General features: G+C 34.7%; 1 protein-coding gene across 7 annotated transcripts; it reads right to left on the bottom strand.

Moving 5' to 3' along the window:
• Positions 1-18,682: 18,682 nt before the first annotated feature.
• On the bottom strand, positions 18,683-64,852 carry LOC143231994 (FAST kinase domain-containing protein 1, mitochondrial-like). 7 transcript variants are annotated; one of them, XM_076466956.1, is made up of 9 exons: positions 64,762-64,852; positions 62,657-63,055; positions 48,457-50,183; positions 42,129-42,265; positions 37,263-37,397; positions 34,041-34,154; positions 28,067-28,202; positions 26,876-26,990; positions 18,683-23,684 (listed from the first exon to the last, which is right to left on the bottom strand). In XM_076466956.1, exons 2-9 carry the CDS (start codon positions 62,957-62,959, stop codon positions 23,601-23,603), a joined length of 2,751 nt encoding a protein of 916 aa, XP_076323071.1. In that variant the 5' UTR covers positions 62,960-63,055; positions 64,762-64,852; the 3' UTR covers positions 18,683-23,600. The 7 variants fall into 7 exon arrangements, 6 of the variants coding, with proteins under 6 accessions (XP_076323071.1, XP_076323072.1, XP_076323073.1 ...); XM_076466957.1 differs by lacking the exon at positions 64,762-64,852 and adding an exon at positions 64,238-64,755; XM_076466958.1 differs by lacking the exon at positions 64,762-64,852 and adding an exon at positions 64,271-64,755.
• Between the last annotated feature and the right edge of the window lie 3,200 nt (positions 64,853-68,052).

Genomic DNA, 68,052 nt, shown 5'->3' with positions numbered 1-68,052 from the left:
CACCGTTTTCATAATTATTTTCGGTATATATATATGTATATATATATGTATAAGGTTACTGTTTCACCTATTTATGCTCCTAACGTAGTTAATTATTTATATATGGTCACATAATACTTTGTCGTAAATGTAGGTAGCCAATAAATTATATATAACTTTCGACTGGATATATATTTATCTGTAGCTTTTCAATTATGTGTGTACACAATCGAAGGTATTCACGTATTTTGTGTGTATTATTGTTATGAAATAAAAATAAAAGATAAATTTTATTTCTGTGTTGTGTTTTGTTATTTTCGTTTTTCCGGAAGTGGGGTTTACATGCACCTTACATGCTATTAGAAACCTACCAGTACAGTTCTTATCTACATGGTTTAAGCATTTACAAAGCTCTTTTATAAGAACTTCACAATACTCATAACCAGTCCTGGAGAACACAATTTTTTATAGAAATCTTTATTTGGATTGAATATTTCCAACATAGATGCTTCTCTCCGAACAACACAACTCGTGGCTCTGATTAAAACTGGCCCGGCATGGCCAGGTGGGTTAAGACGTTCGAGCCGTAATCCGAGGGTCGCGGGTTCGAATCCTCATCGCACCAGACATGCTCGCCCTTTCAGCCGTGGAGCGTTATAATGTGACGACCAATCCCATTATTCGTTGGCAAAAGAGTAGCCCAAGAGTTAGCGGTGGGCGGTGATGACTAGCTGCCTTACCTCTAGTCTTACACTGCTAAAATAGGGACGGCTAGCACAGATAGCCCTCAATTAGCTTTGCGCGAAATTCAAAAACAAACAAACAAACTGATTAAAACTCAAAGTTGGAAGGATTCTTGATGCAGAGCACCATAATGGAACGTTATTTAATAAGGAATTGATTCTTGAAATATAGAATGAAAGATTTATATTAATTTAACAGTTACCTTCACCAATATTTAATCCAGATCCAGATTTATACTCCCAAATAACTCGTAGTGGTGCTCTAGTTATTTTTGAAGTTTTGTTTGTTTTTTAATTTGTCGGAATATACATAATCCTGAACTGATAGAATAAATGGAAGGCAGCTAATCAACATCATCCACCGCCAACACTTGAACTACATTTGTCTAACCCAATAGTTAGACTTGATCGCACCACTAATAGGTACTCACGGCCCAAAAATGCGAAGAGGATATTTTTGTAAAGGTTTTGATTCTTTTGAATTTCGCGCAAAGTTACACAAGGGCTATCTGCGTTAGCCGTCCCTAATTTAGCAGTGTAAGACTAGAGGGAAGACAGCTAGTCATCACAACCCACCACCAACCATTGAGCTACTCTTTTACCAATGAATAGTGGGATTGGCTGTCATATTTATAACGCCCCCACGGCTGAAAGGGCGAGCATGTTTGGTGTAACGGGGATTCGAATCCGCGACCCTCGGATTTCGAGGCGAGTTTCTTAACCACTTGGCCATGCCGGGCCTTTTGAAGAGGTTAGCGGATGAGAACCATGAATCCACATATACATAGTTTAGCAATCTGATCGCTGAAATCTTTACTTGTTATTCCTGAGTATTGAAACATAAATTCCTAGTTAACAGTAAGGTTTCAGTGTACTAGTCTTAATCATTTTCAAAAATAGTAGAAAATCATATTTTAAAACGATAAATATTTTATGCAAAATATCATTAAAAGTTTAATATACAATTTGATTACTTTATATATCGAGCTTTATAATGTGCATTGTCATAAATTACAAAACATCTGGTCTTCCATTTCATTATATGAAAAATGATTAAATATTTGTGACAAAAATATTGTGAATATTTCACAACAGGGTACAATGAAGTGCAAAATCAAACATTGATTATGCATGTGTGTGTGTGTTTTTTTACAGCAAAACCACATCATCAGAGGCTTCCAAAACAAAAATCTTTCTCAATAAATTGCTTCTTGAAAACTTATTAATGTCCCGCAGCTAAGCAAACTTGGTATTTTCAGCTACTCAAAATGTTTACAAATGTGTATGGATCAAATAATACATTAACATTGTGATGGGTACAAGAATAAGTAAAATTTCAGAGTATTTTATTCAACGACTCTAAGTGGTTTTCAGATTCATTGTATCCACGGGAAGAAATATAGAATTCACAAAGAAACTTAAAAAAGGACAAATGACACAAAATAAAGAAATAAAACACTGTATTCATTCACTAATAATATTTGTGTATTTATTTACTAATCAACTTCTGTATTCTGATTTGGTTTGGTCTTTAACTCTTTTTGTTTGGGATCTGGGAAGGTCACGTGCTTCGCAGCTGTCTTCCTCCCTCTAGCACAGTTGTTGTAATGCGCAAATCATGTGTCCTAAATGCTGAACAAATTATATGTGAGAATTGTGCGTCATTTACAGCATTTAGTTAAAACACTTTAAAAGACATGTCCGTTGATAATCCACGTGTAGCATTTTATATTGAATACACTTTTCTTATCTCGATGTGTATTGTCCCACGAATGACAAACACTTCCATAAATCGCGACACATTTATTTACTAATTTATGACAAGAGCATTAGACATAAATACCCTAATTGATACTTTTATTATAAAGTAATTCAACGATATTATTATTTAAAGTATAACGTTAGATGACCTATTGTTATTCTTAGTTTGTAGTTTGATCGAAGTTAAGCGCAAAGCTAAACAAAGAGCTATCTGTGCTCTGCACACCACAGGTATAGAAACCCGGTTTCTAACGTTGTAATTCCACAAACATACCGCTGTATCACTGAAAGGGGGTTATTATTCTTAAAATACACATTAACCAGAAAGAGTTACTTTGGCATATTTTCATTACATATAATTTTACGAGACACTGACGTCAGCAACTCATTCTTTATTGAGGTTTTTCGTAACATAATATAAAAGTCTGTCCTTTGTAATCTGTGTATTTACGTATTTCGGAAGGAAATGTTAGATTGTAGTTATTGATTCTTTATAAACTGCTTTGAGTGGTTGTAGTTTCCTTTTTATTAAGATATATGAAATGTTTATCCATGATGGACTGGCGCATTCAGTTATTGGTCGTATGTATTGTTTGTATGTTCTAATAATGTTCTATGGTGAAATTCCAGTCCTTACCTGACAGGTTCTTGACATTATTTGTGTTCGGAGAAGATTAATATGTTTTTATTGTTTTTTTTTTTTTCAATTTCACTGAGAACTAATGTAATGCCAAGGAATTTAGCTGACGCAACAGTATGGAGAAAAGTTCTATTCATGCACGTTTTTGATTATATTAGCAATTTTGTTCTTCCCAAAAAAATCTGGTATGGTTCGTATTCCCATCACACCAAATATGCTAGCCCTTTCAGCAGCAGTAGCATTATAATGTGACAATCAATCCCACTTTTCATTCATAAAATAGTCGCCCAAGCATAGGCGGTGGGTAGTGATAACTAGTTGCCTTCCTTCTAGCCTTAACAAAAAAGAAAGATTTTGGTCTTCACGCCCATGCAAGAAAGATGGCATATGAAAAAGCGTTAGTTCTAGCTTAAATCAAACAAAGTACAGTTAACCAACTAGTAGAGAAAAATAAAGTTATAGAAAAAACTGTCGTTCATAACCATCATAGCGATGCTTAGTAGATGCCCAGCATAAGTAAAGTAACCAGGAGTTTGAGTATGATTAATTGATGATGCTAACCTCTTAGTGCAGTGGACGTTATGAAGAAGTTGGTGTTAACTACCATGGTCAGTACTCTTAAAACAGTATCCATTATGGATTGTGACGTAGTCATCCAAGTTAGAAGGCCATTGATTCATTGCTCTAAACAGGCAACAAATTAATTGATAGTTTTGGGTTTTATTTGTAGGAAGTACAATGAGTTGCAAAAATTAACCAATGAAAAAAATATCATTTAAAAATTTCATGTTGAGGGCTAAGGAATTGGCTATCTCAAGAACAAAAGTTCAGTTCACTTATTTGGGACAAAAAACAAATAACAAGTTCAAGATGCTGAAGATATCCAATATTCAAAAAAAGCCAGCTCGTCACTCCAACCTTCTTGTAAGTTATAAATGCTCTTTCTCTTAGTCAATCAATCCAACCAAAAAACTAAATGTGTAATATTGCTATTAACCTGATTATGTCCAAATATACCTCTAGTAATACAGTGATTGAGGAGTTTTTAAGAATAATAAAGGAACTATTGGAATTGTTGAGAAATATTAAGTTCACAACTATTGTAATTGTCTCTTAAAAAAGTGTTATTAAAGATTGATGTTTTGTGTAATTTCTCCTTCCAACTCATTATTTATTCTAACTGCAAACTCCTCCAGTTAGTGACTTGTATGCTCCACTTGTAACTGCTTCCTTATTTAAATATATAAGTGTAACTGGTGGTAAAACTCAAACCTCCAACGACTAGTTTAAATGCCTGCCCATTTCAATATCAAAGGTTTAATGTGATATATGAACCAAGAGTTGGCGGTGGATGATGATGACTAGCTGTCTTCCCTCTAGTCTTATACTGCTTAATTAGGGACACCTAGCACAAATAGCTCTCGTGTAACTTTGCGCGAAGTTCAAAACAAACAAACAAATCATATGCATATTAACAGCATTAACAAAGTTGGTTTCGATAAGGAAGATATATAAGACTTAAAAGACCAGGCCATAGATTAATGCTGGCGTTTATTGTAAATATCAGAAGTCAAATGTTTTGATCAGTAGGTGTGGTAAATCCTTACGCCCTCAGTTGACGCCTGTTTAATTCTCAGATTGAACTTTCTTATGCTCTTGAGTGTTGAATGTTTACTTTCGGATTCAAAGTTCCTTAAGATCTTGTGGGAAGAATCTTTACTTCCGACCCCAGTGTTCCAGAATAACTACTTAAACACGAAGTAAGGAATGATGGAAGTATAAACCCTAGAGAAGTAGATATGGCATAAAGTGTGGCCTGAATAACTGATTTTATTTGTCTAAGAATGTTCTCAAAACTAAGTTTTGACAGGTGTGAAATGCAATATGTTTGTATTATTGTTTAATAGTTGAGACGGGTGGCCAGGGCTGAAAGACTGTGATCTAACTTTATAATCAGATCCTCCAGGTTTCTGTAGTATCAAAATCCAACTGTAAATGGTATTCCAAGATGTTATTAAAGGTATGCCATGCATGTTTTGTAGCAAGAGAAACTACACTGCTAAAAATATCTATCAGTTTACTGTCTCTAAATCACTTTCATTACCTTCTGAACAAGTATGCCTAAAACTTCCAGTATCTACTAACGTTGAAACCTGCATACGCTGTATAAATAAATTTGAACCTAATACGTACATTACAGCTTTTAACATAATACCCAGCTACATACTTTACCACTGGTACTAACACAGTCACAGTCAAAATATACCTGTATGCCTTCAAGTCTGTTGTATTACGTTAAAATAGCCCTCATTCGTTCACAAATGTCACACTACGCGTTCAACTTGCAAGGTTTTCGTTAAATCATATTACATGTATTCTCTGGAGGTGTGTACATGTTTCATTGTCCGTGTTTTTTCAAGTATACAAGCTCATGAGGGGCAGTATAAAACCTAACAGACAATGTCTCTTCTCAACGCATTAAATTCGTCATGATCACTTACATAATCTTAGCAACTGAATGTTCGACTAGAACGTACGGCATATTTAGATAGGATACTATCAGTTTCTCCAAACCGAGTGTTTCACTAGAAACTGTCGAATGATTTAAATATTTTTTTAGATATGGCTATATTCGGATCCTCATATTTTCAACTGAATGTATTATTTTCGATTGACTTAAATATTTGTAGATATGGCACTAATCAAGTCATTTCTACTTATAACTCAATGTTTTGCTAGCACGTTCGACTGCCTTGAAAGTTATTAGATATGGCTCTGTCACCGGCGATATTCCATTGTCGACCAAGCATTACGACTGTTTTATGTGTTAATTTTTAGACGCTTAATAAAGTATAATGTATTCTCTCTTTCGCATTAATTTAACTTATTTTGGTATCTCGGAATAATTTTGATGTTACTAAGTCATGACTGGTAACAGCATAGTCTTATTTTCAGCTCTCTGTCCACGAAAAGAAATTCTTTACATTTTCAGTTATGTACAAAAAGCTTTGTTTACGCTTATCTCCAGCTTACTACATGACCAATTGATCCTATACACGCCGGATTCGACGAAGATGGAATTTTGACAATGTTCATTGAAGCATCGTTGTAATTAATGTATTGTAGCATCAGTATTACACGCCTGAGAAGATCTAAACTAGATGATCAATCAACATTGCATTCTTCATCCTACGTTTAATCCCGAACAAAGTTCTTAACCTGAACTTTCTACTAATAATGGCACGAAACGAAACTTAGTGAAACAAGAATCAACTATATTTTTTTAGTTTTATGAAAAAAATTGATTCAACAGCTCACCATTATATTATAAGATCAATGAAGAGCTAAGTGTTTGCGTTCCCCGATTTGTATATTGAGCTGTGGATTCTTGTTCATGCTTTCTGACAAGGATTACTAAATAAAGAAAAGGAACATAATATATATATATTTGTTCAATAAATTAGTCTTTGTATAATAGTTATTCTCCACCTAAAACTAAATTAAGAAATCAATAATACTCTGATTTTATAAGTGTGATATTAGGAGAAAAAATGCTTTGTTATTATGCTGTTTAAATGGACATCTAGAGCACGCAAATGTCACTAGACACCATTTCTTGTTTGATTTTCTCGCCAGCAATAACCCTAAAGGCATATAATAAAAAAATTCTGAGTTCGATGGAGTTAAACTATTGTGGCCCAGCATGGCCTGGTGGGTTAAGGCGTTCGACTCGTAATCCGATGGTCGCGGGTTCGAATCCCCATCGCACTAAATATGTTCGCCCTTTCAGCCGTGGGGGCGTTATAATGTGATGGTCAGTCAAATTATTCGGTGGTAAAAGAACAGTCCAAGAGTTAGCGGTGGGTGGTGATGACTAGCTGCCTTCCCTTTAGTCTTAGGCCTGGCATGGCCAAGCGCGTAAGGCGTGCGACTCGTAATCTGAGGGTCGCGGGTTCGTGCCAAACATGCTCGCCCTCCCAGCCGTGGGGCGTTATAATGTGACGATCAATCCCACTATTCGTTGGTAAAAGAGTAGCCCAAGAGTTGGCGGTGGGTGGTGATGACTAGCTGCCTTCCCTCTAGTCTTACACTGCTAAATTAGGGACGGCTAGCACAGATAGCCCTCGAGTAGCTTTGTGCGAAATTCCAAAACAAACAAACCCTTTAGTCTTACACTGATAAATTAGGGACAGCTAGCGCAGATAGCCCTCGTGTAGTTTTGCGCGAAATTCAAAAATAAAACAAATTATTGTGTAACTTGACACTTAACAACAACCAAACAACATTTATTCAAACAGACAAGCTGTTCCTTTATGTTTGTACTCAGTAGATTTCAATAATCAGATTACAAGTAATTTCATAATGTTATTCAAATATTATATTCTCATTACAGGAGAAAAACAAAAACAATTTGCCATGAACTGCAGTTGAATCAACGGGAGAAGAAAGGTCTCTTTAGACTTACTAAAATGGCACATCTAAATTTGTTAAATAATTTGCATATATAAGTTATTTTTGGTAATTGTTGCTTTCACGTAATACAATAAGTTTATTTCAGAATTTCGCATAAACCCATCCTCAACATAATCAGTTGATAGACTAGAGAGAAAGCAAGTGATCAACAGCATCCACATGAACCTCTAGAGTACACGTGGTTGAACCTAAGTGTAGTTAGTGGAATATTACGGCACCAGAACATAAACTGAAACGTTACTTATTTGGCAATTTTACTATTGTTGGTTTGTTTCTGAATTTCGAGCAAAACTACACGAGGGCTATCTGCGCTAGCCGTCTCTAATTAAGCAATGTAAGACTAGAGGGAAGACAGCTAGTCATCATCACCCACTGCCAACTCTTTCACCAAGGAATAGTGAGATTGACCGTCACATTATCAGGCCCCTAGGCTGAAAGTGCAAGCATCTTTGATATGACGGGAATTCGAACCCGAGACCTCAGATTACGAATCGAGCGCCCTAACCACCTATTCCAGGTTCAAGAGGATATTTTAGAAGAAGTATATGTATTGTTGTAATAATTTCTGTTGTCGGGCTAGTTGATTAGGATTATTCGATAAAAAAGAATAATGCAAAAGTGAAGTTCTTTTAACGATAACAAAATCGTTTTGTTTCTTGTTCAATAAGTCATTAATAAATAATAGTTACGGGGTCTGTTTATTCACCAAAGGAGTTTTCTCAGTGAGGGTGTTGTTGTTGAAAGAAAAACGTTTTTAGAAATTATATAATATAATTTCACTTCCTTCTGTTTCATTCGGCGAAGGTAAACCAATATGAGTTTAAAGCGCTTCTTGTTTCTTGTTACGACAATGCCCTTTGATTCAGAAACCAACAATTACTTTTTCCTAAATAAAGGTTTTTGTTTGTTTTGTATTTCGTGCGAAGCTACTAGAGGGCTATCTGCACTATAAAGGTTTTTAACGTCTGTAGTTTATAGTCCAAATCTTGTTGTGTTGAAAAGAAAAACATTATATAATTGGTTCGTGAATAACTTAAAATCGTCACACATAACTAAAGAGAAAATTAATATATAATTTAAACATCACAAAAAATAAACTACTGTCTTTTGTACTATGCCGATAAAGTGGAATATTTTGTTTACCATAGGGTGAAATGGGTTTCATAATGCTCTGTTGGATTCGCTTGTTTCTTTGAACAATTTTACCTAATCTGTCTGTCGACGATCTTTTGTTTGTCCTTCTTTACTGACAAGAAACTTTCTTGTTACAAGGGTAAACAGAACCTTCCCTATAACGACATGAAACTAATACGCTAATATTTGTTCAGTCGTTTAAATGAAAACTGGAAATTTATTTTTCTCTTTCGCTTGTTCTAAACAGTATCAAGTGCACATTAAACTGCATCTTTAAATTTCGAATAAAGTATTCATTCATATTTCGTAAACTCCCGACTAAATCGATGCGGCTTACATTCAAACCTTACTTCTTAAGGGTTATTCAAAATTGATTTCAATGCGTCTTTACAAAATTCTTACTTGTATTTTTAATATTACTTGAATTTTCCTATATAGAGATATCAGACATTCAATTTAACAAAATACAGTTTTATAATGAACTGAGATGTGTTAGTTTACCAGCGGAATACGTCACAGAAAAGATCCGTCGTCGCGATAACTTATCAATAAACTTGACGTCCCTTCCAACTAGCTGCACGTTTTTATACCAGATGTACATTGAAGGGTGAAAAAGATAAACGTCTCACACCATTTAACCACCGAGGTCGTTCTAATCATATTGACGTGTGCAGCTCATGCGACACTGTTTTACACAATAATTGAATAAAAACTAAGGATTTAAAACACACGAATAACACCAATCTTGTAATACCTACTATTATATTAGTTGGTTTCGTTTCTTATCGATACTCTCATATAATGCTAATGAACATAATTTTACGATTTCCAACAAATATCGTTAATGCGTTGCTCTCAAACCTGATTTATTATGTTTGTCCTTTTAATATACAGAAATGAGCAAACTGATTCTTACATTCATACATAGAGTGCTAACACTAATCTCTACTTTAATATTTGGTACGGGTACAAAATTTCATAAATCCCTTTATCATCTTTATTACTTCACATCAGCATATGTTGCTTCTGCCCATTTCAAGTTGATAATGACTTTATCCAGCTCTAGCACGTCTTGTGTTGATTCAGGAGGTTTAACTCTTGAGATAACGTCTTTCTAGCATCCTGTTGCTAAGTGTAATGGATATAGCATCAGCGTCTTTCTGACATCGTGTTGCTATATCTTGTATTTTAGATACAGCATCAGCGTCTTTCTGACATCCTCTTGCTATGTCTTGTGTTTTAGATACAGCATCAGCGTCTTTCTGACATCCTCTTGCTATGTCTTGTTTTAGATACAGCATCAGCGTCTTTCTGACATCCTATTGCTGTCTTGTTTTAGATACAGCATCAGCGTCTTTCTGACATCATATTGCTGTCTTGTTTCAGATACAGCATCAGCGTCTTTCTGACATCCTATTGCTATGTCTTGTTTCAGATACAGCATCAGCGTCTTTCTGACATCCTATTGCTATGTCTTGTTTTAGATACAGCATCAGCGTCTTTCTGACATCCTGTTGCTATGTCTTGTTTCAGATACAGCATCTTTCTGACATCCTCTTGATATGTCTTGTGTTTTAGATACAGCATCAGCGTCTTTCTGACATCCTATTGCTGTCTTGTTTTAGATACAGCATCAGCGTCTTTCTGCCATCCTATTGCTATGTCTTGTTTTAGATACAGCAACAGCGTCTTTCTGACATCCTATTGCTATGTCTTGTTTCAAATACAGCATCAGCGTCTTTCTGACATCCTATTGCTATGTCTTGTTTTAGATACAATATAGCATCAGTGTCTTTCTGACATCCTGTTGCTATGTCTTGTTTCAAATACAGCATCAGCGTCTTTCTGACATCCTATTGCTATGTCTTGTTTTAGATACAATACAGCATCAGCGTCTTTCTGACATCCTATTGCTATGTCTTGTTTCAGATACAGCATCAGCGTCTTTCTGACATCCTATTGCTATGTCTTGTTTCAGATACAGCATCAGCGTCTTTCTGACATCCTATTGCTATGTCTTGTTTCAAATACAGCATCAGCGTCTTTCTGACATCCTGTTGCTATGTCTTGTTTTAGATACAATATACATCAGTGTCTTTCTGACATCCTGTTGCTATGTCTTGTTTCAAATACAGCATCAGCGTCTTTCTGACATCCTATTGCTATGTCTTGTTTTAGATACAATACAGCATCAGCGTCTTTCTGACATCCTATTGCTATGTCTTGTTTTAGATACAGCATCAGCGTCTTTCTGACATCCTATTGCTATGTCTTGTTTCAGATACAGCATCAGCGTCTTTCTGACATCCTATTGCTATGTCTTGTTTCAGATACAGCATCAGCGTCTTTCTGACATCCTATTGCTATGTCTTGTTTTAGATACAGCATCAGCGTCTTTCTGACATCCTATTGCTATGTCTTGTTTCAGATACAGCATCAGCGTCTTTCTGACATCCTATTGCTATGTCTTGTTTTAGATACAGCATCAGCGTCTTTCTGACATCCTATTGCTATGTCTTGTTTTAGATACAGCATCAGCGTCTTTCTGACATCCTATTGCTATGTCTTGTTTCAGATACAGCATCAGCGTCTTTCTGACATCCTATTGCTATGTCTTGTTTCAGATACAGCATCAGCGTCTTTCTGACATCCTATTGCTATGTCTTGTTTTAGATACAATACAGCATCAGCGTCTTTCTGACATCCTGTTGCTATGTCTTGTTTCAAATACAGCATCAGCGTCTTTCTGACATCCTATTGCTATGTCTTGTTTCAAATACAGCATCAGCGTCTTTCTGACATCCTATTGCTATGTCTTGTTTCAAATACAGCATCAGCGTCTTTCTGACATCCTATTGCTATGTCTTGTTTCAGATACAGCATCAGCGTCTTTCTGACATCCTACTGCTATGTCTTGTTTCAGATACAGCATCAGCGTCTTTCTGACATCCTATTGCTATGTCTTGTTTTAGATACAGCATCAGCGTCTTTCTGACATCCTATTGCTGTCTTGTTTTAGATACAGCATCAGCGTCTTTCTGACATCCTATTGCTATGTCTTGTTTTAGATACAATACAGCATCAGTGTCTTTCTGACATCCTGTTGCTATGTCTTGTTTCAGATACAGCATCAGCGTCTTTCTGACATCATATTGCTATGTCTTGTTTCAAATACAGCATCAGCGTCTTTCTGACATCCTATTGCTATGTCTTGTTTCAAATACAGCATCAGCGTCTTTCTGACATCCTATTGCTATGTCTTGTTTTTCAGATACAGCATTCAGATACAGCATCAGCGTCTTTCTGACATCCTCTTGCTATGTCTTGTTTCAGATTTAGATTCCTAGCTATGTCTTGTTTTAGATAGATACAGCAGATACAGCATCAGCGTCTTTCTGACATCCTATTGCTATGTCTTGTTTTAGATACAGCATCAGCGTCTTTCTGACATCCTATTGCTATGTCTTGTTTCAGATACAGCATCAGCGTCTTTCTGACATCCTATTGCTATGTCTTGTTTCAGATACAGCATCAGCGTCTTTCTGACATCCTATTGCTATGTCTTGTTTCAGATACAGCATCAGCGTCTTTCTGACATCCTATTGCTATGTCTTGTTTTCCTAGATACAATACAGCATCAGTGTCTTTCTGACATCCTGTTGCTATGTCTTGTTTCAGATACAGCATCAGCGTCTTTCTGACATCCTATTGCTATGTCTTGTTTCAGATACAGCATCAGCGTCTTTCTGACATCCTATTGCTATGTCTTGTTTCAGATACAGCATCAGCGTCTTTCTGACATCCTCATTCTATGTCTTGTGTTTTAGATACAGCATCAGCGTCTTTCTGACATCCTCTTGCTATGTCTTGTGTTTTAGATACAGCATCAGCGTCTTTCTGACATCCTCTTGCTATGTCTTGTTTCAAATACAGCATCAGCGTCTTTCTGACATCCTATTGCTATGTCTTGTTTCAAATACAGCATCAGCGTCTTTCTGACATCCTATTGCTATGTCTTGTTTCAAATACAGCATCAGCGTCTTTCTGACATCCTATTGCTATGTTTTGTTTCAAATACAGCATCAGCGTCTTTCTGACATCCTATTGCTATGTCTTGTTTCAGATACAGCATCAGCGTCTTTCTGACATCCTATTGCTATGTCTTGTTTCAGATACAGCATCAGCGTCTTTCTGACATCCTATTGCTATGTCTTGTTTCAGATACAGCATCAGCGTCTTTCTGACATCCTATTGCTATGTCTTGTTTTAGATACAGCATCAGCGTCTTTCTGACATCCTGTTGCTACGTCTTGTTTCAGATACAGCATCAGCGTCTTTCTGACATCCTCATGCTATGTCTTGTGTTTCTAGATACAGCATCAGCGTCTTTCTGACATCCTGTTGCTATGTCTTGTTTCAGATACAGCATCAGCGTCTTTCTGACATCCTATTGCTATGTCTTGTTTCAAATACAGCATCAGCGTCTTTCTGACATCCTATTGCTATGTCTTGTTTCAAATACAGCATCAGCGTCTTTCTGACATCCTATTGCTATGTCTTGTTTCAGATACAGCATCAGCGTCTTTCTGACATCCTCTTGCTATGTCTTGTGTTTTAGATACAGCATCAGCGTCTTTCTGACATCCTATTGCTATGTCTTGTTTTAGATACAGCATCAGCGTCTTTCTGACATCCTATTGCTGTCTTGTTTTAGATACAGCATCAGCGTCTTTCTGACATCCTATTGCTATGTCTTGTTTCAGATACAGCATCAGCGTCTTTCTGACATCCTATTGCTATGTCTTGTTTCAGATACAGCATCAGCGTCTTTCTGACATCCTATTGCTATGTCTTGTTTTAGATACAATACAGCATCAGTGTCTTTCTGACATCCTGTTGCTATGTCTTGTTTCAGATACAGCATCAGCGTCTTTCTGACATCCTATTGCTATGTCTTGTTTCAAATACAGCATCAGCGTCTTTCTGACATCCTATTGCTATGTCTTGTTTTAGATACAATACAGCATCAGCGTCTTTCTGACATCCTATTGCTATGTCTTGTTTCAAATACAGCATCAGCGTCTTTCTGACATCCTATTGCTATGTCTTGTTTCAAATACAGCATCAGCGTCTTTCTGACATCCTATTGCTATGTCTTGTTTCAAATACAGCATCAGCGTCTTTCTGACATCCTATTGCTATGTCTTGTTTCAGATACAGCATCAGCGTCTTTCTGACATCCTATTGCTATGTCTTGTTTCAGATACAGCATCAGCGTCTTTCTGACATCCTATTGCTATGTCTTGTTTTAGATACAGCATCAGCGTCTTTCTGACATCCTGTTGCTACGTCTTGTTTCAGATACAGCATCAGCGTCTTTCTGACATCCTCATGCTATGTCTTGTGTTTTAGATACAGCATCAGCGTCTTTCTGACATCCTGTTGCTATGTCTTGTTTCAGATACAGCATCAGCGTCTTTCTGACATCCTATTGCTATGTCTTGTTTCAGATACAGCATCAGCGTCTTTCTGACATCCTGTTGCTATGTCTTGTTTTAGATACAGCATCAGCGTCTTTCTGACATCCTCTTGCTATGTCTTGTTTTAGATACAGCATCAGCGTCTTTCTGACATCCTATTGCTGTCTTGTTTTAGATACAGCATCAGCGTCTTTCTGACATCATATTGCTATGTCTTGTTTCAGATACAGCATCAGCGTCTTTCTGACATCCTATTGCTATGTCTTGTTTCAGATACAGCATCAGCGTCTTTCTGACATCCTATTGCTATGTCTTGTTTCAGATACAGCATCAGCGTCTTTCTGACATCCTATTGCTATGTCTTGTTTTAGATACAATACAGCATCAGTGTCTTTCTGACATCCTGTTGCTATGTCTTGTTTCAGATACAGCATCAGCGTCTTTCTGACATCCTATTGCTATGTCTTGTTTCAAATACAGCATCAGCGTCTTTCTGACATCCTATTGCTATGTCTTGTTTTAGATACAATACAGCATCAGCGTCTTTCTGACATCCACTTGCTATGTCTTGTGTTTTAGATACAGCATCAGCGTCTTTCTGACATCCTCTTGCTATGTCTTGTTTCAGATACAGCATCAGCGTCTTTCTGACATCCTATTGCTATGTCTTGTTTCAGATACAGCATCAGCGTCTTTCTGACATCCTATTGCTATGTCTTGTTTCAGATACAGCATCAGCGTCTTTCTGACATCCTATTGCTATGTCTTGTTTTAGATACAATACAGCATCAGCGTCTTTCTGACATCCTATTGCTATGTCTTGTTTCAGATACAGCATCAGCGTCTTTCTGACATCCTCTTGCTATGTCTTGTTTTTAGATACAGCATCAGCGTCTTTCTGACATCCTATTGCTATGTCTTGTTTTAGATACAGCATCAGCGTCTTTCTGACATCCTATTGCTATGTCTTGTTTTAAATACAGCATCAGCGTCTTTCTGACATCCTATTGCTATGTCTTGTTTCAGATACAGCATCAGCGTCTTTCTGACATCCTATTGCTATGTCTTGTTTCAGATACAGCATCAGCGTCTTTCTGACATCCTATTGCTATGTCTTGTTTTAGATACAATACAGCATCAGTGTGTTTCTGACATCCTGTTGCTATGTCTTGTTTCAGATACAGCATCAGCGTCTTTCTGACATCATATTGCTATGTCTTGTTTCAAATACAGCATCAGCGTCTTTCTGACATCCTATTGCTATGTCTTGTTTTAGATACAATACAGCATCAGCGTCTTTCTGACATCCTCTTGCTATGTCTTGTTTCAAATACAGCATCAGCGTCTTTCTGACATCCTCTTGCTATGTCTTGTGTTTTAGATACAGCATCAGCGTCTTTCTGACATCCTCTTGCTATGTCTTGTTTTAGATACAGCATCAGCGTCTTTCTGACATCCTATTGCTATGTCTTGTTTCAAATACAGCATCAGCGTCTTTCTGACATCCTATTGCTATGTCTTGTTTCAGATATAGCATCAGCGTCTTTCTGACATCCTACTGCTATGTCTTGTTTCAGATACAGCATCAGCGTCTTTCTGACATCCTATTGCTATGTCTTGTTTCAGATACAGCATCAGCGTCTTTCTGACATCCTATTGCTATGTCTTGTTTTAGATACAGCATCAGCGTCTTTCTGACATCCTGATGCTACGTCTTGTTTCAGATACAGCATCAGCGTCTTTCTGACATCCTCATGCTATGTCTTGTGTTTTAGATACAGCATCAGCGTCTTTCTGACATCCTGTTGCTATGTCTTGTTTGAGATACAGCATCAGCGTCTTTCTGACATCCTATTGCTATGTCTTGTTTCAAATACAGCATCAGCGTCTTTCTGACATCCTATTGCTATGTCTTGTTTCAGATACAGCATCAGCGTCTTTCTGACATCCTATTGCTATGTCTTGTTTTAGATACAATACAGCATCAGTGTGTTTCTGACATCCTGTTGCTATGTCTTGTTTCAGATACAGCATCAGCGTCTTTCTGACATCCTATTGCTATGTCTTGTTTCAAATACAGCATCAGCGTCTTTCTGACATCCTATTGCTATGTCTTGTTTTAGATACAATACAGCATCAGCGTCTTTCTGACATCCTATTGCTATGTCTTGTTTCAGATACAGCATCAGCGTCTTTCTGACATCCTATTGCATCAGCGTCTTTCTGACATCCTATTGCTCTCTTGTTTTAGATACAATACAGCATCAGTGTCTTTCTGACATCCTGTTGCTATGTCTTGTTTCAGATACAGCATCAGCGTCTTTCTGACATCCTATTGCTATGTCTTGTTTTAGATACAGCATCAGCGTCTTTCTGACATCCTATTGCTATGTCTTGTTTTAGATACAGCATCAGCGTCTTTCTGACATCCTGTTGCTATGTCTTGTATTTTGATGATCCTCTTTCAGCTTGCTCTATAAATAGTTCTGTTAATTTGGTTTGAGAGATTTTAAGATGGCAACTTGATTTTTAACAGGATATGGACAAACAACTGCATTCTTACGGTGAAGCTTTATTTTGTGCTAGTGCAGAAAAGATCAGAAAGTAAGAAACGTCATAGTTATTCTATTTATGTGACGTTTTAAAACTCTATTGGTGCAAATGAAACGAAATCTGGAAATTATATAAAAATGTATAATATTTTAATACAAAAATTATGTGATAATTGTGTCGTTTGTCGTAATAATGAGTACGACACAAACAGATTATAGTTCGTGAAAATAGTTTATATTATTTTGTAGTTAATAAAATACGTTACTATACACATAACTCATAAAACGCAGACAAGTAGCCAATTGAAAGAGTACATATACGGTACCCTAGCGTGAATATAGGTACCACCAGATCTAATGGTATTGTTTGAGTGTGTGTGTGTTTTTTTTTTTTATAGCAAAGCCACATCGGGCCATCTGCTGAGCCCACCAAGGGGAATCGAACTCCTGATTTTAGCATTGTAAATCCTAGACTTACCGCTGTACTAACGGAAGGGGGTATTGTTTGAAACGCCCACAATACTTCCGCGCCTGTGATATACATACGTGCTGATAGGTCTGTTTCTGCCCATATTTGTACTTGTATTGGAGATTGATGTAATCGATATCCGTTACGGAAAGACTGTTCGTTTCATAATACTAAAGCAATATAACACTCAACACCCATAACACGTTCTGAATAATAACAACACATCGTAATACATTCCTTATTAATGATATTCAGCTCGGTATTTCGCCTCCGATATGTAATGTTCAACCTTGTTATTATTACAACCTCTTCGTAAAACAAACGGTAACTTGTAAGCTGTAATTCAAAACATAACACACTTGAAACAGTAGAGTAATCATTATATCGCCAGATGAATGAATTTATTTCTAGCAGTCATCTACTTTTGATGTCCATTAAATCAAGGCACCAAAACCCACTACTTAACTTCAAAAGCTCAAATAGTTGGTTGTGGATGATGTTTACTAAATACATTCTGTTTATTATATTAATCTATCACTTCATAACAAGGACAGTTAATGCCTATAGCTCTTGGGTAGCATTTTTTTCAAACTTTCCAAAGAAACGATTTTGTAAAGATACGCCGTTTGTAAAATGCAGTGTATTTTCAAAATTTTTACATTTAGATTTAGGTTTACTCGCACAAAGTAATACTTCAAAACATTACTATTTATGTATAATGCTATTTTTGATGATAAACTGCTTTCTGTGATGAAGGGATTGAAATTAATTAACAGTTTTATGGGTGTAGCTCCTGTATTTGTGTTTCAAATCTATAAAAGTGTCAAGTCACGTTTTATAGTACTCCCAGTAGAGAGTGCTGTAGTCAGTTCATATTCGAAAAGGTAGAAACTGACAAAACAGTGTTATATCGTTCATTCTTTCACTATGTCTTTAAACCGAATTATTCCAACAGCACGTGTAATAAGAGACAAATGATAAATAATGTGAACTTGAGAATACTGTTACAACGGACTAACACACCTATAGTAAACAATTTGCATATGCTAGATGAATGTCTCAGATGTGAGCGACAGCGTCCACAGGCGACGTATGGGTTTAATATTAACTTCGCCACCTTTCGCAGAAGCTTATTGTAACAAATGCATATTGTGATGTAGACAATAGTGCGTAAAAACGAACAACGGACCGAATACACTCGACGATAAACAAAGTAGTTCCAGACGAAACCCAAGACCAGAAACACTGTTCATATACAGTACGATTAATCTCAGTAGCGGCATGTGGCTATTTCCTATAAGTGAAACTGAGGATTCCAAATATATATAGAGTAAGCCCTTCATAATAATAAATTGCCATTTTTGCATATAGTTTGCTAAGCTATGAGCTTTCTAATTCATATATAGTCGATATAGAAACCTCGCCTCAAGTTAATATATCCGTTTCCTTGGGTTGTTTTTTTTTTCTCAGTAAATTATAGACAATATTTTTCTGTGTAAAATATATTAATATGTTTGTTACTACCTGTCATACCCAAATCACTAAATATGGGTAAAACAGTAAAACGCATTTCTGACGGTTACCTCTCACTAGCGAGCGAGAAAATTGAATCACGTTTTAGAGTTCGCAAACAGAGGCACCAAGGAGCTTCTTTCAGTTTAGTTTCCTTACTTCGCTTTTTTGTGCGAAACAGTTTCATTTTATAGTGATAACACTAGGAAAATATTAAACTAAATGTTAATATTACACATAATAAAGCGTTCAAAACATATTGCATTTTCTTGTCGAGGCCGTAAAGAAAACATACTTTTAAACCCAAACGTTATTACTGAAACGAATAATGAGATTGACTGTCAGTCGTGCGTAATTTGTCAACAGCTGATAGTGGAGGGAACACGGCTCCTACCTCAGACCTTAGGATCCAAAGCCCATTATAATTACAACTAAAACTATTTCTAACAATTATAATTTTAATATGATTATAATATAATCATACTCCACATCATTATTGTTTAATTATGAAGATTAAAAAAGGTATCAGATATTGACGATAACAACATACATGTTAATCATTAGAACAGCATTTGTAAAATATATGTTGGGTTCACTGATGTATTTTATTACCACACGGTGAGGAGCTCACTCAACATTTTAATGGGACTGTAATTTTAAGTATCGAAAATATAGTTATTGTTCAATTAATGAAACATTTGCGCACGACAGATAGGTGTAACTGTATTAAATGTAATCACACAGTTCTATTGGAAAATATGAAAAACACCCAGAAGTTCAATGAGCTGTTGAGAACGACGTTGCATGAAGACATTGATAATACATGAAAACTGGAAAAGACAAGCATTAACCATCCTCTCCAGAACTCTTTAATCAGACAGCTTATCAAACCATTGGGTCTATAATTAGACAGAATCTTGATATCTCCCTTAGGTGAGAAGAAGAGATGATAAAGAACTGACATAATCAATCCAGAATTTCCTCTACCTGCCAAATGTAGCAAAAACAAAAACCAAATATGTATATAACAACGGCTGGTATGGGTATTAACACTTTTATTAATAAGCAGTGAACAACGTTTCGACCTTCCTAGGTCATCTACAGGTTAACAAAGAGACTTTGCAACTGACCGTTGCCGGACACTTCTTAGGAACGAGAGCATAAACGGGTACGGAATTGTAGGGGGCGTTGAAGTTGGATGTTAGATGATTAATTAGTATATGTACAATGGTATTCCTTTACATTGGTTTAATTTTGATTTTAGCGGCTGTATAAGTAGGGCTTCTTTGATTTTGCATTTGTTTATATTTGTTTCCCTACTTAGTATCTGACTATTTTCTATGGTTATGTTGTGTTTATTTGATTTGCAGTGTTCAAAAATGTATGACTGTGTTCTTTAAATCTAGTTTACATTTTTCTGCTTGTTTCTCCAATATAAAAGTTGTGGCAGTTGTTGCATTGTATTTTGTAAATGATGTTAGTGTTGCGTTTATCAGTGTAGCTTTTACATAGTATGGACTTTAGTTTTGTACCTGGTTTTTGAAACAATGTTGTGTTTTAAGTTTTTTCCAAATGTTGGTTATTTTTTTGCTGATGTGAGGAACATATGGTATGCAGCAGTACAAGGTTTTGCAGTTTGTTGTGTCTTGGGATTTATGTTGTTTGTTAGTTGTTGGTCTAGGTGTGTACATATAATTTTTTTCCATTTTGAGGAAATTTGTTGATGTTGATGAAGTGTTGTTTTATTTTGTTGATTTCATCGTTAATTTTATCAGGTGAGTATAGTTTCTTGGCTGTGTTTATTTGGTTTCTTAATATGCTGAGTTTTTGTTTTGTTTCATGTGCTGAGTCCCAGGGAATGTAAATCCAGTATGGGTAATTTCTCTGTGGATTTCCATTTTGAATTGTCTATCAGTTCAAGTGATCTTGAGGTTAAGAAATGCTATTTAGTTAGTTTTTTTCCTGTTCACAGGTGAACTTAATGTTGGGGTGTATCAAGTTAACGTGATTGAAAAAAACTAAGTGTGTGTTCTGTAGCAATTGGAATTCTTCCCAGGCTTAGGAAAAGGAGGTACATTAGCATGGCACCAAGCATCAAGAAAAACATTCTCCTGCCAGATCTGGGTAAACACAACCAGAAGAATAGCAAGAAAGACAGATGTCAGATGGTGCAGCATCTAGTAACAAGTATCATCAGATCTGACTGAGGCACTGCCAGACTGATGAAGAGCAAGTTTGAGTTCCACCTGTGTAAAGGAGCGATTATTGTCATAGAGACCATCAGCCCAAAGGAAAAGAGGCAAACGCTCTGCCCGTGTCTTGATGGCTAAGAAGGTGGGGGGATGAAGCAGAAGTGCTAGGTGCACAAGAAAAGCTTTCACCAAGAGTATTGATAATGCTTTAGGTATCAGCAAGTTCTTGGCCATCAGAGAACAAGATTAAAAGGGGGGAGGGGAACAGAAGTATACTGTTCACTGACCTTTCAAATCTTGTCCCATATGACTTTTGAACTGGCAATAGAAGAGATAACAGAGGTGTATTTAATCCAAGGTTCCTTCTGGCTTTAATGTCTGACTTGCCGAGCATGTGCACAGGCCCCCTGGAATGTAATGCAGTTTAAAAGTGTGGGATATCTATGAAATGTATCTCAAGTCCATTTTTGAGTTTTCTTGCCATGTGGCAGGCAGAATTCCAACAAAGATGAGGATACTGTATAAAACGTGTTGAAGGTTTAGGAATACACTGAGCAGCTGCCTGAACAATACAGTCAGTCACTGCTGCCATTCAATCATCTATCGATAGTTTACAAATGATGGCAAAATCAAGTTCTGAGATAGCAGTGATAGAGGGCCAATTGGCCTCATCCAACTTCCATCAAGGCACATGGATTGAGTGGCACTGACCACAGCCAGTCTCTCTTAAAATGGTAGGAAAATGATCACTACCCCGTGGGTTACTGTCAAACCTCCAAGAAAAGTAAGAGAAAAGTGAAGAGGAGTAGATACAAAGATTGAATATCTGCATGAAAATAAGTATAAGAAGCAGTAGTGAATGTAGACAGGTTGTGATCCAAGAGCATATGCTCTATGAAATGACCCTTCCCATCAATATCAGCACCACCCCCTGAGGGGATTAAGTCTTTTAAAATCCCCAAAGATTAAAAAGAGAGACAGTAACTGCTCAATGAGGGCATCAAAGTCTGACTGATCATAGATCTCTTCAGGAGCCAGGAAGAGAGAACAAATAGTGATGGTACAACCCAAGGAAGCAGAGATAGCTACAGATTCCAAGGGTGTATCAAGTGGCAAAGACAGGGGGTGGACACATGCTGATAAACCAGCAGGTTTGTATGTTGTGGTGATGTTTCCACCAAAATGTCTCCAGAGCACAACTACTTTACTGACTAAGGGAAGCCAACAAGCCACTCTAATCCTTTTTGAATAAAGAATGAAGATGATGACTATTGAATAAGATCTTCATGATTAATAAGTTCTAATGACAGCACAGATAACAAAACATGGTGGTACATCCAACAGAATCAAGGATGGCAACAGCCTCAATTATACTAATAAATAGCACAGTTAAGGAGGGAGTATACTGGTCAGTCAGTAATGACATTTTCATAAATCCATCAGTCACACAATTTGTCCTTTCTAAGCAAAGAAATCTCAAATGGTGACAGTATTAGCAGGTTTCTGAATGTTTCCTGTAAAGAGGTATATACAGAATTAACCTAGATGGACTATATCCATGATAAAATTCACTGAATCATCACTTACTTGCCATCAATCTAAATAATGAAGGTAGATCATATGACAGAGTCTTGCACTTTGAAGCTAGATGAACTGTATCCAACCACTCTGAAATGCTGCACTCAGGCAAAGAACAAATACAGGTGGACTTCTTCAACAAACAATCAGTAAAGTAAGTTTGAACTCGGACATGCAGGTAAAAATACTTGAAGTACAGTTCTACATGTGTGAGCCACTACAAAATTAGTAAAAAAAATATATGTAAAACAAACAAACTGTACTTGTAAACTTGGTGTGATCAGGTGACATGCTTTATCACAATTAATGTTACTTTACATATTAATATGTTAGATGTTCACTTCTTTCTCATCCTTCCACTTAGAGTAATATCAGGAGAAGTATGAACCCTTACAGTTAACACAGTAAGGATCATATATATAGATAATACTGCTATGGTTCTTCCCACCACAATGATAACATGTTATTGAACCACAACAAGAAGTTTTAAAATGACCAACTCACTTACAGTTGAAATATCAAAACATATTTGAGATTCCTTACCATGCAGAAAAATTTATATATCCTACTTTAACACTGACAAAAACAAATGTAAGAATAAAAAAAAGTCTTCTATGCTACAAATTCCCCTTGTTATGAATTAAATTTGCCAGATAGCTGTAAAATCCTCGTCTTTCATCTCAGAAAGAAGCCCCCCCCCCTTACATGTTGATAAAATTACTATGTTGAACAAATTTGTATTGAAGTTAATTTTTTATGCTCACTTTTAAAATTCAATGAAGTAAAATAAAACTTATGTATATAAATGTGTTAATATATATACGTATGTACACACACAGGATTTCATCCAGACTTCCCTGCCCAGGTATCTCCATGGATTTGGAACTATTACTACTTGTGTAAAATATGGCTATTATAAAATGATCTTAGTAACTTGAAAAAAGGTTAATTAAGATGCAATTAAAGAAAAAATATTGTAAGTTTATCAAAACATAAATAAATAAATTTCTTAACTAACATTATACACATCTTTCAGATTTCTAAAGGTTTCTGTTATACTATTCTGATCCATATAGATAAATCAGAGTCAACTGAAAACTTGTTTATACAAGTATTCTGCCTTTGACTGCTTGTCAGACAGCTGAAGGGAATTCCATTCGAAGTAGGGTATCTGAAAAGAATCATCACATTTTTTAAGAGGTCAGAAACAAATCACACTGATACAAGAATCAGGTAGCATTTGACTTTTTATGTAACTCTTAATTAATACTTCCTAATGTAATCTTAAAGGTGCAATGTTTTCAATTATTTAATATTATGTAAATTACTTCCTTCAGTCTTTAAAACAACTGTAAAAACAACACAAAGTTGAAATCATATTTTTAATTAAACAAAACTATTTTACTAATCTTGTTAGCACTGTTCATTTAAAGTACCTAGATATAAAGTTATTTTATAGAAAACAATATATGAGATATGGATGGAAAATTCAGTATCTTTTAGGAAGTAACTGTAAAACGAAAACAGAAATATCAAGTTCATACTTAAATCATGTGTTACTTCAAGTTCATACTTAAATCATGTGTTACTTCTTAAATTCATCTACAACCTAAAAACAAAAAGCAATCTATCTATTACACCAATATCTTGGCCATTGTGATACTGATCCACACATAACTTGAACAAAATAATGACACTTTCTGCCACAACAAACAAGATGTCTTTGTTAATTGTTAATCTAGTAGTATAAATGTAAAACAAAATTAAATGATAGTCTGACCACTTATTAACCCAATAACTTCAGGTAGGGTCAAAGGGCATATGTTATGCATTTCACAAATACATTTAAAATGTAAAGAATTTATTATTAATGTGTCTTGATAAACATGGGATCAAAACATAGTTCATACTTCAATTACTAATATTAATTTAAAAACAAAATGTCCTCAGTCTCCACTGATTTGTATCACATAATACTTATTTGCCCCAAATTGCCAATTTTAGTTCTTATACCCACCACTTTATGATTTTCTGAGTTTCTACAGGTCACATACCTAAATTATAGATATTTCTTAGTCACAATACAACTTTATAGCCTCCAGTTTTCTTGACTTGGAGATATATGCAACAAAATCTAACCACACACCATATTGGTTATTACAACCTTCAAAAACACATCAATAATTCTTTTTGACATTTCCTATCAGATTATTTATAAGCAATATGAAAATGTTTTAGTTTACTAAACTATCTATAAGACAAACTTGTTTTTACATCAGTTTCTAAATTAAATGGCCTATAGTTACATTGTTGCTATTGTAAAAATTGCTTTCACAAGCTGATGGAATTATTTTAATCTACTTGTAACTTAATTTTTTTTAAAGTCTGTTAAAATTATAGTAGTTTTAGGGCATTATATTTTCTGTATGTAATAATATTTTGTATTATTATTTGCATACTTGAAAGAAATAAAATATTTTTTATATACTACAATTGTTACAAAAAGTAAGATTAAGTTTTGTTGGGAGACTGAGAAAATTAACAAAAAATAAGAGAGTCCAGATATAAGTGCCAAATTTCTTGTTACTCATGTGAGGCTGAAGAATTGAATCACCTAACATGATACTACCCCCCACAGGCATAATAGAAAATAGTTCAAGATTTAAAATAGAATACATTTGAGGGGGAAAAAAATGAGACCAGTATAAGAAAAAAGGTTCTTTGCAATTAGGTCTAGCTGACAACTCCTGCTCTTCACACAATGAAGGAGCACAGGCAGCTTAAGAACAATTTTTTAATTTGTTATTTTCATTATGAAAAGAAAACAAGGATGTTCCACCTCTGGGTAACTGCACAAGTGAGTAAAACTTGCCTGGTACTGCAGCAGGCAATATGTAAGTAATGGCCTAAATATAATAGTCAATAATGGATGACAGTAAAGCCAAGAGCGAGAAGCAGACTAATTAAGTAAAGCCTTCAAAGAAATATTAAAATATATCTTGGTAGAAACATTTGCAGCAGTAAAAAACATAATGACAGACATTTTAGTGAGTAAAGTTAACAACAGAATTATAACAAAAAAAATCTGAATTATGGCAGAAAAGTAAATCTAGTGTAAGATTTCCTGAGACCTGCATATATGTAAATCAAATGCAAAGTAGGATAACGGAGAATTATGGGTAAGTGATGCAAGCTACACATTGCATAAAGGGCATTCAGAAGTTTCAGTCACATTTACTGAAAGCGTAAGAGCAAACTTAAAAAGAAAAGGCCTAAAGTATGTTTGCAACATGACTACCTGATTTGAGCCTGGCATTATACATGTAATAACTTACACTTTTCTTTCTTTCTCATATAATCTTCTTTTTATCAGTATTATTTTTGTATGGTACTCACAATATGAAAGGAAACAGAAATTTATTTACAAAAGAGGAAATATCTAAAGCAAACCAATATTGCCTTTTTGCAGTTACATTCATACCACACCAATCTTTATAAGTAAATAATAAATTATTTCATGTAAACTTCTGTGTAACATAAACCCAGCTGTGCAGTTTTTTTTGTGTGTGTACGTGTGACATATATAAATAAAACATTAATTCTTAATTAATGGAAATAAGTTACATGTATTTTCACAGAAACCCCACAAGTATTCTGTTTGAGGAATTAATAAAATCAAAATTAAGAGTAACAAATATTTTTATGTCTTGCTTTTAAAGTTTACATGTTATACTGTGTTGTAGTCTACAGGGTGCATAATTCTTCTCATGATTCATAGCATGCACACATTTTACTGACATTGTGTCAATACAATTTGCAGTATCAAGCATCCCTTATGTGACATCAATTTAGTGTTTACTGACTGACTGACAGACAGACAATGCATTAATGTTTTGCAATGTGAGTGGTTAAAAACTGGTGACCTCTCCAGGTGGTCTTTGACCCCTTTTTGGAGAAATAATAATCTAGTACCTCCATTCTGACAAAGCTATTTGAAAGTTGAAAACAATATTCAAACTTCCTTTTTACCACATACATATAATTCTTTCTATCAATGAGAAAATAACTGTGTAGTTGATCTAACTTTTAAAGGATAACATTAGTAAAGAACTCTAATTTCTCAACATTTTTTCCTTTTTTCAAGATTCAATATCAAAGCAGTCATTCTAAAACTGCTTTTTTTTTATTTACATGTTTAAAATATATTTTTTAACTGTATTGAAGGCAATTTTTACTTTTCACTGATCAATACTGCCTGTTTTCTATTTTGATTTATACTTTTATTATTTCATATAATGTTGAGCAATAAATGATTTGTTTTCAGTCTTTTATCATATAAAATGTGGAAGAAAGTAAGTTCACCTGAACAACTTTGTATCCCAAAATCTCCAAGTGTCTTTTTTTTAAAACTTGGGCTCCATGAAGCTTTGGAAAGTTAACACAAAACATAAACTCTGGCAGCACATTGATAGCAACTCTGAAAATGAACACATGAATAAGTATACAAGTCATATTTATCACTTTAGGATTTGTGGTAGTTACAATATGGAAATTGTGCAAAGTGTGCATATGCATACATTTAGTCTTAAAACTGAATCTTTATTCAATTATAGCTTTAAAGTGGATATGAATCTCATTCCCTTTTAATCTAAAACTTTTAGCTTGTTTGCATCATTCTTATAGTCACCAAACCACTGCAGGTATCCACTTTCCAGTGGTACATTTCAAATTTTCAATATAATTACTTAACACACAATACTATGTAGCTATTATTATATTTTTAATGCTTCATATGTCATTAGCATCTGGGCATACCACAGATGCACATTCATGTAATCTTGGTTTGCTTACAACAAATCTTTGGGGCAAAGTCATCTTGAAAAAGTCAAATAAAATGCACTTAAGCATAGTTTACAAATCAAAAACCATACTTATGAAATGTATGTTAGTTGTGTGAACAAGGCACACCTTTTAACAAAGGTTCTATGTCATAGACAGAGTAAATATTTACAAACACACATACATACGGATTCAAAGTTATTGTTTTGAAAATAAAAGTGATTTTTAAAATGTTCATGCAAGAAAATATCTTTATACATCCTCTATTATTCTGTTTTCTATAAATAATACTATGTATTTAGCTTAGAAATGCTGTACGTGCACACTGGAAATGACTTTCAACCAGCTGAGTGTAGATTTTTTTCACACAAAGACCCTTCTCATTTTTACTATGAAAAAAGATATAAGACTTTCTAGCTATAGAGTTAAGCCTAGTAGTGTGGGTTTCTTAACATTTTAGTTGTATATGATGTAATATAAGATACAACAGATCACATTAGATAAAAAGAACTTTATATATTTGAACCAACTGAAAAATGTAATTTTAGAACAACATCAGTTTTCAACAGTTCAACTTAGTCACTGATATAAAATATCATCCAATGAAGCCCTTATGTGACTTTATGTTTGGAGGTTGGTTTGGCCTAGTGAAAATAAATGTTTTTAGGTTTGGAAGTTTGTTTGGTGTAGCTTTATTTACACACACTTATATACCTTACACATCCATCGGGGACTCGAGATGAAACTTTGGCATGACGTACATCTGTATTTTGAGTACTACCCCACATTGTGCAGGCAAAATCACTGCATACAAGAGGCTGTCCTTTTGAATCAATGACACATTCAAAACCTAAATACAAATTTATAACACTTGATAACAGTTTTTAAATACAATAAAATACATCAGTAATCATTTGTATTGGTACAATTTTTTACAAAATTAAAATTAAATCAACTTCATTTTCAGGCAATTTCCTATTTTTATAAAGGATAGAATGTTTATTTAATGATAACACAACAACAAATCATTAGCCAAAAAAAAATATCCTGTGTAATATGATGCATCAATGTTTATGTGCTTAAAAATGACACAACGTATTATATGAATGATGCTTAAAAACATCTTTTATTTTACTACATATGCCAACAATTTGAAGAAAAGTTAGTAATACATATTAATATATATTAGTTTTTATCTATTGTGATTTTAGTTTTATGTATATTAAAAGTTCATCAATTACACACACACACACACAGTAAATCAAATGTCCTAGTGTTATAATTTTTCTATATTGAAAATGTATTTCTGAAAGGTACTTACTTTCTCTCATAAGATTAGCTGTTTGTATTCAGTGTTGCCCTCTATATGCACTTTTTCTTTAGGCATGCCAGAAGCTTTCTGCTCCCCCTATTGGAACTGGAAGATTCCAACATGTCTCTCATAAAAATCATTATGCATCAATTCATAACCAATAGGAGCATAACATGCCATATGATGCATGTGGTTTTGTTTACACTCCTCTGCTGAATCATCACTTTGATGTTTGGTAAAAGATTTCAGCATCAGAGAAATGTATTGAGGAAGGGTGGGAAGACTGAGGTGAGTACCTATCAAGAATACATTTTCAGTATATGAAATTATAACTTACAATACAGTACTTACCTCCTCTTACAATATTAGCTTGAATACCACACTGATAAGAAGGAGAAACCAGTTCAAGGGAACAACAGAAGTGCCTCTCTGAAAGCATACAAAGGATACTTCTGGAAATGCAAAATCCAGTTCTAAAGATTAGAAGAGAGGAAAACACCTCTCCTGAGATAAGTATACTTTTTGCCCAACTGTGGAATAGGTGAAATATGAGGGTGGAAATGAAGAGGAGCTCAACTGAGTGGGAGAGAATGTGGTAGGAAAGTTATCCTGGCCATTGAAATATACTGTAATTCAATCCCACAATGAAAAAGTGAGTAAACAAATGATGCACCCCAAGGTGTAGAGTGGCGAGGGCATATCCGACCATACTCAGTTAGTCAACCCAATCCAAAACCTCCTTGTGGGGTACCAACATCTATGTGAGGGTAGGACAAGGATCATATCATCTTCCCCTCAAACTCAAGAATCAGGGATTACAATCCACACCAAATTCCTGGGTAGGGCACAAGGATCATCTCTGTTCTATCAGTCCAGGAAATGACATCTGGTATCAAATGATGTCTATCACATGGAATCAATTTCCTCAACCATGGCTCAGGTCAGGACCACCCATTGATAATAACATCTCCATAAGATGAGAACAAGGAACAGTCAAGGATAGAACTGTAATGAACTCACATACCATGACTGTGGCACACAACACACATGAAGCAATTGAGAGAGAAAGACAACTTAAACTCATGTGAAGACTTATGATGATTGGTTTGTTTTAATACAAAACCTCCTATGAGGTACCAACATCCACACAAAGGTAGAATGAGGGATCCCAATCCTTTAAAGGGGTGAAGTGCAAGTTTGACAGCTCAGTTCCCATGGTTGTGTAAATGGTATTAGGAGGCTACATCATCCAGCAAGGAGATGGCTCAATACTTCCAGAGTCCATATTTCATCTACACTAACAGAATATCACCACCCTACACTTGACTAAATATTTATAACCATCTTTTCATGGAACCCATTCAGGAAAGTGTCTCCATGGTCAACCATCTAAGTGGATTGAAAGTGTAAACTGGTAAGGACTCCCATACTCTACTCAAATAAAAGAAGAGGATAATGTGGTGAAGACTCCAGAGGAACATCACCATTGGAGACAGTACAATGGGTGACAATCATGAAACCTTATTTTGAAAAGCAGACCATCCAGAGCTTCTGAGGTCTTTGGAAAAAAGGCACAATCTGAATAAAGGAGAAGATAGATAGGATGATAAAAGGCACGTGAAACAAATCTGACCATAAATGTCCACAAAGTTAGAGAAAAAGAAAATATATTTTTAAGGGCAGGTAAAGCAAGGAACACAAGCATGTTGGTTCAAACAGAGGTAGAGTAAAGAGATGTTGGACCACACTAATCCCCCAAATCAGAAGGGTAGAATGACACATCCAGATCAAATGCATGAACACAATAAGAACAGAAGAAAAATTCTACAATAACAGGAAAAACCAAAGGTGTGGGATAAGGCCATCTGATACCCAGAAAGTGAGAAGATGGAAGACTCACAGTCGAAGAACAAAGTGAGAAATCTTGCTACACGAGCTACAGTAGTCTTGTTAGAAGGAAACTCCCCATTAGTAAACCAATAGCAAAAGACTTTCCAATTGCCTTGGTATACTTCCATGGAAGACAGCTGTACAGAACTAGCTAATAAGGAACCAGCTCAATGCGTGAAACTGAATTATCTCGTCAAAGATAGGACAAAAGCCAGAGGTAAAGATGTAGGATGAATAATATGAAACTGAGGTAAACAAAGAGGATGTAGGAGATGGACAGGTTGTGATAGGAGAGTCAATGTAACCTTGGAAGCCAAGGTTGAGCTGGCCAATAGGGAGCAATCAGGAGGACCCAACAAGAGGTGGAAAGGACAAAAAAATCACCCAATGAAGCAAATGGATAGAAGGGTACTTTTGTGATCAATCCTGGCCAAAGGCATAGAACACCAAAACTTGAGGATGCAATATTGGTGACCAAACGAGGGATAAATTGGTATAGAGGCCCATGACAGAGGCATTCACTTCAGAAGAACCCCACTGATGGCAAATATTCTTCAAAAGAAGTAGACCTAATGCCTACTCCATTGGATAGATCCAGTCAGAGTGTGAAAGATGATCAGTAACTAGATTGTAACTACCCACACATGACATGCTATGAAAAAAATGTGATGTACATAGGGCCAGTATAATAGATCCAATATCTGAAAGCATATATTTCTGGACCAGGTGGCCCCATAGTGGTTGAACTGTTTGAATGAACCATCACCAGACAATGACAGGCCAGAAGAAGGAAAAAGTAATGCATATCAGATGGCTAGAAGTTTGAGATGTTAATATATAATATGGCTTCACCTATAGAACAGCAGCCTGAAGCCTTCTGGTGATTGGTCCATCCACTCCATCCCTGAAGGGATGAATCTGTCAATATATGTAGAGCCAAATGCGGGGCAGAAAGCACCATGACTGCCAACATATGGGCTTTGTCCAGCCACCATTGCAGATTGTTTCACAAGAAAGCAGGAAAGAAAATGGGGTGGAAAGAGGATCCCAAGCAAGGCTTCATCATTCACGAATTGTCCAACGAAGGAATTTCATATGGATAAAGTTGAGAAGGACCAATGCAGTTAATGGAGAATCATATCCTCAGAAGCAATAAAACCTTGTGATCAGTAAGTGACTGAACTGAGACAGCATGATGAACAAAAAGACCCTTAAATAGACCATATATTGTGTGGGTCAAAAGAAGAACTTCTACCATTTTATCAACCAAACCAATCAAACCACCACAGTATAACATTGAAATTAATCTTGTTAGATAAAAATGCTTTAATAAAAACAGGCCATAGTTTGTCTAACTTTGGTGATAAAGTAACTGCTTTCATTATAATAGGGATTTCTAAATGCATATGACAGGTACTCTACAGTAAATTCCATCAAACATACTCTTCCATGAGATTTGAAAACATCTTTAAAACTAGACTACAAGATTCTAGGAGTAATTACACATGTATGGAAATTTACAAAGTTTAATAGACTCTAAATAACAATAATATAAATGTTGAACAACAAATTTTAATAAGTAAATAAGTGAAATCCCCATATTAAATGCAAGTAAAAGTCACACTACTATATTTTAAATTCAGACTTGAAATTAATGCTAGCAAACTAGAAATTGTGGTTGTATCAGTTTTGCTATTATGCATTTTACAAGGAAGATTCACTCGTTCTTTCTATTGAGTATCCATACACCTGCAGTACATGCATTTCAGTGATTTATATTACAAGATCCTGAGTCTACAAAGTTCCTATAATTGAGGTTAGCAAAACAGTTTTATTTGGATGTGCCATGCCTGTTTTGTGATCTGCATTACAGCTACATAATATGTACAGAATAAGTATCAGGAAGTAGAGATAGTGAATACACAGTTTCAACTTATTTGATTGGTTGCCTGTGTAGTTAGCATGTGGTCCAACTGAATAGATATACATCATATGATTTCTGCCATGCAGTTTTACAGACAGTGTGATTAGAAATACTCTAAGCAAATGGTTAGTCATTGAAAGTAATCCTAAAATATAAGTCAGACAAACTGTGGATGTTATCTTTACACATTCCTGTTGATTTGTCAATAATTAACACAAATGTATAATGTGATCAACCATGTGTATTTGTTAAAACTTGTTTAAAACCTCAGAAGTAAATTACATAATAATTTAATTTGTGAGACTTTTATTGTCCGTTTCAGAAATTAATGTTGCAATGAGTAACAACAAAATCCAGTGTTTGAGAGTTTTAGAAGCAACCCAATCTTACAAACAAATTTTTATCAAGTTTTCCATGAAGCAAAGATATTAGTGTTATGAGATTACTATTTATATCACTCTATATCTGACTAGTAATTTCTGGTTCTGCACAGTCAAAAGTTAAACTAAATAGCTAAATCCTACATATGTTCTTTCTGACATATTAACCTAAACCACATAAGCATATAAAATATTTTATGAAAGCTCAAAGTTTATGACAGGATTTAAATATAAATCAAAACACATTTAAAATTTACTAATTAAACTAATGCTGTGTGATGCTTAAATACCTTCTGCTATAGTTTGCTGTCAGTCAATGTTATTTTATAACAGGTTATAAATCATAACCTGGGTGACACAGGGCAACACACAGATTTAATAATAGCCTGTGACTAATACATAATTACTGGCTTCTGTTTACCTAAGGTTTTCTGTTGCTGTATTTCAGTGGTACTAGTATATAAGCGTGTGTTTGTGTATTTTCTTACAGCAAAGCCACATCATGCCATCTACCATGTCCACTGAGGGGAAGTGAACCCCTGATTTTAGCATAGTTAATCCAAAGACACAGCTGTTCTGGCAGGTGACTAGTACTTAAGAATCATACACAAGTTTCTGTAACAAATGTTCAATACATCAAGATGTTTGGTTAGATTTCAATATTAACATTAACCATAAAGATTAAGTTTTTATCTTAAGTCATTTCATTGTTATTTCTGTTACTTGTTAATTAGTTTCCTTTTTCCATTTTAGCCCTTAATTACTCAAACTTTACATGCACTTACATTTCACAAAATGTACAAACCATTGAAATATAAAATGAAAAATTATTCCAAATACTTCAATGAAATGCTTATTCAGAAATGAAAACCAAAAATAAAAATTTGGCTGGTCCTTAATCTTACTCTAGGTTCACATAGATCTGTGAAAACCAGAGGGTCTAAATATGTTCTCCAATGTACTGTTGGCCACCTAATGGTACTAAATATTCAAGTTATGTACTGCTACAATGATCAGTAAACAATGGACTTTTGGAAACTTTAACTTGTGTTTCAATAATCAAAAGTACACACCATGAAAGTACAAACTGGCATGGTATTCAGGTCCACTAATAAACAACAGATAAATTCAAAAGTGTATACAAAGTGCTGATTCCATTAATGTTATTTATCAAGAACTTACAGAGGTGGTAATGATAAGGTGTGTACACGTGAGCACGCACATGTTGTGGTCCTGAGATGACTTCACACAGTATGTTGTAAACATCATGCTGAAAGGCAGACATCTTGTGAAATGCTAAAATAAAGTAAATATTTGGATATTAGGCCATCACAGTTATTGTGTATTGTAACTATTCTATGAACATAAAATTACCTTTCATGACCACTGAATAGAATTCACAAATAAAAACTACAGAAATTATATTCAGATTAATGCCACAATAGTATTGAAATATATTAAAAAATAATAATAACATTATCATATATCATCATTGGAGGATTATGTATACACAAATGTATCATTTCATTACTTTTTTGTAAGGCTTACAAAAGAATTTTGTTGTCCATGAAGAATAAAATATAACTCAAAAAATTATATAACTTTAACTGCAACTTAATATTTTTTCCTTACAAATAAGTTACACAGTTAATTTTAAAACCAGAAATATATAAAAAACTTCAAAACAGGCATTTACTGGTATATTTCCTAGAACTATCATAATTACGAGATTAAGGATGACTTGTGTTTCTTTTCAGTGAAATGAATGATCAAGCTGACAATGAAACAGCCCTAAAAAACAACAACAGGCACAGATATGAATGAACTGCTTTTAAAACTTCCAGTCTTTCAGCATAACAACTGAGTAGTCTGTACCTATTTGTACTTGTATCTAAGAGTATGAACAACTGACAGGAAATGGTTTCATTTTCTGCAAAACAATTTTCTAAACAAAATTATATTATAATTTGTTTAAGGCAAATGGTTTATAACTAAATTTGGTTTCCTGAGAGTCAGTGTTTTTAATACAGAAGAATAAGTAACATGACAATCTTTGTAGTTCTGGAGTTGTTGTGATGTTCAACATTTTAAGGATCCTTCTAAATGATTACAACATCCTTTATATAACTCTAACCATCTCTTGTGTTTTACAGTATTCTAACAAGCTGGATAGAGAATTTAGTTTAACAGCATGCTAACTCTATGTTTAATTGTTGAGAAACATGTTTGATATTTAATTACATTCTACACTACAGGTAATTATGACAGACATATTTTTCCAGATATAAGGGGAAGTTAAAAGCCCTGGGTGAAACAGTAATTCAAATTATTTCATTGAAATATCAGCCACAATATGCAAAAACATGTAAACTTATATCGAGCCCCAAACCTACAAACATAATATATATTGTAAACAAAGTATGATCTACACTTTTGAGAAATGACAACTGTTGACTACAGAAAACCATTTCTTTTCAAGTGCTTGTGTCTTCTTTCTTTTAGTAAGTTTACATGAAATTTAACAAAAAAGACAACAAACTGGTTTTTAGGAAAAAACTCCCAACCTACACCCTTTGTTTTTCATGAATTAATTCTTAAATGTATTGGTTCTGTAGTTTGTCCTATATACATATTTTCTAAACCACATATACCACAAGTGAATAAACAAATTATTTTATTTTTGTTAGAAAATGGTATAATTGGCACAAATATTGAAAATTCATAGGGTCAGTGATGGAAATACAATATTATATCAAAATATCAGGGTAACTGCCTTTCCACAACTGTCTGCAAACAGATAAAGCAAGTAGGCATTGAAATATTGTGAGTAAAACAACCAAACTTCCAATCCTTAATTTGATCTTTTATAATGGCTACCTAGTTTAGGATTTGAATTTGGATCACGTCTGATTGATGGAATATCCCAACTCTTTTGGGGGATAAAATTATAGACAGTTTTTATACTGAGTGAATAAATAATGAGGTGTACTGACAATAAACAAATTTTTATCTTTTTATGTTAGAATCTCAGTTTTTAATTATATAGTAATTCCATCATTTTTTATAGTGTTCATTTGGTCACCAATATACAACTCATGTATTATAACGTGCATGCATGTGTGTGTCTGTGTAAACTGAGGTTCATAATCCTTTTCTCTTTCACAAACCAAATACAATCTCACACGTTCTCATACTTAGATCCTACAGCATATAAGTCAATAGAATTTTTAAATAAAATGTAATTGTAGACTGTTTAGAATACTGATGGAGGACCTGTTTAAAAGCTACAGATAATTAATGAATTCTGTGAGCAGCAAATTTAACTTATTAAAGAACAATAATTGCTATAACTTTGAATCACACAAGTAATTCTGTCATAATCACAAATTTTATAACCTTTCAGATATTAGTACTGTTAAATGTTATGTCTTATTTTTAATTCAGGTGTTTATACTGTTGTTGACCAGGGGGAGTGTCATTCACATTATTTACTAGAACATTCTTTACTGCTCCAGATAAGCTTTTGACACTTTCCTTCTTAAGATAAACTACAATGCCAAAGAACTTTTATATTTTCAGGTTTCAGTGATTTTCTGACATCCAGCACTGACATTTTGGTGTTGTTTTGCTATGTTCACCAGGTATTTGTTCTTTTATCCCATTATTTATCAAGGACTACCTGAAGCAATTAGAGCATAAATTCTAAATAAATGTACTTTAGTAAAGTGCATGAATACAATTAGACTGATATAACTTTCACTTCAACAGGAGTCCCAAACAACAGGCAATTGTTAACTGATAAATGATGTATAACTCAACTGTGAATTTTTCTTTTCATCACTAAGACTTATAATTTCAGTAAAAAAAAAGAAAACAAGCTCTACAAATGGTGTAGAGGCCTAATCTATTGGTATGCATAATATTTTGTTTTTTATGTGTTTTTAATAAAAAAAACATGCATTTATTTGCTTTTATATCTTATATTGAGTACTTCTTAAAGTTTATAAAATGACTAAAACAGTATAACGTGCAAGTTGCACTGGGGTATAGGAACTATGAGTTGATGTTTATGACAAAGTAATAGAGGTGAAAGAGAGTGTCTTCTCTACAAGAGAATTAGTAGATGAAATATTGTATTAGTATCTCTGGTACTTTGTCATATGAGTATCAGAGAAAAGTAGTTAAGCTAGTTTACACAACTTTTAGTCAAAAGAATAAACTAATTTTATAATCATTAAGTAGACTGAACATTTTATTATATTTTTAAAGAATAATAATAAAAGAACCCCCAAAATTATTTGAACATACTTATTAGTTTTAGGATTGAAAAACAGTAAGTGTTCAAAAATGTTTTTATTACAAAAATTTTCTTTTTATAGTGCACAACTGCATTTATGCACATACTTTTTGATAAGTTGTCTTGACAGTATTTTTCATGAAACCATGGAACATTTTGCTGTGGAAAATCCAAACATGTAATACGATTTAAAACCATGAGAAGATTACGCACCCTGGAAGAATATGTAGCTGTTGCTTGAGCTGAAAAACATCATGAAAAAAACTTTGGGTAATATCTATTATCAATATCAAATACAATTTGAGAATATGAAAAATCAAAATTATATTTGAAGGTTAACATTTTCTTTATCTGAAAATGTTTCCAATAGATACACTTCACACAACAGCTGTACCTTGTGCATCTGCCTTTGAGATTTTGTGCATGTCACTAGCCTAACTACCTACTGCATAAAATATGCATTTTAAAATGAACTTTGCTAGTGTGTGATGTAATCATCATGTGACAATGGCCTTCCACTAAAAGAAGGTAACACTTCTTCCATGCACAGGAGATTCTCATAAGCACATGCACTCAAAGTTAATTTCAATTTTAGGATAAGATAGAGCAATGGGCACCAGTAAGGGGGGGGAGATGTAAAGAGGGGTTTGCATTCATCAAAAAATGTTTACTTCCAAAGATGCCTTATCACTCTACACACACTAGCCAGAAATGTACATTGATGTGATTGACACCAAGGGCAGTACAATTGCAAATACCTAAATGAGCTCATTTCAGAGTTGGGGACTCAGTGCAAAAATCTATGGATTATGCTACTATATACTGGAGCTTACTGGAGAGGCAACACTTGTGGGAGACCACATCTATCTCATGCTGGGTATACTCTTTGCCAGATGAAAGTATGAAAGGAGAAAGACAAAGAAAATGTGTTGTAGGTATGGACAGAAAAGTTCATGATCAAATGAACATATGTACACAACCATCGGTTGTACATGAGGTATTGTGTGGCTAGAGCAATGATCAGACCATAGAATCTGATGCATGTTTCATTGCATTGTTATCACACTGTAAATTACAGGCACAGGAATGAAGATTCCTTACTGATGAACAGTTTGCTCCATCCAGATGACCAAACTACTGAGAAATTGCTGCATTATATAAGCGAGTGAACCTGCACAACAATGACATAGATGCCTCTGACCAATTTTTCACCTTACTGTGCAGCCCCTTAAATTTTCTCTTGAGGAATTGCACAACCAGTGAGAAACTCTCACATCTCTCAACTAAGAATTTGAAAACCAGGGAAGGAGGAAAATGGTAAAGCACCTAGACTTGATCACATCTGACTGTTGCATAGGTCTCTTAATGAAGAAAGTGCAATGGATTTCCATGAAACCTAATTTGAATGGCCAGCAAGTTTGAACCAGGGAAATGAGTAAACTCTCCTCTTGTTCTGGCTTTTGCCATTACAGTCCATGGAAGGTACAGCCTGGAATGCTCAATGAAACATAAATATATGTATATATAATTATACATTTAGTGGTCATGTGAAAAAAAGGAAAACCACATCTCAACATTGGGTAGTTTAGGAGCTAGGACAGATGAGCTTACTGCTTTCCCTTACTTCTGGCATGATGCAAATACGTACACCATCAGAGGTAACACCTACCACTGGGTGGGTTCCAATAAATAAATTGTATAAGACAGAAATGGATAAAGAATTATGAGAGGCACTTACAAATCAGAAAGTGAATAAACTGGAGAATGGCAACTGGATGTAGGCAATATTTTGAAGAAGACTAAACTGCCAGATGGCAGAGGTTGTGAGAGATTAAGGTTTTGGACATTGTCCACATTCCAGTTTGGAGGATCTCAACCAAGCATTTTCAAATGCACAAGGTCAGGGAATAACTCAAGTGATAAGACATGATACAGCCTGCAGGCATATCCAACAATGGAGAAATATATCATCTGAATGAGTCGAGAAACCCATTTAGTGAGAGTAAAAGCTAGAGATCCCTTAAAGAAGAGAGGTTTCAGTGCAATAATAAACATTATTGAAATTTTAAAATGCCAAGTAAGACCTAACCACTGAGAACACAAATGATTCCCTCATTCCAGCAGCCATGGTTGTAGGAAAAAAAAACAAGTGGTCAAGGACAATTCAAGAGATCAAGTACAGAAAGCTTACAGTGCATAAAAATCAGACCTAAAAATCTTACTACAAGTAAGAATAAGGAAGGAAGAGAGAAACAGTATAATGAGCAAGAGGCCCATGTTTCAAATGGGGCCTGCTTAAAAATATGTAGAACCATATTCAGTTTACAGTTGGGTAAAAGAAACAGACAAGGGGAGTGATAAATAATGAAGGACTGGAAAAAGACAGAAAGAACAGGGAAGAAAAAACAATTATAGCAAAAAATGTCAAAAGGCAGTTTACAGGATACCTGATAGCCTGCTATAGTAAAAACATAGAATCCTAAGTCAAACAATGAGGGAAAGAAAGCCAAAAGATGAGCTATGGGCTACAGGAGGTACAGCCTGACAGCAGATGCACCAGTGGAAAAAAACATGCCACTGTCACTTACAGACATAGATCAAAAGGGCCATACATACGAGATAAAAAATGAGTATGAGATTGGAAAAAACTGACTGATGAGTAATGGAGTGAATAAATTCCACACGAGAAATTAAAGGAATGACAATTTCTTGTACAAAAAAGATGTATGATACTGTAGTTAAATATACATATACAAAAAGAAATGAAACAGTCAGAGGTGAGGATAACCACCTGGGAGACACATACAGTGAAAGACCCAAGGATGAAGTGCCCATTCCATAGTAAGAATCCAGGGAAATAATCTGCCACCAATTTAAAAGCCACAAAGACATTATAGGCAATTAGTCAAACTTGATGTGATTAGGTCCAAAACAGAAAAATCCATCATGTGGAAACAAAGGTATTCTGATGATTATAATGTGAAACAATCATACTATTGTCAGGGTGGATCATAACCAAGTGATACATAAATCAATGGCTCTCTTGCCCAAAAGATCCAATAACATGGTCTTGAGATGCAGAAAATGAGATGAGAAAAAGGAGATAATGGAGGAAAAGAGAAAAAGTGATGAGAAAAGTCTAGTTTAAGAACTGTAACAAACCTCTGACAGGTTCCAGAAGTTTGCAAATAAATATAAATGTGACCCCATAGGGCCTGAAATTACTAAATAGAAAGGGAGATGGTCATTGATGGGACACGTAACGGGAAGGAGGTGTGATAAGAAATAGAGGGTGAGCATTGTTTGGAGAAAAATGAAAACCAAATAATAAGGAAATGTAAGAATCAAAAGACGTAGGTGAAAGAAAAAAAATTAATAATCAAATAATCAAAGAAGTTTAGAGGAGGATCATTAGCCTTTATAAGTAAAGCACTTAATGCAAACCTGAGATGTGAAAAGAACCACTCAAAATTATTGTTCACTTCATCAGGTTCAAAAATAGGGTAAACATTCCAACCACAGGAGGGGTGCAAAGAGAGTTATTAACAAACCTATGAAATGCTGAACAGTAGCATTATCATTCTCCATAATTAATGAGCTACCAATGGCCACAGACAATGTAAAATCAGTGCTAGCTGCATTGCTGGCACCTTGAGAGGAGGTAGTAATCACCATCACTTGAGAATTCACTGTAATTAAATAATTCTTCAGATTTTTTTTCTTTAGTAAGCAGTAATTGAAAGGCAGTGTATTGAAATTGAATTCAAGATAAAATAATAGAAAGTTAACACTGGTATAAAGGCAACTCAAGTCTTACTACATCAAACAATGTTTAATCTTCAAAAACATGTCTGTTCATAACAGTGATGAGAGAAAAAAATTAATTTTCTTTCAAATGCAAGATTTTATGGGTATCTGCTGTGCATGCAGGACTTTTTGCCCTTCTATTAGTGGGGACTATTTTTGCATGATGATTACATCACACACTAGCACTGTTCATCTTAAATATGTATCTTAGGAGGTGCATAGCTCAAAGCTAGTGGCATGCACAAATTCTCAAAAGCAGATGTGTGAGAAACAGTTACTGTATGCAGAGAAGTAAGGACATCATTATGAAAATACACTTTTATGTGAACATGTATGTATGTGATTACATATGAAAGCTCTTGGATATTTCTGAAATGAAAATGCAATCATATATGAGCTAGCACTGGATTGCACTGTAGCTTTACACTATACATAGTAAAATGGATAAAACTAGTAATTTAATATCAAGCTCTACTATTCTTTCAGAGGTCAACTGCCTGCCCTGCACTAAAAATTAATATCCCTGTTATCATAAACAAAACATGAATCACAGTTGATATTCTAAATCAATACTTCTACAACAGTTTTTTTATTTTAATACCAATTACTTCATTTTATAATCCTTATAAGACAAATTAAATAATTGTAACACCTATCGTTTTAACTATTTCCATACCAGATGAGCCAGTGCAATTTATCCCAGCTTCATATTATTTATGTTGTACTTAAAATGTCTTTATTTCATGTAATCATGACAGATAAAATTACACTGCAAGTAACATACTTTTAAATGCAATTAAAGATGGTCTTTTTAACCTAGTAAATTCGGTTTTTTCAATTATATGGTAGTTCGTGTTAAAGGTTATAACTAACATGTCTAAATACATGTTCACGTAGGAATGGTACTTCAAAGGAGGTCTACAAAATTAAATTAAACATAATAAAGTTGTTTGTGATAATCACAACAGGAAAAAGATTAAGGTACTATATAAAAATGTGCACACAAAAAATGCAAAGACATTTTTGATTGAAAAATAAAAATTACTAAGCCTTGTGCTATTCATGAGTGAATGCTTAACAGTTCTTTTTAAAGTAATGCACATACTAAAAACTAAATAAAACTAAAAGGAATACCATTTTAAGATATTTTATCATTAGTTTATTACCTGTTATCTCTCTGTCTATTTTGTCAAGGAAAGAAACACTGAAAATTGTGTGTATTAATGAAGAATTAAGATGTTCAAAAAGACCAAGGGCAACACCAGCTTGAAGCACTTGTAGCCCAGTAATACTATTTTGATACCTATATTAAAAATCAATATCTAACAATTTACTAACCTTCAAAACCTATAAATAATAATTATATTTCAAAAACAAATGAAAACAGCTTTCTTAAGAAAAGAAATTACTGCAATGCACCAAATTACAACATAAACAACCTCCTTTAACACCAAGCCTTGACTTTTATGTTTTAATTGAATAAAGTGATAAAAAAGAAACAGTTGCACCCATATTTTGAATTTTTTCTGAATGTTACTATCACAAGGTGTTTTTCACATATATATATCATACCATACAGTATATAAAATGTTTAGTATTTTCCAATGTAACAGCACTTTATCTGACATGAGCTAAATCAGCAGGTCAAACACCTCCAAATGACACATTTAATGTCTTACTTTTAAATTGGTGACCAAGTAAGGCCAATCAATGTCTATGGTTGGTTGGTTTGGTGTTTTATGGCATAAAACAACTAGGCTATCTGTAGGTAAAAAGTTAAAATTAAAGTGAAATTAGTAAAATTCATAAAAGGAAATTAAGGTAAAACAAAACAAAGTTTAAAAAACAACAAATAGCATTGAAACCAATTGTTACATCCAGTCTACAGCAGTAAGAGAAAAACTACAGTAACACAAGTTGTAAAGAACTTTCTGAAGCATTATTGTAATTATCATAACTTGTCAGGAAGACTAACGGGTAAGTTCAAAAACCACCATTAGTGTCCAGTCCTGGTTTTGACTTATTTGATGTTACAGCCATTTTCAGAAAGTATATGGCCCACCAAGGAAGGAGAACACAATCCAAGGTAGGATGCTGTGGTAAGAATCAAAGTTTCAAAGAATACAGTAAAGACAGTTGCAAAAGGTAGAATGTGTAGAGGAGGTTCATGAAACCCTATGTATAAGCTCTGGACTGGGGAAGTGTGAAAATCCCAGATTCAGAGCTGGAGACAAGTGATCCACAGTCAAGTTTCGATCATATCTTTAGCATAGAACATCAATCTGGTCCACAAGTGGTGGAAGAGAGGACATGGAAGATGTTCAGTGCTCTTTCACATTTGACCCATAGTTGCTTGATGTGTGGTATACAGACCAGCTTACAGTCAGAGATAAACCCCAAGAACTTTGTCTTAGGGAACACAAGCAGCACAACTTCACCAATACAGAGTTCAGGATCAGGATGAATACCCTGTTGGCAGCAAAAATACATGCAAACAGTTTTAGAGAGAGAGAGAGAAGTTAAAACCAAACAAGACTATTATCAACCATCCACTGTAAGGTCTTATAGAGACAACTCATCAAAGCAATTGGATGGTAGTTTGAAGGAATCTTGGGATCCTTCCCAGGCTTAGAGAAAGGAAGGGCAATAGCCTGGTACAAGGCATCAGGAAAACATTCTCCTGCCAGATCTGGTTGAAACAATCAGAAGAATAGCAAGGGAAGCAGCAGATAGATGGCACATCATTTCATAGTGTACATTATCATGTCCAACCGATGTAATGCTGGACCAATTAAGGGCCAGTTTCAGTTCCAACAGTGTAAAGGTACGATTATAGTCATAGAGACAATCAGCTCAAAAGGAAAGAGGTGATCACTTTGCCTGAATCTTGATGGCTAAAAAGGTGGAGGAAGAAGCAGAAGTGCTAGATGTCCAGCAAAAGCTTTCACTTAGAGTATCAGCAATACACCAGGTATCAGCTACTTCCTGACCATCAGAGAGCAAGATCGAGATATGGATAGAATTATATTGCCCACCAACCTTTCAATTCTTGTTTTATATGTCTTTGGAACTGGTGATAGAAGATATGCTGGATGTGAACTTAATCCAAAATTCCTCCTGGCTTCGGAGTCTTACCCACCAAGCAGGTGCATGGGCCTGCTGAAAAACAATGCAGTGTGAAAGTGTGGGATACCTACAAAAGTATCTCAGGTCCATTTTTGAGCCTTCTGTGCCATGTGGCAGGCACGATTCCACCACAGATAAGGATACTGTAAAAAACGTGCCGAAGTTTTAGGAATACACTGAACATCTGCCTATATAATACAATCAATTACTGTTGTCACACAGTTGTCTACTGATGGCTTACTGACAATGGCAGGATGAAGTACAAACAAGACTAGTATCAACCATCCACTGTAAGGTCTTATAGAGACAGCTCATCAAAGCAATTGGATGGTACTTTGAAGGAATCTTGGGATCCTGCAAAATAGGGCCAGTTTGCTTGATCCAGCTTCCACCAGGGCATGCAGATCAAGTGGCATCGGCCACAGCCAGACTCTCTCATTGCCTCATGGATTATTGTCAATCCTCCATGAAAAGTGGGAGAATAGTGTAGGGGAGCAAACTGAGAAATCAATAGCAGTAAAGGACAGACTAGGTACATGAAAATAAGTATAAGAACTGCTATTGAAAAGAGAAAGGCTGTGATCAGAGAACATATGCTCTATGAAGCAACCCCTCCCATCAATATCAGTGCTTCACCAATGGGGTGATGTCCATTAAAGACCTCCAGGATTAAAAGGGAGACAGCAAACTCATCAATGAGAGCATCAAGATCTGATTGATCATAGGTCTCTCCAGATGACAGGTAGAAAAAACAAACAGTGATGGTATGACCCAAGAAAACACAGATGGCTATGGCCACCAAGGGTGTGTTGAGTGGCAAAGGATGGTTGGACACATGCTGATCAACCAACAGTGCCACCACTCCATGCACTCATCCATCACTCAGCCTGCCATTTCTGTATAAAGAAAACTACCAAAAGGTGACTGTATTTGCAGGTTTCAGAAGTGTTTCCTGTAAGGAAAGACATAGAGGATGGTAGGAAGCAATCAGCGCTTTGATGTCATCCAGATTAGAACGTAAACCTCGACAGTTCCATTGTATCAAGATGGCCATTTTTATTCATGTGTAGGCAAATTGGGGGGAGAACCCTTCTGTTTTCGACCACATCTTTTTTCTTTATTTTCTTTATTCGAGGGAGGTCTATTGACCTCCATGAATCCTGCTTTGGGTCAACTGAGCAGGTCTTTGTTGTTGAAAGAGAATTCCAGTTACTGAGGATGTGAACAAATGATCATTTTGCATCTTGTGGTGGAAGAAGAAGATTACTCAAGGAAATGCCTGTACAATTTTATAAATCTGCAACAGAGATATACAATTAATAATTGTCATACCAGTTAAGCTAGATAACTGAAATTACTGAATGCAGAGCATTTGCCTTAGCAAAATGCTTCACTAGAAAAATTATAATCCTCTGAAGATCCAAAAATTTTGTTCCAAGAAGAGGTTATCACTGTGGAAGAAAGTACAATGAGAAGTGCAGCTGTTTCACCGTAGACTCAAAGAAATGCATCACCTTTGCATTTTTCACTGTACGATCTTGACAAACTTTGAAATTGAAGGCCACATCTCAGAAGATCAGCTGAGCAAGATTAGGCTTGTTACATCCACAGAACATGTATGTATATATCAAATATTCAGTCTTTCTACTACACACTACTTTGCAATTTTGGCAGTAGTAACCTTCATTTTAAAGAGAGCTTTACAATTAAATAGATAAGCAAACTGGAAGCAATTATCAACATAGTTGCTTCAAGACATTTAAAACATTGCAATAATTTTTTTAATTTCTAGTTAAACTAAACACAGTTTGTGCATTATGAATATGCTTCAAAAAGTTGTCCGATTCCCTTCAAACCATAAAGGATGAAACAATCAAGTTAACTTTTGGACATTTAAAGAAACTTGTACATACAAAAGTAACTGAACAAAACGTAAAAACATTCCCAGCACCTAGGTCTTAGTGACACTTCTGTATAGGTTTTACACTCAGGTTTTACATTCTTTATAGATTGTTTTGTAATTTTTTCTCATATATATATGTTATTTCACATCTTTTCACTTATAGTTTTTTTTTTTTGCCTTTCCAACTTTTTGTTTTTTATTCACGATGCACATATGCCAACCTGTTCCTGCCAATGTGACCCTGTGGTTGTAATAGCTATTACATAAAAGTTTCAAATATGCATTTATGAACACAAATCATAATTAATCAAAATATAAACATAAAACCTAAATGCAATCTAACTGTTTAACAAATTTATACATATAAGAAACACTTGCCAAACACTAGGTACACTTCAAGAGAACAATGGATTAAACTTCTTTTCTATTATCATGTTAGAAATCCATACACTGGTAGACCTTTCTTCAGGCTACAACTGAATAATGCAAAATCTCTCTTTTTTTTTTTTTTTTTTGTTGATTGTAAGTATGTCATTTAACTTCAAACTGCCATCTAGCAATACAGCTTTTACTTTTCAAGTGGGCATGGTTAATCTTAAGCATAGAAATATTAGAATGTAAAACCACTATCAAGAAATTCTTAGAAATTTTCCAGATGCTACTGAAAGACAGTTGGAAATTCAAGTTGACCTTATATGCCAACAGTCATTATTCTAAGCTCACAGCATCACATACAATAGTTCGTAAAGTTCAGACTTGTTACCATGAGTGGATGTGATAGCAAACCCTGCAGCTTTAATTGCTGTTTGAAATGTTTCCTTTCAAATTAAGGAATAAGGAATAAAACTCAATTATTATAAAACATTAGGTTACAATGTATTTGATAATTGTGATTTCATATTAAAGTGGTTTAATTAAATATGGAATTTAACTCAGTAAACATGTACAGAAGGGGTTTAAAAATGGTGACACTGACATAGGGTTAAATAAAATTGGATAAAAATGGAAAGCAAAGTTTGAGTAAAGCACAACCATAATAACAGTTAACATTTAAATGGAGCATTTGTTACTTAGAACGTGCAAGTTTCTTTTACGACAACTTTATTAATACCTGTTTAACAATCATTAATTGTATTAATCAGATATCAAAAATATGATGTACAGGACATAGAACAATATTTAGGACATGGTACTAAGAAACCTCACTACAACTTTTATGAGCCAAGATTAACCCCTGTACAGTGAGTAAATTTAACCACTAATATTTTATCTATATGTAAAACATTGGATTCAGCTTGACCAGAGTTACTGGTTGAGCGTAGAGCTCATAAGTCTAGCTTTTAAATACATTTTTCTTAATAATTCACATACTAAACTGTTTGTGGGTATATGACTGTTCATTACAGGGTCTTAAATAAGACCCTGTTATTGTTATTAAAAAAACAATGAATATCACACTTGATTTTACTAATTACTATTAGGTTTTCAATCAATTTACACACAAAAATGAGTAATAATATCCACTCTTTTTTCAGTTCTTTACACTGAATGTTTTAACAAATGAAAGTACAAAAAATATTAAATAAGATGTAATGTGCAGAAATCAATGGTAGCAATCATTTCATAAACAAGTTGATAGTTCAAGGGTGTCTCTACTTGCATGTGTAAGTTCAATACAGAAATAGTTTTGGGTTGGTTATGTCAAAAAATAAAAACTACAAACACGTATATTTAGCTTAAAAATCTTGTAAGTGCAGAATGAAATCAAAAAGAGTACTGAGCAATGACTTAAGTCACTATATGGGTCATTTTTAACAGTTTTAACTTGCTTTATGTATTTAACTTGTTCTTGTAACAAGTATATAAATGTGACAGTGAAAGGAGGCTTGCTTAGGTTGAAGCTATACCAAAATGTTTATTAGTCAATCCTGTAACCTCATGACTAATGAACAATGGTAATTGTTTGAACTGGTTCTTTAAAAAACAAAACAAAACTAAAATGTGCCAAAATGATGTAGTATGCAGCTCACTAATTTTATTTGTCTATTGAGCTCTATTCCATTTTAGCCTCTCAATTGGAAAGAGACTGGTACCACCCTTATCTATGTATATAAATTAACATTTAAGTGAGAGTAGTACTAAATCATAAAATCACATGTACAAAAAGACTGATATGAACAAAATATAAAAACTTTCATTGTACACATAAATAATATTATTATTGCCATCATACATACAAATATAACTGATATATATATAAATTGAAATGTTACATTGTATTATTTAAAGATTACTTCATTAGCAATTCATTTAGCAAACATGTACACTTAAAGAATTTCTACAAAAATGTAAAACAGGCTGTTCTCTACTTTAAAAAAAAAAACATTGTTTACTATACATATTAAAAGAAATACTAGAATGGATAATTCACATGCATATTTTGCATCAATAATATTTATACATACCTGATAATAATATCACTACATTTATCCAGAAAAGAATCTGCTTCTGGAAAACAAGACAATGTGTAACAGAGGAAAAGCAGCTTACTGATCACAGATGCAGGAAATATGTCTGGTTTTTCTACAACTTCCCTTGCCATTGACTCTACAACTTCTGGTAACCAAAATCTAACCAATATCAGGTATTTAGTGGTGTCTTCAATAACTTTAGGAGTGAATGTTTTAAAATAAGAATGATATTTATTCATTAAATCATCAATGAAGAGAGAATTTCCTAAGTGGTATCGAGGAGTTAGTAAGAGTTGAGTGTGTAACAAGCGATTTAGCATCCTAATGGAGAAAGCATCTTTAAGCTGGTCTTTCGCTACAGCATTTAGTCCATGTTTCATTAAATCTAGTTTCTTCTGCACATTTTCTTTCACACGCACACTTTGCTTTCGTAGCAGATTTAATGCTAATGCCAAAAAATCTGTGTAACCTGAACTTAACTGAGGCATGATATTAAGAATTTTATTATACATCCAAGCTGGTAATTCTTCTGGAGAACAAGATATCAAAAAAGCTCCAAGTAGTGCAATATCTTTACAGAACAAAAAACCATGTTTTTCTAACTCTGAATAACACCATTTTTTCATAACAGACTCAAAAGCTTTATGAGAATATGGTTTTGATAAAGATAATTGTTTTAAAAGATAAACTCGACAAGCTAGACGGTGCACTTTTATAGAATCTATGGATTCTGCAAATAGTTTCCAAAAAGTGTCCAGTGTTTGAATGTCCTCTGTTGGTAAGTGAAAGAGAATTCGTAACAATGCACCTGCATGAAAAGTGAATGGAACATTCTGAAGACAGAAGGTGAAAAGCTCTTGCTGTTGCTTTCTGTCATGAATTTGGTGGTTAAAAACAAGACACTGAACTAAATACAACAAAGAGGTTGGACTTGGTTGATTATTTAACATCATCTGCACTTGACTAAGGATAACAGCAATGAGTGGATCTGTGTTACACTCAGCTTTAGCTGCTAAATTACATACAAATGCTAGCTCTAGACTATTAAGTTTCTGCACACTTGGAATAAGCAGATTGCACAATTCTTGAATCATGGTCACATAATGATGTTGATATGGCGTGTTCGTAAAGACTGTAAGACACTTTTGTAGTATACGATGATCTGTAATTTTCCCAGATTTGAGAAACTGCTGTACAGATTTTGCAAATAAGTCAATTAAATTTGAAGATACAAGGTGTAATTGGTGGATGAGACAAATAGCCACACGTTTCAGGTCATCCTCTTCTTGGCACTGATGTCTAAGCAACTGAACCACCCTTGATAACACTAAAGAGAGAAAGGGTAGAGCCTGGTTACCACTGTGTTCTAAAGCAACAGTAAACTTAGATAAAGCAGGAAGATCAAAGTGTTCACAGCGCTTTCCACACTCCAACATCATATCTTGCATGAAGAAATTATCAAGTGGGATACCAAGTCTTCTAAGAGCAAGAAAAATGTTAGAAACTACTTCATCTGAAAATAAGTGATAGCTTCTAGGTATCACTTGAAGTACCTCATGAAAGTATGGGTTTGAATGAAGTTGATGGTTGAATTCTATAAATGCTTCAGAGTTGGTTCTAAACAAAAGCTTTCGTAGATCCCACAAAGTTACAATAATTTGACTGGCTTGATTAGCTGTCAACTCTCTCACTTCTTTCGTTTTCATCAGCATAAATAATTCCTAAAAAAAGATACAAAGAGGTGTTAAAATTTCCTGTAATGAAAACGTATCTCTGATAGATACTTACCTGCTCTCACAAATTACCATTTCTTGATTAATACTGCCCTTTATAAAAGAAAAATTTCAATGCTTGTCACTAGCCTTCCACCCCTTCCCCATCACTTCTGCAAATTCTCATCTAATTGATTATTCGGCAGTTTTCCACCAATAGAAGTACAACACAATCCTAATCATAACCAGCATCTTCTCCACATTTACACTCATTAATAAATTCAAGATTGGTCACAGCACTTACACCACATGTCAGGGGAAGTAAGAAGTTTGTGTGGAAAATGTGAGAGAAGGTAAGTATCTATTAGAAATGCATCTACAGTTTAGGAAAATGATAACTTCCAATATGATATCTCACCTCTTCTTACAAAATAGCTAAAATCCCACAATGAACTGGAGGATGGCCAGTGTAAAAATGATCCTCCTTTAGGAAGCACACAAAAAGATACCATGAGGTATGAAAACTAAAGAAAAAATATTACACTTCAGTAAGAGATTATGTAGCATCTGATCTAGGTATACTCTTCACTTTTTTATGACTGTATTATGAACATAAAAAGGAGAAACCACAAAATAATTCAATGATATGCATTAACTATTAATGAGAAACCTGGATGTCTGGAGATCAAGGTGCAACAAAACACTGTGGTAGTTTGACCTCATTCAACACCTGGTATCATCTGTAATTGTACATCACTTATACATCAAGCAGGGGATCACCTACATTTTCACCTTGAAAAGAAAATTGTTAGAGAAGATGAGATTCTGTACCAAAATCCATCTTCAGTGGTTCATTTACAACCCAACCAATAACTGATCCACTACAAACAGACATCCAGCTGATAGTAGAAAAGTAGAAAGCTATGGTAGGATGACATCTCCAGTCAAAAATAATGGTATTGGGTATGTTTCTTTCAGTCCATTGTAGGAGAAAGATGCTATACCATACACAAATGAAAATACATGTGCTGCTTCCAACTGCAATGCCAGATCTGCTGAAAAATGACATACAGCAAATAATAAAAAGAGAGACAACAAACCTGGGTGCATCTCTAATCCAGGACCTAGCAGTATTAGACATTTTCATACAGTCAGGATCCTCATCTGGAGGGTATAAGGTAGAAGGAACATTCCATCCTGAGGGACAAACTGCAATATATACATATAGTCATGGCATGTTGGAGTAATTCAGCCAAAAACTGGTGTCATATAGAATTGTACATCAGGTTCATGTTACAAAAAGCATCTCACCATCAACACACATTTCAAATCATGACAGACCTGTCTCCAACCAACACCAGAGCTACTGGGAAAGTAGATCCTGATGATGATAGGAAGGATGAATGCTTTATGCTGGGAAAAAGCAATTTGCCATGTACATATATTTGTTAGTATGGTGGAGCCCTACAACAAAACCAGGCATCATGTGGAATTGTACATCAATTCTACAGTAGGAAGCAAGATATACCCTCAACACCTGCAGAATGCCACCACCCTATTATCAACTGAGTAGTATGATACATCACTCAGAAAGACATGCTTCCATGGTTCACCATCCCTGCAACTAGGAACTGTTCAGTGGCAAGGGCTTTCATATTCTTCTAGAAAAAAGGAGAGAAACTGTGTTGGAAAGTATAGATGGATGCATCACTAAAACAGTGCAAAACATGGCCATAATACCCTATTTTGAAATGCAGAGCTACCATGCAGATTCGATCAACCAACACCTGAGAGTATATGGAATTGTACACAGGCCCATGGTATGAAGAATTTCCACACCACTGGGTAGAGTATCAGTTATGGACAGCAATCCAAATTTGCTTTACTCATAATTTTCCATGAGCATATGGTCTAGAATGAACATATTTATGATGCAAAAGACCACTAGACAGAACCACAAGTGGTCCTACATACCACCCTATCTCCATAAAGTGCATAATCTAATACTGCAATGGTATTGGTTACAGTTTTTTTAACTCATCGTTTTCTTTTATGTGGGTCTGATGCACCAGTGACACTTAAGTCACAATAAGCCACATTTTACTGTCTTGCTGTCATTACAGTTCTCAAAGACATTGTCCACTTTACAAATGTTTTTAGTTTTCAAAGGCAATTAATCTTTTTAATGCTATTTAAGTTTTTAATTTATAAATTAGACCTTTTTTTTAATGTGTTTCCCTTTTAAGAATTAAGGTACAACTAGTTCAATTTGAAATTAAGAAATGGCTGTAACATCAAATAACTCAACACCAGGACTGGAAAGGCCAACTTCAGGTGTCTAATGCTGATGTTTGAACTACCTGTTAGTCATTCTGATGAGTTATAATAATTAAAAATTTGCTACAGAGAGTGTTTTAAAACTTGTATTACTTTACTTCCTGAATACAACCAAGATGTCAAATAACTTGAAACCAGGACTGGAAAGGCCAACTTCAGGTGACTAAAGCTGATGTTTGAACTTACCCATAAGTCATTGTGGCAAGTTATGATAATTAAAATATGTTCCAGAAAGTCCTTTAAAACTTGTATTACTGTAATTTCTCTCTTACTGCTATAAACAAGATACAAAAATTAGATTTAACACTATGTTTTTAATTAAAAAATTAAACTTTATTTCATTTTACCTTCATTCTTTTTTACAAATTTTAATAATTTTACTTTAATTTTAACTTTTTACTACATTTGGCACAGACAACCAAGTTGCTTTGCACTACAAATGGCTAAATCAACTAATCAATCCTTCTTGAATATGATTCCCAATAATAAGTGATACTAGAGAATTTACTCAGACCTCCTTCACCTTTTGTGGAATTATTTAACCAGGTTTGTGATGTCTCATCTTTATCTTCTGCTTTCTGTTTCTCAATCTGCCCTCCTTGGTGACAAATATTTTGGCCGATATTAAGTGTTTCCTCTATCACCTAGTGTTGAGGTTGATGCCAGGCATTTTGAAAATCAACTTACATGGGTCTTACATGTTTCTTTCAGAGAATTTGGTCCTTCACTTCCATTCCCATACTCTATTGTATTTTCATACTGTTACCTTCTCCCTATGATTTGATCTTCTTTCTCACCATGTACAGGATGTGGTTTTAGCCTTACTTCAGAAAAAAGCCATTGAATTTGTGGAATCTTCTCAGCCAAGGTTTTACTCCCATCTGTTTATTACATTCAAAAAGACTTGAGATTGGCCACTGGACATAAATTAAATGTACCTGAACCATTTTCTGGTTGTACCCAAATTCTCATTTAACCCTGTAGCGAGTTTTTGCTCTTGAGTTGTGAGTGACAAAGGTTGATGTGTTGGATGCCTATCTACACATTCCTAGGATTCTCAGTATTTCTCTTTTATTTATCAAAGAGGTGGCACAGATAGCACTTTAGTAGCTTTGCACAAAATCCAAAACAAATCAAGGAGGTGTTTATCAGTTTAGAACTTTATCAATTGGCTTGGCTTCCCCTTCTTATGACTTCTGCCCAGTGGTCAGATCATTTGCTTAAGGTCTTCATATCTGCCACTACATGGTTGACAGGTTACAATTGGCTTCCAGTGAGGTTAAATTTGCTGTTCATAATTAGTTTCTTCCTTGAGAGGCTACCAGAGTGGATTGGCTCATCAAGGTGGAGTTACTTCTTGTACTTATGCAATATCTGATTTACTTGGGTATATTTTTTCAATTCCTCCATCAGTCAGATCCAGTCTTCTTATCTTTGTTTATGGAATGTATTGTTTGCAGTGTGTGTATTGGCCTCTCCTTCTTCTACTTCATGAGAGGCCCCATCTCTTTTGGGGTATAAACTTCTCTCAAAACCCTCATTCCTTCTAGTTGCAACCATGTGTCTCACCTTCAGTGGTTTCTACTTGACCGGTTGAGCCTTGTTCAAGATCCTTTAGATGCTACTGTTACTCTGGCTACCCACTTACAGGCCAATCTCACTTGGTGGTCAGATTGGACCAGTACTATCATAGAAGCTCCTCTTCCATCTCCTTGGCTAAATTGTCATCTTTTTTACAGATGTTTCCCTTTTGGGTTGGGGTATATATCTCAATGCTTAAGAGATTTCAAGTTGTTGGACACTAGCCAAATCATCCCTACATATCAATGGCTTGGAGTTGCTGGTGGTTCACTGTGCCTTACTTCACATTTTGTTGGATGTTCAAAGGCATTTAATGGTAATTCACTTTGATAATTTCATGGTAGTATCTTATATCACCAGGTAAGGAAGCAGCTGGTTGCAAGATCTTTGTGTCTGAATGTTGCATCTCCTCTACTGGGCCCACAATCATCATATCAAATTGTTAGCATATCATATTCTGGGTTCCTTGAATCTAGTTGGGGACCATTTATCTTGGCCCAGTAAGAAAATTCTCCTGACAGAAACACTATACATCTCTCTGCACCACTAAGAGCTAGAATCCTACACTAAAGATAATAGTGTGGTCAGTACAAGAGAAATAAATTACAAAAACAAGGTTCTTTCTGAATAAAGCATCAGAAAGTAAAACCCCAAGGAGTGCAACATCCATGAGGCTCAGAGTTGCTGAGTGCAAAAGCACTCAGTGAGAGACTGCTTCTATCTCAAACAGAAAATAACCTTCATCCAAAATGATTATGGTATTTTAAGTTAAGAAGGGAGGTAGAGCAAAAGAAAGTGTAACAAGAATCTTATGCATGGTTATAAAGTGTCACTAATATGAATAAAAAGTAAGGTCACTCAACTGGCCATTGTTTTACTAGTTGAGAGCTGAGCATGAGTGTGTATTACAGCTAGGGCTATAAGTCAGGCCATTCCATAAATCTTCATAAATATGTTCATAATATTGGTTTGGTTTGTATAAATTTCAGGCAAAGCTACTCGAGAGCTATCTGTGCTAGCCATCTCTAATTTAGCAGTATAAGACTAGAGGGAAGGCAGCTAGTCATCACCACCCACCACCAACTCTTGTGTTACTCTTTTACCAATGAATAGTAGGATTGACCATCACATTATAATGCCCCCATGGCTGAAAGGGCGAGCATGTTTGGTCTGACGAAGATTCGAATCTGCAACAGTCAGATTACAAGATGAGTGCCTTAACCACCCAGCCATGCTGGGTAGTTCATGAGATACCCACCACAACAATCTGGTGAAAAATAAAGTATTCCACACCAGAGTCCCAGTGAACTGAAATCCATTCACCTGAACCAAACTGTAAAGAATAACTTGTTTCACATTCCAGTCTACAAGATCTCTCACAGGGGACAACAGTGACTAGAGGCAAGAGAAACTGCAAGATAACAAATACAATGAGAGGTGACATGAAAAATAAGAAAAGAATCATTACCCATATAAAAGGAAACTAATCTAATGGAGTGCATAACACAACTTGGCAAAGTGGAAGAGGTCAAGTTACATGAACAGAAATCCTAAAGGCAAGAAAAGATGCTGGTAAGCATCCTAAAATGGGTCAATATGAATAAGAATACAATAAGTAAACAAAAATAGAAAAAAGCAAATTAACTGAGTTGGAATGACCATGCAGGAAAGAAAGGCAAGGGTAGATAAAGAAAACATCCAATTACCTTCCCAAGCTACTAAATTTTGGGTAGTCAGGGAAGAAAACAAACTTGTCCCTTTGGTAAATATTGTAGGTGAAGGTAAAGACAAAAGTGAGTGATGACTCTCACAAATAAGAAGGGAAGAAAGTATGTTTGAAACATATTAAAGTAGATTGAACCACACCAGACTCACAGCATCCTCAATCAGAGATGCAGAATCTGGAAATGGAAATTATAAAGGTTAAGATTAGTACAAGTGTTGACACTTACCATCTGTTAGGTGTGATAAGTGCAAAAGGTGGGGTTTATATGGCAACTTAGGGCCGACATGTGCATTTAAAAGCTAGCAGTGAAGTTTTACAATTTTTACATAGAGTTTATAGGTTGAAGGAATTAATGGATGTTGCTCTAAACAGGGTAATAGCTGTAAATCTAGAGAAGAGTAAACTGCAAGAAATGGCAGTTGGATTAAAGTTAAAGGATAGAATAGATAACAATGACTTCTAGGTAGTTGAAAAATACTAATAATGCTGGTAGTAGCAAATTTAATTACAACAAGCAACAGATTTCAGCCTTTAGCATGTGCAGGTGATGAACGTAAGGAGGAAGGATAACAAAAGTGACAGAGTGTGACTGGAATAAAAAGCATAAGGAGGTTATTGTAATAGATTCTTTAGTATGGCACATGAATAGGATAGTCTGAGAAATAAATAGGAAAACGAATTAGGAATGGAAGATATAACTGACAGAATAAGTGATATAATAAAGGGTGATAGCAGTGATGCTTTGTTGTTGTTTTTTATTTCATGCACAGTTATAGAAGGGCTATTTGCACTAACTGTCCATAATTTAGCAGTATTTCTACTGCAACTAAAGGGAAGGCAGCTAGTCATCATCACCCACCACCAACTCTTGGGTTACTTGTTCACTACCAAATACTGAGATTGATCATAACATGATAATGCCCCAAAGCTGAAAGGGTAAGCAATTTTTGTGTGACAGGGGATTCAAACCTGTGACCCTCAAATTATGAATTGAGCAGCCTAACTACCTGGCCATGCTGAGCCCAGCAGTGATGCAGTCTTTGAGTATACATAGCAGCAGTGACATACCTTTGATTTTAGTTCAGAAAAGAAACAACCTATAAAGATAAATAGCCTCCTATTACAAGGAAAAGTAAACTTATTTCTGAACAATGTTTTAGCAAATAGACATATTCTGGCAGAAATGACTAATTTAAACTGACTTTTACAAATGTGACCCCATATACTGCCAAGTTTATCATACATGCTTCCTCTCAGAGGACCAATCTGCAGAAACAAGCAAGTTCTGGTTAAAATATTGTTCACTATACTGTTTACAGTTTTGTACTGATGTTCAGTTATAATTACACCGCACAACAAAGTTTTTGCTTTTTGAACACTCTTCGGTGTTCCTTATAGATTTTTGGCTGCTGATCACGAAAACCACATTCAAATTTGCCCATCACATACCGTTTTATCGAAATCTTCAGTTTTGCTACAATGGAAAAATGATATCAGGGCAACTGGAATCTGTCAATGCTTGCTGAGTACTGTTGGAAACAGCAACGTGATGCACCGGACATTGAATACAAATGAAAATCAAGAGCAAAACACTTTTAATTATGTTGAACTTATTAGCGTATTAGAAATATAAACGCCATTAAACACGTTATTTCTGGCAAACAGTTAACTCTTTATTTTTCATAGTTCCTGCATGATGAAGCAAAACCAAAACTATGTTTGTGCATATCTACCAGGTACCTGTCACAATCAGAAAAACTTTTCAGGAAGCAAAACTTAAAAAAAAAAAACTGTTGTGCAGTGTTATCTAGACATTTAAAACAAATGAGTAAAAACGTGTACTGAAAATATCTTCTTCTATCTAAACTTATAAAGCAACCAATAATTATCAAATAAAGTGTCAATTACAACAAAATGAAATTAACATATCAGGTATATAGATTCAACAAATAAGGTTTGGTCATGCCTTTATGTAGCAATCCATCTCTTAATAATAATAAATACTATTATTCATATGGTAAGCATGTGAATAGCTTGTGCATTACATCATTTAACATGGTAAAGTGAACTATACATTTGCTAAGTGACCTACAATTTCAGATTTGTAATACAAATGATGGGGTTATTAATTAGACAAGGTCCAAGTGACAATAAAACAATAAAACTAAACAGAAACTAATGTAAACTGTTAGGAGCTTCAAACTATTCATGATGAACAATATGTAGTCATTCCAGAAAGCAAAACAAGGGTTATTTTGATTTATTTCATAATTTTTAAGGTAGTAACAAGATCAGTCAAATTGCCTGAGACTATGTTAAGTGTAAAGAAAAGAAGAGATAAAAAAGTTAAGTACAAGGCATCAATAAAGATATTCCAAGGGAAGAGCTGTGATAACTTAATTCTGTCTGTGATACTGCCAAGACTTAACTGTGGGGATTAAATTATAAGTAGATCACTAGGACTGAATGCTAGGCTTACATTAATATGCAAGGAATTGCAGATTGGTTGGTTGGATTTGCGAGATTGCTTGGTGTGAAAATGGAGCTTCTTTCAATGGATGGTTTACTATTAATGCATCTGTAGGGATAACTTTTATTCAATATTAGCCAGTGGAAAAAGCCAGAATAATGAAGAAAAAATAAGATATAGAAAGGAGTGTTTTGTGGGGAACAAGGTACAAAGGTGGTTTTAATAGTTGGCTAAACTGATATTACTATAATACTAGAAGTATAATAAATGAAACAGATAACCTTAAAGTGCTGGTCAGAACAGAGGATTTTTGACAATGTGAATAAATGAAATCTCGTTAAATGTAAAGAATTTTAATGATTGTAATTTGTCTGCAGTATTATGCTATAAGTTGTTTAATAGGGAGAGAGAACTGAAAAAATGGGGAAGAAATGGATTTATGTACAAATTGTAAGTTACAGTTTGTTCAAGATGACAAAGCTAAAAACAATGAGGCTGAATGCACTTGAGTTTTTATTAGTGGTTAAAAAAGAAGACATTTAGTTGGAATTTATTACAGACAACCTCATGAAGCTGAATAAACTAATGACAAATGCTGGAGAAGATAAAGAATTAAACTATTAATGAAATTATAATTGTGGGAAAGTTTTATTTTAGGCATAGTTTGAGAAATGTTAGAGCCAAATCATGAGGAAGTTTTTTGAAACTATTCATGATGGTTTTCTTCAACACTCAACAACTGGTTGGTGAACCTACTTGTAACAAAGATATTTTAGATGCATTTCAAACTTCTATAAAAGAAAAAGTTGATAAGGCAGAGAAAGAGGTACATCTGGCTGCAAGCAGTCACTGCTCAAGTAAATTTGATGTTTCATTGTATATAGAGATAAATAATAGTGAGATTTTGGTTTCAGATTTCAAAAACAGCAAATTTGAAAAAAAATGAGACAAAAATTATTTACTGTGAATTTGGTGACTCAATGAGTTAGATACTGAGCAAATGTGGAAAAAAGTTTAAAAATAAATTATTAGATATTCAAGACACACATGTTCCTTGTATACAAAAAAGGATCGCAACAAGTAAGGAACCTGTTCAGCTCAGAAATGGTATATAGAATATTGTAAAAGAAAAAAGTTACACGCGTACAAAATTTAAACTAATTGCAATGACTGGAGACTTGGAAAAATAAAGACCAAGACAGTTGGTCAAACAGAAAATTGGAACAAGAAAAATATATTAAAAACCTGGCTCAAAAAGTAAAAATTAATAGTGAGAATTTCTTTAAATATGTTAAAAATAAGCAAAACATTACAATGAGAGTAAAGCCTCCAGGGAATGATACAAGAAGACTATTATCTGATGATTACAGGGTGTATGGGTTATCAAAATTCTACTTTTTCTTCAGTTCTAACAAATAAAAGTTCAAGTAATATTCATAATTATGACCACTTGCTAGATGGAAACAAGACTGAAAATGATGATAACATTAACTGTGAGCTTACTAGAAAAAAATGATACTTTTAAAGAATGATAAAACTCCTGGGGTAGATGACACTATGTAACAAAATTTTTACTTTTTCTTGTTCCTGGGCAGAAAGTGTTATTTCCCAATTGTTTATGCCAAAAGTAAATGGAAAAGATCTATTTTTCTCTTCAAACTTTGCTTTTGTGACCTGGGTAATGAAATTTTCAAATTTACCAATTTTCCAGAACATTCCAGGTAGATTCAGTATTGAGTAGCTGACAGAGAATTTTTTCAAACTTACAAGTATTTTCAAGAATTTTCTAGAATGTTGTAGAACTTACGAGAGTTTTCAGGAACCTTTAAGAATTTTCTAGAACCTTTTAGAATATTCCATAATAATATATATACAGAGGCTTGACAATCACCACTTCAGTTTAGTTTTAGCTGTCTAAGTGAACACAGATCTATCTGATTTTATCAAAGATGGCATCAAAACACTGCAAGCATTCTCCAGATACATTCTGCTATGTATGTGGCCAATTTATCAAGACAAGAGTGAAAAATTTCCCTGTGACAGCATCTGCTAAAATGTGTGAAGCCTACAAGGCATATTTCAGCATGCTTGTCAGGGATCAAGACAAACCCTGGACACCTCATTTTACCTGTGAGCACTGCAAAAAAACTCTAGAAGGTAAGATGGACAATTTTTCCTTCTTTGAATAGAAAGATTTTATATTATAAAAATTGTAGACCTTTTAAAATTTAAATATCATTTGGTGCACCTCAAAGAGAAATACAACAGTGTCAAGACCTTGCTGGAAGCCTTGAAATATGATGAGTATGGCTGGGAGGTTATAGGAGTCTTCAAAATGGTGGCATTCCTGATGGGATTCCAACAAGACTTTACCAAGTTTCCTTGTTATCTTTGACTTTGGGACAGCAGGGACACTGCAGTGCACTACAACAGGAAGCACTGGCCACAACGGACTGAGTTCTGTGTGGGGAGGCACAATGTCAAGTGTGAGCCATTATTGGACCTCCAGAAGGTGTTGTTTTCACCATGGCAAATAAAATAGAGTCTTGTGAAACAATTTGATAAGGAGTCTGCAGCCTTCATGTACCTTTGAGACTTCTTCCCTAAGCTGTCTGAAACAAAGGTCAAAGATGGTGTCTTCGTTGGACCACAAATAAAGAAGATACTGGAGTGCACAGAATTCCCAAGAAGCTCAGTAGGAAGGAAAAAAGCTTGGGGCAGTTTTGTCGCACTGGTTTGGGGCTTATTGAGCAATTACAAGGCTGAAAATTATGTAGAACTGGTTGAGGCTCTGGTGAAGAACTACGGCAAAATGGACTGCAGGATGTCCCTGAAAGTCCATATCCTTGATGCTCATCTTGAAAAATTCAAGGAGAACATGGGAGCATACTCAGAGGAGCAAGGCAAGCACTTCCACCAAGATATACTGGACTTTGAATGCTGCTACCAAGAAGCATATGACGAAAAAACATGATGGGAGACTATATTTGGTGGCTGATATATGAAAGTGATTTACATTATAGTCGCAATTCTCAAAAAACCATTCACTTTTAAACATTTTTGTTCATTTTTGTATAACTTTAGTATAAATACATGTAACTCTTGATTCATATGTTGTTTTATTCAGACTTTATGTAAATGAAAATGTGCAAATGCACTTGTTTTTACATAAAAAAAAAGGTTAATTTCTATATTTCATTGTCCATGTCAGAAAAGCAAACAACATAAGCAATTTAATTTAAAAGAAATTACACATACTATCCAGGAACAAAATTTGTGTTACACAGTGTAATAATATCACATACAATGCATTTTCATATGGAAGTACTGGGTTATGCAATTAAAATATACTTTAAAATAAATATGAGGCAGTATTTTTTCTGCAGCAAGAAAAGAAAGCCTAATGTACATAAAGCCATTACACGTGCAAGGATGATTGTTGTTTAAAATGGTAGTAACTAGGGTGTGTAAAATGCTCACACAGAGGCATTACTAGGTGCTGGAATACACAGCCTGTACCTCAAACCCCTAGTTGTTGTCTTGAAAAACCAGAATAGAAAGCCATGACCAATATCATCTTGGAATACCAAAAATTCCTCTCTCTATGGGCCCAACCCCTAAATATTTAAAGCACCAAGCAATACCTCTGTTCAGGCATGACCCAATATTGTCTCCTGAGACAACCCTTCCTTAATTATTCTATTCTTTGCAAATAATGAAGTTTCTTTTAAATACATAATACTGTTATTTTTGTAACAGTGTAGTAATAATCTTGCTTTGTGATAAGAAGTCAAATCTGACTTCCGTGTAATATAGCAGACACAATGGTGAAAGTGTCTAATAATCATTCTGACTGAAATAAATCTATTGGTTAAGGCTTTGTAGGCTTAGAAACCCCCCTAAAGCTCTGGGTTGTACATTTTCTAAGATACATTCCTAGCCTTTTTATGCAACTTTCACAACTGAAATTTAACTTAACATTCTAATTAAAAAAATTCAGAAATCACATACAGTGTGTCATGTTACCCAATGGACCAACATGGTCATCATACAAGACTAGTTAATTTTTCTTAACTTTAATACTTAAACCCTTTACACATATGCCCCATTAACTTTTTAAAGCCTCAGTTGCATATAAAAGAAAACACGGCCCTTTCCTCACACAAAAAATGGAAATTTAGATCCATAAAAATCAAAACAGTGTTGGCAGTAAAATGTAAAGTGTATTTGTTTCAATTAATTCATGCTTAGAAAATGCCACTATGATGGATTACTGCATACATATGGAAAACTTTCACTCAGTAAGTGTTTAACACAACAATAATGTAGGTTTTCATATATTTACATAAAATAATATATATAACTCACCTCCACACTCTGACAAGACATAATACTATCAATAAAAGGATCTTCACTATCAGGAAACAGTTTCGTCTTGTGTAGGTCCCGATCCTCAAGGTCTTCCAAAAATTCATCATCTGTTTCAGAGAAGTCTTTTGATTTGCTATATAGTGGACGAGTATTAAGCATTTGCTTTACCACACTACTGTAGAACCACTGGTTACACACTTTCACAGATGGCCTTGTCTTTATTAAACACACAGATCTTACGGAAACTGATAACCACGTACACAATCTTACATTTCGGATAAAAGTCAAGAGAGGCATCATTTCTAAGTCAGTATCCTCTCACGTACCAATCACTATTTAGGGTAGCTGAATCAATTACACAGAATTGTATCTTGTACACAGCATCTTTTAGTCTAGCTGAAATATATAAATATATATATATATATCTCAGTGGCTTATTTCAATAAAGAATCAGCAATACCAATATATTTTATTGAACTTTACCTTAAATGTAGAAACAATTAATCTAAATAAAACTACAACCAGTTATGTGTTTGCTACTGTTATTTCCAACTAATTCTGTATTAATAACAACTGTTACAGTGAATACCTTTTCTGGATATGATAGACACAGTGGTTGAAATACTCTAATATACTCTTTTTCAGAAAATTCTTCCTGGACTGAGTCAAGAATGTAGCTTTACAAATATAATAGGTCTCATGCTGATGTCTTATAATAAGTACAATGAATTTTGTATTATTTTTTCTTATGTTAGAAGGAATAGTCCAAATACACTTTCACATAATATGAAAACTAATTATCTTGTACAACCTAAACATTGACATTAGAATCAGTGATGTCTAGAAAACCCACTTGTAGAGAAAATATATATGTAGAAATGGCTTATTTGGGTTGAGAATTTTTTTTTTTTATGTAAAGGAACAAACAACGTTTCGACCTTCTTCAGTCATTGTCAGGTTCACAATGTTTATTAACATTAGAAGTTCTCATAACAGCATACATCATTTTCTTTTTAAATTTATATAGCATTACTATGTATGTATTGATGATAGGTAAAAAATAAATTTTCTTTAAACCATTCCTAGGTACAAAATATTGTTAGATTGACAAGAAAATGTAATTATAATGTTGATTTTTTAAATCACACAAGTTATATTTTTCATGTTATTAGTAGCTGTATAATAGTCAGAATGAAGAAATTAAAATAAAAATAGCTTTGTCTACAAAAATAATACCATAACAAAACTTTTAACAAGTATAAAAGAAATTAACTTTTCATTTACAAAGCTCGTGGGTTCTTCATATCATTAAATTTATTTTAATGCTGAAACTATACAAATAATAATTTTTATAAAGGCTTTTTTTTAATTCTGTTTCAAATTACTGGTTTCTTTTCATAATATAACCAGTATTTTTCACAACACTTAAAATGTTAAAAATCATATCTAAGCCCTTTACTCCTCAAGTTTCATCATTATCCTTTGTTAACATAACAGTTAAGCCACTAACATTTTTTAACCTAACTCCATAACTATAACTTATAAGGAATAGTGATACTTTTAATATAAAACAATTACTTTAAGCTTAAACTTTAATCCTAAAAATAAAACCTTGGCTACACTTTGTATTACTCGTCACAGATAATCGTCATGTTCATTCACATCTGTAAAAGTTAAAACTCAGAAAATGTCCATTTTATTGTACAATTTACAAAACTCGTGGGCCAAATTCCACTAAATTTCATTAAAGCCTACTACTGCTAGTACTATTAGTGATAAGTACTAGTGGTGATAATAACAGTAACAGTATTGCTATTTGTAGTGTGATAACCAGGCTTGATTATAAATACAGACTATTGGTGATTTCCGACTTAACAATGTACAATAACCCACAATTGCATGAAATAAACAGAGAAATAAAAAAAAAGTGCGTGCCCTAACATTTATAAATTGTATGTAACTTGTTAAACAGTGAAAATTTTCAGAAACCCTTGCATTTCCAGTTTGTTATAGTTTTATTTACAATTACCCTTTATACTACTCATGTTTGTGATAATAATTACAGTTTCTAATATGAAATAAATATATATAAACTGAAACACCTCTCTGAACGCGCTGTTTTCACTTGCCATTTTCCAAACTTATTGGAGTTCAATTTAGACTGGAAAAGCTACCAGAAAACGGCGTGTTAACAGCTATCGTAATATGTTTTCTTATAAATATTTCGATCACAGTCTTTCTTTAACTTTTTTTTAATATTTTTGTTATTTTTTAAAACATGTTTGCTTACTGTCATGGATTTATTATTATATATTAACTTTAATACCCACGTCTATTTCAGTTGAATATGTATAGAAATGTATGTAACTTATATTGTTAAATGTGTATTGAGAAACTCCCACCTATTCTTACAACGCTAAAATCAGGGGTTCGATTTCCTTTGGTGGAGGGCCTGGTATGGCCTAGAGCGTTAAGGCGTGCGCTTTGTAATCTGAGGGTCGCAGGTTCGCGCCCGAGTCGCGCCAAACATGCTCGCCCTCCCAGCCATGAAGGCGTTATAATGTGACGGTCAATCCCACTTTTCGGTAGTAAAAGAGTAGCCCAAGAGTTGGCGGTGGGTGGTGATGACTAGCTGCCTTCCCTCTAGTCTTACACTGCTAAATTAGGGACGGCTAGCACAGATAGCCCTCGAGTAGCTTTGTGCGAAATTCCAAAAAACAAACAAACAAACAAACCTTCGGTGGACTCAACAGATAGCATAATGTGGCTTTGCTATAAGAAAAACACACAAACACCTCCTATTCTATAAATTTGTATATTTTCAAGTGTAAGAATCAAAAATATACCTTTTACGGAATCACTGACGTATCTTCGAATATTGTTTCCAACTGAAAAGCCGCCCAGTGGCTCAGCGGTATATCTGCGGACTAACAACGCTAAAAACCAGGTTTCGATACCACTGGTGAGCAGAGCACAGATAGTCCATTGTGTAGCTTTGTGCTTAATTCAAAACAACAACAACCCACTGAAAATTCTAGAACCTCGCCTTAACGTTTATAAATCGACAACCGGAGAGACATTTTTTATATTGTTGGTTTGCTATAAACCTCGGAAGCTTTAACTGACAAAGGCTTATTAATCGAAAAACTTGAGATATTTAACCAGGAGCATTTATATATTTCTAACATTACAAACCGTTTAACTTCAGTGAATTAACTTCCGACTTAGTATTGCTTTGTTTGTTTTGGAATTTCGCGACCCTCAGATTACAATTCGAACGCCTTAACCCACCTGGCCATGCTGGGCCCTTAGTATTCTTATGAGGACATTAGACGCCTCTTCAACAGTTTTTTCGGCCCGGCATGGCCAAGCGTGTTAAGGCGTGCGACTTGTAATCTGAGGGTCGCGGGTTCGCATCCCAATTGCGCCAAACATGCTCGCCCTTTCAGCCGTGGGGGCGTTATAATGTGACGGTCAATCCCACTATTCGTTGGTAAAAGAGTAGTCCAAGAGTTGGCGGTGGATAGTGATGACTAGCTGCCTTCCCTCTAGTCTTACACTGCTAAATTAGGGACGGATAGCACAGATAGCCCTCGAGTAGATTTGTGCGAAATTCAAAACAAACAAACAAACGAGGACATTAGATATTTTCTTCGGGAAAAACTCGCGTCTTAAGAAAAGAGTTAGCTAGCATTTTCGACAAATGAAGTGTACCTGTGTATCAACTCATACTCAATTCGCTCATCGTGAATCGTCAATAAAATATTCAGTTTTAGACCAGATGAAGACTCGGTATTATTTAAAATAACCATTATTATAAATTGTATTATTGTTTATATTGATTATATGAACACCTAACAGCGTTATTTAATCTCTCACTATCAGCTGGATATATCCCCGTTTCTTGGAAGGAAGCAATAATATTAATGTTCCAGAAAGAAGGAAAGCCAGCGAATAAACCAAACAACTACCGCCCGATTAGCTTAACCAGTTGTATTGGCAAAGTATTAGAGAGGATAGTTAGTAATCGTCTGTCAGTTTACTTAGAAGAAAATTCAAAATTACCAGAAATTCAAAACGGATTTTGAAAAAACCGCCAAACTACAGACCACCTGATTCGACTTACAGAATCAATTACCGACAGCTTCAACAAAAAAGAATGCACTGTAGCTTGCTTTCTCGACATTGAGAAAGCATTTGACACAGTGTGGCATAACGGCTTACGACATAGATTGCTTGAAATGGCATTACCCTAGGAAACTATTCGCTGGCTGTCCAACTTCCTGGATAACAGAATGTGTAAAGTAAATGTAAATGGGGCCCACTCAGGGTCCTTTTCACCCGAAGCAGGAGTCCCGCAGGAGGGGTTGTTAGCTCTATATTATTTATCATGTACGTGAGTAATATGCCTCTGTCGGACCTAAATTTAGGTTATGCATCACAGTTCGCTGACGATGTAGCAGTCTGGAAAAGTGCCCCACTCCGTCAATAGCAGCAACGAACCTACAACCAGTCCTAAATAACATCGAAGAATACTGCCAGAAATACAGAATCAAAATTAATATTCCAAAACCCAAGTCATAGTATTCAGCAGACTGAATAAGCTGAAAAAGATCCACCAAAACTCTATATGAATGGATCACTTTTACTGACTGCTACTTCTGCTAAATTTCTAGGTCTAACCTATGACTCAAAATTAACGTGGCTACCACATATTAAAAATGTACTGATACGAATCTGGAAAAGAGCAAACTATGCAAGAAGTCTTTCAGGTAAAATCCAAGGAACATCACCAGACAACATACTTAAAATCTACAAAACGTACATTAGACCAACAATAGAATATGCATCACCTGCCTGGATTAACATAGCACCCACACATGTACAGAAACTTCAACGTATACAAAATTCTGTACTAACTTCAGCATATAAAGTACCACGTAGCACCTCAACCACATTCATGCACAAGTATGCAAACATAGATACAATAGCTGAAAGACTCTTGGATAATTCTCTAAAATATTTCAATAAGAATTGGCATAAAAATGACTTAATGTGTGATCTCGACAGATATCACGTACATGATGTAAATGGTCCTAAATACCTCTCCCCTTTTAACATATATTTAAGAAATGTAACACAAGCTGGCCACTATGCACTAGACACTTAGTCCTTGTTTCTTTTTATTATTATAATTATTATTTTCTTTTTAATCATTATTATTTTATTTTATTTTATTTATTTTTTATTTTATTTTATTTTTTCACTTTTTGAATTATTATTCAATACTTGAATAATAATAATTATTATTACTTTCTTTTGTGTGTGTTACTACAAGCAGTAGTAGCATTCGCTCAATCGAGAAAAAAAAAAGGAGAAAAATACAAAAAAAA

The sequence above is a fragment of the Tachypleus tridentatus genome, chromosome 11 (assembly GCF_004210375.1).
Source record: "Tachypleus tridentatus isolate NWPU-2018 chromosome 11, ASM421037v1, whole genome shotgun sequence".
NCBI lineage: Eukaryota > Metazoa > Arthropoda > Merostomata > Xiphosura > Limulidae > Tachypleus > Tachypleus tridentatus.
Note: the sequence above shows the minus strand (reverse complement) of the source record. Positions and strands in the feature narration are given on the sequence as shown.

What these genes read in the sequence shown, in the direction of transcription:
- LOC143231994 (XM_076466956.1), bottom strand. Translation starts at nt 62,959, where the DNA reads ATGATGCCTCTCTTGACTTTTATCCGAAATGTAAGATTGTGTACGTGG. An exon ending in AATAGACAGAGAGATAACAG is followed by an intron (nt 37,398 to 42,128) that starts GTAATAAACTAA and finishes GATGTTTTTCAG; the next exon opens with CTCAAGCAACAGCTACATAT. An exon ending in ACCTTATCATTACCACCTCT is followed by an intron (nt 28,203 to 34,040) that starts GTAAGTTCTTGA and finishes ATTTGTATTTAG; the next exon opens with GTTTTGAATGTGTCATTGAT.